The sequence below is a fragment of the Tachysurus vachellii genome, chromosome 14 (assembly GCF_030014155.1).
Source record: "Tachysurus vachellii isolate PV-2020 chromosome 14, HZAU_Pvac_v1, whole genome shotgun sequence".
In the NCBI taxonomy this organism is placed as follows: Eukaryota; Metazoa; Chordata; class Actinopteri; order Siluriformes; family Bagridae; genus Tachysurus; species Tachysurus vachellii.
The window spans coordinates 9,789,957-9,862,045 of NC_083473.1; the positions used below are offsets into that span (position 1 = coordinate 9,789,957).

The window sequence follows — 72,089 nt, forward strand, 5'->3', positions numbered from 1 at the left end:
TTATTGGGTAATTTTATATCAAGTCTTATTATATTAATAGAGAGAGCAGATATCAATAATAAACCAATTTAACCCAGTAATACGGCTTCTTATCAGTGTATTAGATCATACAGACTTGATATTGAAGTGTCAGTGTTATCTTTATAACTAAACAATGCAAAAATGCTGAATTAGGAAATAAGCAAGACGTTAATTTTTTATTAATATTTTTAGCGTGCAAGGTGTAACGGCTAACATGCTAACAATATGGCATCAGAACTTTGGTAAAGAAAAAGAAAAAAAAAAGCATTTTACATGCGAGTGTATGTGTGTTTTCCCTCATGAAAAAAAAACAATATTGTGAAAGAGCATGTGCTAGTGTGCTATTTGAGTAATGTGCAGTAATGTATTTTATGAAAAATAACCCCTCTATGTCAAACCAAATAAATTGTGTGGAAGAAAATGTAAACAACGTGTGAAACCATATAACACATTATATTAATAAGTGTAAAATGTTCATATGGTATGATACGATATGTTAATAATGGAGTAAGAGGCTTTTCTTTTCAACCTCATTTTCACAGCGTTCTTGCACTGAAAATCTAACAATGTGGTGGTACACACTGATAATTAGTATGATCATTTGTGTCAACACATTTCTGCTCTGAAACCATCTGCATTTTCCTGATAATTAAGGTCACATGTATAAAACACAAACACCAACAATAACAACAAAACCATGATATCTGTTAAAGAGCCCAAAGTTACTGTAGGGATAAAATGAACAAATTAGCAGCACAAGGCTTTAGTGTAGAGATGATTAGCTCGGGAGACCAACAGCTGTGAGCTGTTTATGATGAGAGCAAGAAGGCGAATAAATACTGGGTTTTCTCCAGGAGATGTGTAGGTGAGGTAAAGGAAACACGAAGCGATATGCCCACGCACACTGAAGGGGGACGTTCAAAAACACAGCACTGTTATATACGACCTCATAGGTTTAAATGCGATTTGAAAAGATTGAAAATTTCAGTTAACACAGCTATGAAAATCTATTCATTTAATACACTTTTACCAAGAATTCTATTACTATATAGCTTTATAAAGTAGTGGGTGGGTCAGATTACATTAGGACTGACAGCAGTGTCAAAACATGTAGGAATGACAGAGTACTGTAGTTTTTATACAAGCTGCCAGTCAGACAAGTTTCATTGTATGTGTGGGGAATTTTGTAGATATTTTTTATAGGCATGGTGCGCAAAGAAAATGAAAGAATAATGCAGGATTGTAGTTTGCGTATTTGTGAGTGCTACATGGTTTAAAATGCTACCCTTATCAGCAGAGTATTGTATTGTAGCTCGGCAGAAGTGGCATGTCCTCACAGTTAAGTTCATACTAACCTACACAATTACTATGTGGTTAACTTTGAGGTTTTTCTTTGGAGATGAATTAATGAGAATATGGAAATATGAACAAAAAAACTTGTAGATTAGGAATATTGTGCTCTTGACCTCTAGTGGTAAATAATAACACACAATCATAATAATAAACATATATCCAATGTACATTTAAAGAAATATCCATGGTTGAAGTGAAAGTAGCATGACCCAATTTGCAAGTGGAGTAAGCATTACAGGCTGAGAATAGACTTTGTACTGAGTTAATTAGACAGCCTATTAAAGATTAGCGTAGAGGAGGAGTGCAGTGACAGATCAAGACTTTCAGGATATTGAATATAGATGTGTGTGTGTTAATAATTGTTATCATCAAGTAAGACAGTTCATTTTTTTTTCTTTTTGTACAGGCTACAAAACCCTGGAAATGTCACAGTGGTTTTCTCTTTTTCACTTATTTCCTTTTAAATCATGTTATTCACATGATTATTCACATATTATTCACAAAATGACATGCCCTGTTTCTACTCTTGTCTCTGTTTTCTCACCTCTCTCAGGGTGTGATTCTGCTTAAAGCTCAAAGCCCTTTCATAATTAGACTGCAATTACTTTAGAATTTTTTTATAAAACTAATTTTATCTTACATGTAAATCACATGACAGAAGCCACATAAAAACCCTCTGGCTCCAGGCCACTGGAAAATAGCCACTTACTCACTGTCTATAGCCGCTCACTACATTTGGTCCTTTAAATCGGCCCAAGTGAAGTTACTAGCCGTTTAATTTGAGAAGAGAAATCAACTGTTCACGGTGTCGAGTAAATCATTTGACAATTCTTAGAATTTGATGGGAACATAACAGAAAGTTCACACGTCAACTCTCAAAGATGTGAATTTGTTCAGTATATAAAAGCTATGATGTCAGTTTTGTCTTTTAAGTATTTTAAAAAGCTTTCAAAGTTTTAAGAAGTAAAAAAAAAACCTCTCTACTGGTCGTCTTAAATAATTCATTTTATTTTGCTTCATTACCAACATCTGGCTCACGGCTTGACAATCAGTCATGTGTATATTTTTTCTTTCCAGGGTGTAGTTTGAGTTATGAGTTTACTGAAGATATGCTGGTTTGCAATTACATAAATCATTTTGCTCAGGTTAGTCTAGTATTGTGTTTCAGATGTACACAATGCAGAATATCAGCAACCTGCATGTTATTCACATTATGCTATTTAGCATTTAGCTTTGTAGTCACCAAGACATGATAGGACACTGAGGTACATTTTCATGAATAATTAGAATTTAGTATGTATTGTATATTCCTTAAATGGAATATTATGGTATTAGTAGCTTATTGTAGTAATTATCCTTTGGACAATATTCACATTCTGTGTTTATTTCTGCTCCTATTTATTTAATTTCTCAGTCATTGCTAAATCATGGCATTATATTAAGTCAGTTAAATAACACACACTCTCAGAATAATAGCACTACTGGTATTCTCAAGAGTACAGCATTTTTACACTTAAATATATATCTTTTACATCGATTTACCGTGTGTAAATTGATAAAATTTAGTTTTAATTAAAGCAAAGACTTAAATCTACACTATATACACCTTTCTTTGTAAAAGATACATACTAAAGGCACAAAATGTGTCCCCATAGGAGTAACACAAGCAGAAATAAAAAGGTGCAGTTAATTTAGTACCTGTTCTGAGAGTGCATCTGGCTTAAAAACAACCCATTTTAACTCAACAAACTGGCATTATAGTGAGTAGATTAAAGCGTCTCATTTAAATAAACCGTTTATTTTAACTTCATTAACTGGCTATGCCGAAATGGTTGAATGTGAAAGCAGTTCATTCCTGATTAAATCCAATACATTCATTCTCAATCAGCTAATCAGTGTTAAAATAAACTCAGTTAAATTGTGTAATGTTGCTAGCTTCAATTTAGCATAAGAATTAGCTTGTTAACTATCATACCCATATTTTGGCTTGAGAACTCCTGTATAGCTCTTTGCTAAACGTGATCAGTCTTTATTCGACCTGGATAATTCTACCAAACCAAGATCTAATTACTTTCTACCAAACCAACTACCAAACCAACTCTAATTACTGTATCAAAAAACATAGAGTAGGCTTTTACATTAGCTTTTCCAGAGTTATATTATATTTTCTTGAGTTGTAGCCCTTATTATGGTAAGTCAAAAATAAAGAGAAGGGTGTACTACAGACAAAGACATTAAATAAGGGTGCATTTGCACTGTATATTGGTGAAGGAGAGGACAAAAACATAAGAGAGCTAGAGGACAAAAGCTTAATTGTGTGGTATACAAATAAATCAGACAAACAGTCTGTTTTACAGTGTATTTCCTTTATATTCTTTCCTTTAAAAATATACTGCTTCTCCCGTGCACATCGTTGTAAAAGGTCGTGGCTACACTCCTGCACTGAAGGTGGAAGAATTTAGGAACTCTGTCTTATCTTAATTGAAAGGGACTGGAGCCCGAGCCAGAGGATAACATCAAAATGGCCCACAGTTTGAAATGTAGTGTTACTGCTACAGGGGCTGATGACTTGTGGATGCACTACACTTCTCTACAATTCAAACACATGAAAATAATGAAATGCTACTCATTGCTTTTTATGCAGCTACACTTAAATGAAGTCTAATAATCTAGACCTCTGGCATAAAATGGCAAAAGACAGACTGGCCTAGAACATCAACAATACTTCACAAGTCTAATCGTATTTTGTTTAAATTTCTTTGTATGTTTTTGTGTGAAGAAATTTCTTCAAACTCAACTTGGGTGACACTGTAACCTGCACCGTAAAATCTGAATGAAGATTTTAGACTTTTAGACTTAGCTATTAATTGCTAATGCTAATGCTAAAAAATAAAAAAAACAATTTCTAATGTACAACATATCGTGTTTATGATGTACAGAAGTTGATGTAGTGTCCAAATGAAGCTGTTATAATGAGATTTTGTGAATTATTGAACTTCTTTTTAAAACTGCTGAATCATGTCTAAATCTCTAACTACAGGATTTTTTTTTTTTTTTTTTTTTTTTGGCTAATGATTCAGTTTACCTGTAGTCTTCAAACAAATGCACAGTTTGATATGGACTACATATAATGAAGAATTTAAACTTGTTAAAAATGTTTAGGATTCATATAAACAGCTGATTCAGATTCTGAAATAGAAATAATATTAATGTATTATAATAATATAATCAAATAATTATTTGGATCAATGAAAATATTATATGTGAAAGTAAAAAAAATATTTGGATTAAACATTCCAAACATTTCAGAATTAAACATTTCAGCTGAAATATTTAAAGAAAATTATTATCCTATTGTCTCAGTGGTGACAAATCAAACTCTATATTCATTATTTTGGCTTAACCTGTACCAGAGAAAAGAGAAGACAAGAGGATAGAGGATATGGCCAGAGCTGGGGAAAGGGGATCAACATCTCTTATCTGCCTTCACATCATGTTGCTGTCTTTCAGCCCCACATCCCTGAATGCGGGATAATCCTTTCCCATGTCACACTCTGTCCTCCAAATCACACTGCTCTTCCTAATTATTTGAGCAAAATCCTCAACTCAAAGTTAACTTTTTCCAACAAAATCCCCTGGCTTTTATCCTCTAAAATGCCTCATTAAAACTTATTTAAATCTTATTACATAACACACAATAATCTCATTACTGGAGATAGGCTCAGTGTAAAGTTCCTACTAAATACTACTCATTATTACTGCCGTATTATGGCTCTCAAATCCATACGCTACCCCGTAGCTATATGCGACAATAAAGACTGAATCAAACTTTACTCCTGACGCTCGTTAAAAACGACGAAGAAAAGAGATTAGCTAAAAATCAACCTGTACTATCCTTCTAGAAATTTGCATGTATACACAAATAAGACGTTGTATACACCTCAGTCAAATTTAAGCTTAGTCTGTAGTCCAGTTCCAGTCCAATATTACATTCATTGGAGTAAATAAAGACTAAAACATGACCAGACATGCTGTTGCAGGCTTGGAGTGGGGTGATGTGATCCAACCCAAAGCAGAGTTAGTGTTATTTTACAAAAACAGCATGGTTTTAATCCTTCTATACCACAGCACTTTTCTAACAACGACAGTTTGTTATTTAATAATGAACAACGCAGCAAAAAATATTGTAAGACTCTTTAGTCTGTTTTAGATGCTGTTACACATTTCAAGCTCTCAAGAATCTCTTGGGAGATCAGTTTGTTTCTTTTAAGGAATACATGTGAAAATGAGAGAAATAATCAACCAATAGAAACATCTGAAATAATATAAACCAATAAATTATAATATATTCAACATATTCTTACTTGAAAATGTTGTCATTGTCTTGAACATTAAATTGAGACTCTTTCCTTAATTCTTAAAATGTTTGTTATCAGTTTATGTACACGCTGTTGTAGGTGCTGTTGAAACAGTAACGTATAAGAGTGAGCACATTAAACCCGTGAGTGAATTCTAGCCATCAGTACTATCAGAGCCGCCGCTAAAACCGCATGAAAATCATTAAACAGCTTCTGACCGATCCGAATAGACAATTTTACAGCGCTGTGGTACAAATCTTAATAAATTGCAATTTCTTTTCTCCATTCAGTAAAGTCATGAATTATTAATGTAAATCATGAGTGACATCTAAATAAAGGGCTGAGATGAACAGTCTGTGTTTTCTATAGTGTGATTATTTATCATTCAAAAAAACTATGCAGTTTTCACCATACGTTTCCATCCCCTATGACTGTAATTTGGCCATTTCTTTAAAGTGCAGCACACAAAGTAGAGGAAATGGCTGTTTTTAGGACCCGAAGTACACATTTTTTCTTCATAGTATGATTTTCTCAAGTGCAATTGTCAGTGATTGCTTGTCTTTTTCTTGAGAAATGAAGCAGAAGAGCTTGTTTTACCCAATTAGAAAGCATTTCAGAATTGTGTCAATCTATTCCTCTCTCTCTCTCTCTCTCTCTCTCTCTCTCTCTCTCTCTTCCTCTCTGTCCCCCATCTCTCTCTCTCTCTCTCTCTCCCCCCCACCCTCAGGGCTGTTTTTTGTCATTCTTGCTGAACTTGTCGCTGAGTTGTTGTATGAGGTCGGCCAGTTCTCCAGTGGCCTGAGATTTCTCTTCCAGCAGCTCATAGCGAAGACTGGAGATATCCTGCTTTATCTCCTTCAGCTCACCTACAAGACAAATACACACTATTACACTCAAACATACACTCATGTATATAAACTGCAAACATACTGTATGCTGCATACACAAGTACATTACAAATAAATACACACACACACACAGACACACACACACACACAGGATGCTTTGAATTTCAGAGAACAAGGATTAAATATAAGTATAAGCTTTTGGAATTTATTTCTTTATTTCACCAACATCTTTCATTTTGTAGTGACCAGAGCTTTGTAACATAGCAGCTTTGCTTATCACAAAAAAATCAGTGTTTGGATTTATGTAATACATTTGATTACAAAAAAAAGTGACACAAGATTATTGTTATTGTATGTACCTCTTGTATCTCATTATAAGATTATACAATTTCTTTATCTTGGGAGTTTGTGCGTTTTCTAGCAAGGAGAGTTCACCTGCGCATTGTGGTGTGTCTGTATGCTACACACACATGAAAACACACACACACACGGGTGCGCACACACACACAAACACACACACAACAATTGACATGCTAGTAATTGAAAAAGACACTTAAGCAAACGAGATTTTTACCTTCATTAACTTCATCATTCTCCCTGTCGACCTGCGCCTTTAGAACATACCTCTTTATAAGACGCTTCATAATCTTCTGTTAGAGAGCAAGAGAGAGAGAGAGAGTGTTAGAGAGAGGGGGAGAGAGAGAGTGTTAGAGAGAGGGGGAGAGAGAGAGTGTTAGAGAGAGGGAGAGAAAGAGTGTCAGAGAGAGGGAGAGAGAGAGTTAGAGAGAGAGGGAGAAAGAGAGAGTTAGAGAGAGAAAGAAAGACACACACAGAGAGAGAGAGAGAGAGAGAGAGAGAGGGAGAAAGAGAGAGTTAGAGAGAGAAAGAAAGACACACACAGAGAGAGAGAGAGAGAGAGAGAGAGAGAGAGAGAGAGAGAGAGAACCTGTGCCTTTCGATTGTCAGTTGTCTCAATACAGCATAATAGTGCAAGATATTATTATCTCTTAACAAGAGATAATACACACACACATACACACTCACACACACACACACACACCACAGACAACACAAATGTCCAATATATATCCTTATAGTTATATAAGACTTTTATAGCTATTGTGGTTCCTCTGTCTAGGAACAACTGAGTGAACCTGGGAAGAACATTTAACATTGAAAGAACATCTTATATTCTTTAATACCACATGTTATAGTCGCTCTACTTTAAGAGGAATAAAACCCACAGGACCTGCTGTTGTTCAAGATAATCAGCTTTGCAATGGTAACAGTACCTCAGCTTCATGGGTGTATTGTACCATCTCCAGCATGGATTATTCCCCTTTAACATCATCACCTCCTGCTGTGTTTCATTCCTTATATCTACCTTCTACACTGTAGCAAACTCTGTCACTATCTCATATTTAATCTCATTCCCATGCTATAATATACAAATATATAAAGTATAGGAGCATAATCATTCACCAGCATCACTATTGTCCAACTGCAGCCTCAGGACATTAATCACTTTAATGCCAGCAGCTTGTTTTCATGAAATGAACAAATCCTTTAAGAACAATGTCACTTCCTTATTTAAGAAGTATTTTTCCTATAAAGAATGTTAAGTATATGTTGTATATCCAGTGTATCCTTTATATTTTTCTGTTTGCCTTCATGTTCTCTCTCTCTCTCTCTCTCTCTCTCTCTCTCTCTCTCTCTCTCTCTCTCTCTCTCTCTCTCTCTCCCCTATTTCTTTGTTTGTCTTTCTCTATTCCTGTCCTTTGGCAGTCTTGCTCTCTATCTGTCAATCTTTATCTCTCCATCACCCTTCATTCTTTCTTGCCTATATTTCTTTCTTACATACCTTTCTCTCTGTTTTTCTCTGTCTGACATTTTTTCTCCATCTTTCTAATTTTCTCTTCTCTCTGTGAGACGTCAGACAGTCTCTTCATCCTTTTCTCTCTCTCTCTCTCTCTCTCTCTCTCTCTCTCTCTCTCTCTCTCACTCACTTTGGCTGTCTCTCCTGCTCTTTCCTCTTTCACTGTATATCTCTACTGTAATTCTTTCTCTCTATCTCTCTGTCTGGCTGTCTTTCTCTCTGTACCTGGTAGCGTGTGGGGTTTTTGATGGGTTTCTTCACTGTGTTCTCCTCCCTGATTCTTGAATGAGCTTTGTATCGATCCAGCTAAAGAGAAAGAAAGGCAAGAAACAAAATGTTCAACAAACCAAGCATTCATTAATCATAAACAAAAACTCCTACAGTCTCTCACACCTAACACCATAACAAAAGGTCTACATCTTACTGTCTGTGCTTAAAACATATTCACACACAAACAATTCTAAAGGTTTATTCCAACAGGCACCAGCTGTCATAAAGACCGTATTTGCCTGTTTTGTTGTCAGGCTGAGGAAAGGCAGATTTAGTTAGGTGGTGAGGTCATAGAGATGTGCTACTGCTCCTGGAAGCAAAATGAACCTTATACTTTGATACATGTGGAGAAATAATGTGCGAAATAATGTCTAAGGCACAGCAAGAGCAAGAACAGCAATGATCTGACACCAGTTACATTCTCAGAAGGAGTCATGAATCCAGTTCTATCATCTATCAATTTGTGTCCAAAAAAAAAAAATAAAAAATTGTGATAAAACGTTGCAACTTTGAGCCCCATTTCGATCTAGAGTAAAGCTTTCAACTTCTATACGGAATTCTATAACATAATGTTTCCTCATCAGAGATGTTTCCATGTAGAACTGCTAAAACAGAATTCTGTTTTAAAAATGGTTTATTTGCGTAAATATTCTAAGCAAAACACAGCAGTGAAATTACAATACTTGCATGTATGAAACACAGAAAGAATGAAAGTTTGACGAAACAAAAAATAATTTCATTATTAAAGTCACATGAAATACTTCATGAAATACTTAGGTGTTCTCTGAAAACTAAAAAAGCCATAGTTAAAAGGTTCCAATCTAATTTGTTCAACATTTTAAAGAGACTCCACACAGTATTCTACATCTACAGAGCTGAGAACAGCAGCGGAATATTATTTATTTATTTATTTATTTATTTGATACACCCCAGCATTGAGTTATATGAATTGGAAAGAGAAGTGTTTGTCTAGGTCATATGTAAAATGGATATGCAGCTCTGTAGAGGAGATATGAGCGTTCTGACTCAGTAATATATGATGAGCCCTGAGATGAGATAGTGCTAGAATTGTGCCAGCTCAGAAAAATCAAGAAGAAAAAGAAATAGTTGCTGATTTAATTTTTATATCTGTGCTGTGATGATGAGAGAAGCATAAACCAGCCGGCACATATAGCATTTAGCCTGCTTCCAAACAGATGCCTAATGTTTGTGTGTGTGTGTCTCCTGTTGTCACTCACAAGTGCAGTGCTGTGACAATTGGCTTAACCTAAGAGTATTAAATCTGCCTGACTTTATGTCAAATGTCTCTAATACTTAGTTACAAAAATATTACAGGTGACAGTAATGTATGTATCTACAGATGCAGAATATCTTATGTAAATATATATTAGGGGTGTACCACAATGACAAAATCTGTATCTGTTTAGTGTGCCAAATATCCATATCTTTATTTGTAATTATACTTGACATGGGTGTGGCCTAAATTGATTTTATTTTAATGAAATTTTATCCATGTTCTCCCCGTGCCTCGGGGGTTTCCTCCGGGTACTCCGGTTTCCTCCCCCGGTCCAAAGACATGCATGGTAGGTTGATTGGCATCTCTGGAAAAATTGTCCCTAGTGAGTGAGTGTGTGTGTGTGTGTGTGTGTGTGTGCCCTGCGATGGGTTGGCACTCCGTCCATGGTGTATCCTGCCTTGATGCCCGATGACGCCTGAGATAGGCACAGGATCCCCGTGACCCGAGGTAGTTCGGATAAGCGGTAGAAAATGAATGAATGAATGAATGAAATTTTATCCATAACACTATAGGTTTCTATTTGTTAGAAAAACATATTACAGGAATTATGGAAAAGTTTGACTTTAAAATGTCAAGATACGTACAGTATGCTTGTGTACTGAAGTTAATGCAACAAGTACCTGTGTAATGTATAGGAAGAACAGATAAGTCATTTTTCATTTCTCAAACCTTTGGTCTTGAGTTGAGCATGCCCATCTCCAGCTCGTTGTCATGACGATGACTTTTGGCCTTACAGAGGTGCACGAGACATGCTTTGGTGCGTAAGGCCAGATAGTAGAAGGACTTAGGACTGGGCACCATGTTAAAGGGAGCAGGCAGTGTGCGACCTTCATCAAAATAAGACAACCAGAGTTTAGCACGAGCAAACTTCCACTCAACATCAGCATCCTCCTACAGAGAGAGAGAGAGAGAGAGAGAGAGAGTGAGAGAAATGAGTGAAATCAGTGTAAAGGCAACCATATGTGAGCCATAGCTAATCATGTTTGTAAAGAGCTTAAAGCTGTGACTAATAAAAACACATTTAATGCAACATCACTCATTAATAAAGTATTGATTTTCCTCTGTAAGTAATTCTTTTCTGGCTGATACATTAAAAACAGATTTAATGACTAGGAGGTAACATAAATCACAAGTAAGACCCCCTTTTCATGGGTAGAACAGGACTGTGATATAGGCACTTTCTTGTATTTTAGTGAGCATTGACAAACAGTGGCAAAACTGCAGAAAAAACTAACAATAATCACTGAACATTATCAAGATAAATGGTTAAGTGATTATCAAATCAATTCAACTCTACAGACTCTCATTCCAAAAATCTGAGAGAGACATTTTCATAACGAAGTCTGATTATGTAGACCATTCTCAGGATCTCTCTAATTCATCCTGATGCTTTACTCAAACTCTCATCCTTTTGCTTCTTCATCTGGAACTTTCTATCTGTATGATTCACCTCCTGTAGTTATGGACCTCATGTGGATACTCTAATGATTTGTACTCTCCAAAAACAGCTTATGCCCACCCTGAGTTCACACCGGATGCATCATGTAATTGCCAAGACCTCAGTCAAGCCACATCGGATGCATCACAGCTGTGTTCCTATATGAGCTACTGGCAGGAGGAAGAACAACAGCAAGGATTGATTTTAATCTGTTTTGTCAACTCTAGCATTTGTGTATCCGTTTTGAGCAGGTGAATTAATGCTTCTTTATTAATTAATTAATTAATTCATTTTCTACCGCTTATCCAAACTACCTCGGGTCACGCTGAACTATCTCAGGTGTCATGGGGCATCAAGGCAGGATACACCCTGGACGGAGTGCCAACCCATCACAGGGCACACACACACACTCTCATTCACTCACGCAATCACACACTAGGGACAATTTTCCAAAGATGCCAATCAACCTACCATGCATGTCTTTGGACCGGGGGAGGAAACCGGAGTACCCGGAGGAAACCACAGAGGCACGGGGAGAACATGCAAACTCCACACACACAAGGCGGAGGCGGGAATCAAACCCCCAACCCTGGAGGTGTGAGGCAAACGTGCTAACCACTAAGCCACCGTGCCCCCCTTATTAATTAATTAATAAACATAAATGCTTAAGCTTTAATAATAAAGGAGCACGTCAGAAGTAGTACAATCCCCCAGCAAACCCCCCCCCCCCCCCATTGCACTCTCGGTTTAAATAACTACATTCATCAGAACCTCCTGATCTTCCTGTATAAATGTCTCTCAGTTTGTAATTCACGTTGCCTTTCAAAATTATGTAACAGAATATAAGAACAAGATCAAGGAAATCTCCGAATTCCACCACAGCACATGTACATTCATGTTGATTTTTTTATCATGAAGAGGGCGCTAATGAATGAATGGTGAGAAAGTCTATTAGGGAGTGTCTATAAATGACTGAGATGGCATTCAGATTTGCATCATTGCTTTAGTGGATAATCTCACCCGGATGTTGTAGATATATACCATCTAACTGCTGCTGTAATCATAAAGAACTCACTCTGATTAAACTGTATTGATTCAGTTTTTGTTAGTGCTAGAAATAAACAGCTAACTGCAGGACATCTCACTCACATGTTTGCCTTGAGGATGACAATAACAATTAGTTTAGTGTGATATGTTATTTTATTTCACAATTTTTAATACAGTTGATCAACAAGTGGCTTATTTCAATTTGAAGTCTTAACTAAGTTTGGAGTAAGAAATAATTAGGTCAAATAAATCAGACTATTGTGATTGACTCTATACTATATTTTGACGCAGGGTGATATACAGTATACTAGATAGATAGATAGATAGATAGATAGATAGATAGATAGATAGATAGATAGATAGATAGATAGATAGATAGATAGATAGATAGATATGTTAATGTTGCTGATAAACACACATATCAATATGATATATATATATGGTCTTACACAACATGTGTAATGTTAAGTTTAAATAAATAACTAAGGAAGGAAGGAAGGAAGGAAGGAAGAGAGGAAGAAAGAGCCTAAAAGTTATAAATAAGTAATAACTTATATAAATATAAAAAATAAAGTTATAAATAAACGCACAACACAGACAGAGCTCCTGGACAAGCTGCCACTCCTGTCGGCGATTTACATTTTTATATATGTTACAGTATTTATCGCAATTGAAAAAATTAAATTCATGCCATCTAAATACTGATATTTAAATACTGATTATGTGAATGCACTACTTGGGATGCTGTAATGATTGCCAGTGGCATTTTGAACCAGTGTGGGTTTAAAATGCCAGATTGTCGCTCCACTCAGTTCAGCAGAGACACTTCATCATTTCTGACCATGTAAAGCAAATTGGCTTGTGCTCAATACAGTCAACAATATGCTCAATGCACAAAAACAGAGCCTTTAATATGATATTAATGATGATATTAGTTACTGCCAACTGAATTCTCACCTCTATTTCCTGGTAGGAGCTGTTTATCATTGCTATGAGCATGTTGAGCAGCACCACCACCATGGTCACGTTATACACTCCATACAGCACGTAGCCGATGTTCTCGATAAACTTATGGTCGTACTTCAGAACCACTGAGATCACCTCAGACAAGCCAAAAATGGACCAGAACAATGTCTTAAAGCTTTCCTCCACCCTGAAAAACACACAATGAAAGTGATTGATGAGTGTTAATTGCCCTTCTTTCATTTTTTTGTATTTTTCCCCATGTGGACAAGCAAAACTGGTTATTTTCTTTGACAGGGTAAGACCTCATGGAGCATATCTCTTACAAACACTCACTTTCAATTCAGTTTCAAGTAGCTTTAGTGATTTGACTATGTATTGTACAATATTATCAAAATAATGGATCAGGAGAACAAACAGAACAGCAATAACACCATAAAATATTAACATTAACAATAAATCAGTAACAACAGAGAACAATAAATAATAATTACAGCAGAAATATACATAATACCAATATCAGCATTCATAATGAAAATAAATGTCACTCAGAGGAAGTAATTGAGTTTTTAAAGTGTGGAGTGAACATGGGATCAGGCTTCACGACATGCTTTGGAATGACTCAGTCTTGCATTGTGTGTGTGTGTGTATGAGAGAGAGAGAGAGAGAGAGAGAGAGAGAAAGAGAGAGACCCCTTGTATCTCACTGAGCCCCTACTGTACACATGCAGTTACTTAACATTTAAAAAGGGAAAGTTCTAATAGAAGAAACTAACAGAGAATCATTTTTTAAGGATCTTACAAATAAACAGAAACTGTTCAGTAACTGCTTGTATAGTGTTTGGTGGATCTGAATATTTTTCCTGTTCTGAGAACACTGAGTATGAGCCATCAATTAACCTGTCTGTCTGTCTGTCTGTCTGTCTGTCTGTCTGTCTGTCTCGCTCATACACACAGTCTCTCTCTAGATTTCCTTCCTGTAGGTGATTCAGCTTTCTGTAGGGAAGGTATAAATGCAACCACCACAATGACAAGAATCCAATTAATCTGTCTCTTTCTCTGTCTCAGTCTCTCCCCATCTCTCTATTTGACAAGGAGGAATCTGTTATGATCTTCATGCTGTTCTTCTTTTCATTCATCTTTCCCCCGGCAGAGTGATCTGTCTGTCTGATGTGATTTGATGCCGCTGCCCAGAAACAGCAAAACACCACATATATGCACACAAGCACACAGACACCACACACACACACACACACACACATACACACACACACACAAACACACACATTAAACTGCCCAACATAGCATGGCTTACTCCGTGCTTCATCTACCTATAAAAATTACTTCTCATAGCTGAAGAAACACACACACACACACACACACACACATACACACAAAGTTGCCTTACTAGCCTTGTGAGGACCTTCCAATTAATAATCGGGATAATTAAAATTAACACTACACCTAAATCTAAACCTTAAACCTGACAGTTAAAGGGAACTTGTTTTACTCTTAGAAGTTTTGAGATTACCCATGACCATAAAAGCTAGAACCCATGACCGACCATGCCTAGAGGTGCAAATATGAAACATACTAATGACAGTTTTCAATAATAATAAAAGAATATTCTGAAACATTAAGAAGGCTTCATGCTTTAAGGTAAAAAACTCACGTTGTAAAAGGTTTTTGGTCATGACTTGAGACTCTTGATCCTACAGTAGATCTTGAGGGCATTTTGCACTGTGCACTGTGTTCTGTTGTTCTAAACTCTGGATCGAGGAACACTTCACCCAGCTCTGAAGCAGTATTAGCAGTATTGTTAATACTGTGTAATAATACAATGCAGTGCCAAACATGTAACGGGTAAAATGACGCTAGAATGTTACAGCTAGATGCCCAACAGAAACTGGAGATTGCAAGCCTCATATCATGTGACAAGCAACACTTAACATGAACTGCTCTGTATGTGTCAATGTCAGGCAGCAAAACAGTGAACATCACAGAGGTAAGCTAAAAAATTAGAAAGCTGTGAAGGATAACAATACCTGCTAGGGTGCAGAACAGCAGACCTGTCCTTTTTTTATCCAATCACCAATCAAGTTGTTGGTGGCACAAATATGCAAATAAAAGGTTAATCCAGGGTTTAGGGATGCACCGTCAACTTAGGAATACCTAGGATTAATTGTTAACCCTGAGTATATTTTGAACAGTGTGAAACCAGAGGATTCTGTGTACCCTGGGTTTACAATCACCCAATGTTATCTATTGTGTGAAAAACCCTTTCACGTGTTAGTGCCATCAACCGACATGATGTTTTGCGGGTGTTTGATTAAAATCTCACAAAGTGCTGCTATGACACTTATCTAAACGATGAAGGCACAGGAGTACACTGAAACTTATATTACAGCTACAAATAAAACATGAAGGAAATATCCTTATTACCTCGAACTGCCTGTTTTAATGTTTCTGTTTATGCAGTTCCACTTTGTGTACCAGCCCATATCATGCTGACTGATGACTTTAGAACCCTAAATGCACGTCTACGGTTAGCGATTCGCCGTATAATCGACACTGAGAATGTCGTATAATCGACACTGAGAACACGTTATTGCTATTTGCCTGCTACAGAATTCAGAAACAATTTTATTGGGATCATCGCATATAGTGTGTCAAGCAATAGTGTTAAAAGACACAACACGTAAACCTGGGTTTAGTTACACTTCATCTGTAATAATGTTAAAGCTGTTAATACAATAAAGCTGTTAGTACTTGAATATGATGTATAATATTTCTTTATAAATCATTATTATTGTTCAGATAGCATGTATTAAATTTCCATTATTGGATTATTAAAAAGAAGATCTGCATTAGGGAGAGTCATGTTGTTCAATAAGAACTGAGTGAGGCTGCATCTTGTGCACTTTCCTACTCACTCTACCTTTCCTCCTTCTTCTGTTTGGACACAATGAGAGAAGGAATAAGAACCAAAAGGGATTAACATTCGCCTGAACGTTATTTTCCTATATAGAGGGCCTCAAAATAGCTTGTCATTATGCTGAAGATAGAAGATGAAATGTAAATAAATGAATACTTTATATTTGGTCTGTACAGTATTATAAAAATGTGATATTGAAAAATAGGCTCCATCTTTTTATGTGTCTGCTTCTCTCTCTCTCTCTCTCTCTCTCTCTCTCTCTTTCTGACATGTTGAAATATGAATAAATATTAAACAGATTAGTTGTCCATCAGAGCAGTAACCACAATAATAAGAACATCCTCTTGACTGGATGACAGACTGATATCAAGATTTAATTCTATTTGCTTCATCATACACAGCGCTAGATTCATACAAGATTTATTCTTCAAATATCTCATTATCTGACTGTCCATCAGTCTGTTCTATCCTTTTAATACATCTATTTATCCAACAGTCTGTCTGTTTGTCTGTCTGCCTAACTGTCCTTTGGTCTGTCTATTCATTTCTCTATCTATTCCTCCACCCACTGTCTATCTATCTATCTATCTATCTATCCATCCATCCATCCATCCATCCATCCATCCATCCATCCATCCATCCACCCGTAATGACTGGAAACTCAGTGACACTTCTCACACCATGAAATTATATTTCTACGGACTACAGATAGTGTGTGTGTGTCTGTGTGTGTGCACCCAGCTCCCTGAGCCTTTGTCACTTCAGTCATCTGACAAAACCGGTAAAACTAAGCAATTAGTTTGAAATACATTTCACAGACTCAAAGACACCGCATTAACCCTCTGAACGGTTGCTGTCATACTACTGAAATATTCAACTATGCTTCAAAAACTCCCAGTGGGCATCTGTGTGAATAATGAGGTAAAATCCTGATCATTGGTCAAGCTGTTTAAAGAGGTGGTGATATTTAAACATTAAATACAAGAAGAAAAAGAATTACACAATAACAATGAATAATAAAAATGTATGTACTTTTCATAATAAGACATTGTAAAATGATTCATTCTGGAGGAGATTTATTCAGTGTACAAAACTATTTCCTACACTGAATGCTACTAAAAAGAAGACAATATATTCTACAAAATGATATTTTTTAGATTTTGATTTTGCCTAAGGCCCAAAACATGATCTAAAACTGATAAGCAAAGGATCCTTAACATACACATTGTTTTTTAACCATAACAAACCCATATAATCATTGTTAGAGTGAGGGAGTAGTTTAAGATGTAAGGAAGGAGTTTGCAGTGTAAGTGTTTTGTACAATAAAAAATTCAAATGCGTTCATTGGTTCCACATGATTGATTTGACATGACTGATTGCACTGTTACACCATACTTATTTTAATTGCCTAAATTCAGTACTATAATTCTAATTCCCATCAGCGCCAACATCCTCGAGAGATTTTACAGTTTATTTGGTTTCTGTTAAAACTATGTGAATGGATTACTCTCACTCTACATAATTCAATTAGGAATTAGAAACTTGTTGAAATAATTTATTCATTTATTTAGATTTCAAAATTGCTTTGAGAAATGTTTACAATTCCTAATTTGGGCGATCGTCAGGAAGTGGTCTTTTCCTAGCTGCTTTAGTGTAAGTGATAACAGGAACTAGCATGTTTTATGGACATTCTACATCATTAAATGTGATGATAAATTATGTTAATAAAACAGTGTTGTAGCTCTAACTTCAGGAAAAATACTCTTATCTGATCGTTGTGCTGTCGGCCTATTGTTTTTCATTGATTTCAATGAAAAACAATAGCAAACCTGTCTGTCCTGCCTACATACAGTATCTGCTTGCTACTATCTTTCTCTGCAAATCTCATCCTATACTTCTTTATCAACCTCAATATATCAAGCATCTCTCTCCTTTTCTGACTACATGTCTGTCTTCCCAGACACATTAACCTTTTCTCAGCTCTCCTACCAATCTCATTATTTTGGTCTTTAAAGTTGAGATTCTTCCTCCTATAGCACAATCTTCCATCTTTCACAGTGACGTTCTCTCAGTACATCCTTATTTCATCAGCGTTCAGTTTTTCCATTCTCAATTCTATCTTTCAATAGAAAACACAAGACGCTAGGACTCTCTCTCTCTCTCTCTCTCTCTCTCTCTCTCTCTCTCTCTTTCTCTCCCTCTCTCTCTCTCTCTCTCTCTCTCTCTCTCTCTCTCTCACACACACACACACACAGGCACACACTCTTTTCCATTTGCACAGGTTCTAGGCAGATAGCTGGCATTACTACTAACTTCGCCCACACAGACTGGGCAAGACAACACTGATTCCCTCCGTCCCTACTTCTCTCCTCATATCTAAATAACATAAGCCTTTTCTTTCTGTCTGAAGCAGTCTAACAGTGAAATGGATTTTTTTTTATTACCAGTACTTCTTACTTTGTTTTCAAATGTCTATATTACGACAGCCTCTCACATTTTGCAATATTTTCTTGGCTAATGCTTTTTTCTCTTTTATGTCACTGCCTCTTCTGCTAAGCCTCTTACTCATTCACTCCTATTTCCATCTGCCTCTGGCATCACAGCACGTTGGCTGATCTTCGCATTTGCAATTCCCTAACTCCCTTCATCGTCCAACCTATAGAGCAGATCTCCCCATTTAACTCTTTTTTTCTTAGTTCATTGCAATTCATTTCAATTCAACACCAATTAAATTGCTTGTGTAAATCAAAGTTGTACTGAATTACATTACAGTATTAAATCTGTATAGCATTAAATAAATGTTAAAAGAAATTCTATCTATAACAGGCATCAGACTGTGATTCATGAACAATATATTTAGTAAAAATAATAATAACCTGAGTAATTATATCTATTTGTATGTTATTATACAGAGGTGTGATAAATTAATCTTCCCATCAAACTACAATATAATAAAAACGTGTCCAGTGTCTTACATCCTGTCATGAGCGAGTGCAGTGATTTCTTTCCGTTATCAGCTATTGTTTATCAGGTGTACTTATTTCATAGGTCAATGTAGAGGTATAATTATTGACCATTACTCAAAAAAGTACCAGATTTATTTTTAACATTTGGATTTAAAGATTCTATTACCAACATATTGAATGTATAAAAGCAACCCTTACTTATTGACTTCATTTTCATTTACTTAAATAATTCATTTATTTTTACGGCTTTATGTTATTGAGCTCAGGGTCCAACCAGTGACCCTGGAGCTGTGAGGTGATAAAAATAATACATATAATTATGAAGATTGTCTCCTTATCTACCTACAGTAATGTAATCATTGTAGAATGTTACTAAACCATTTCTCCATCATTTTGGGCAAATATATTAATATTCTCTTAAAGCTGAGGTGTCAAAGTACGTTATTGATAAATAAAAAGATTTGTTGTTATTATTTTTGTCATCATTTTGGTTGTTTGACACATGAAGTGTTTTCCCAGACCGCCACATGTGTGGTATATGGTATAGAAATCATTTTCAGCCCGACACAGACACTGAAATATTAGTGATATTGTAGCAGCAATGGTGGGATTTAATAACTACTGTGTATTTCTATTGGCTACTTTATTTCTCACACCATGTTAGCTGACCATACAGATTTGCATTTAGAGACAATAGCTGATCGTTTTAAGTCACGCACAGTGTGTGTACAGTATATACAACATATGATGTTTAATGCCCTAGACAAGATGGTTATAACTGAGTCATGTCACTACCATGTCAGTGTCAGTGTTGAGCTGTGAATGATCCACCTCTCAAGTAATATTTGCTCAGTAGTGATCCTGTGGGGGTCTCTTTCCATTTATTTTCATCTTCCTCTCCATTTTCCTTATTCTGTCTTTGAGTTAGAGGCAAGGCTGATGCATTGTGTACAGTGACAGCCTACAGTCAATAACTGGTAACCTACAAAGCAACATACATCATGCCAATATGCAGTGACTGATGTGTGACAGCGACTCTCATGTACTCTCAACTCTCTTATCAAAGTCAAGTCTTGGAACAGCTTCATGTCACTTCCTTAGTCATAATGCACCAAAACCAGCATCTGCCATATAAATATATGCAAATGTAAATGTAAAAGCATGCATAAGGACCAAAATACATTTATATGCACACACACAATGACAGACATACACATAAAACATAAAATGATTAATCATACTCACAGAAGTATGATTAATGTTAGATAACTGTCTTTTTTAAATATTTTTTTTATTGTTGTTTACTGTTATTTTATGATTTACTGAGTGACCCGAAAGACACCTATAAATAAAATGTATTCTTCTTCTTCTTCTTCTTCTTCTTCTTCTTCTTCTTCTTATTATTATTATTATAAACCGCATCATGCTTTAGAAGCCAAACATCTTTACTTCTTACTGGAGAGCCAAATGAGTTTCTCTATTAGAGAGAGTTCACTAAATGTCTTGTGACAAAGTATTTGTATGTTTAGCAAAGACTGAGAAAGTTTATCTTTGTTCCTCGTACTGTATGTCAGCTTTCTTTACTAATTTATGTGCTTTACTTTCCATTTTTTTGGTGCCTCTCCTCCACAATGCCGGTTTAGATAATGCATAATGTGGTGAGATTGTGGCATAAACTCTATATGCTTTATTTAGGTGAATAAAAGAAACCTAATCTGTAGCAGGGTTCAACAGTCCAAATCACAGGCAGGTTACTGTATGGTAAAGGAGGATTATATATAAAGAATGACAAAATGCAGACAATAGTTGAAAACTAAAATGACCAGGGAAAAGGAACAAAAAGAATTGGATCGAATAATACAAAAAGCATGACAAGTCTTTACAACGCTCCAAAGAAACAGCATAGTATACTTAGATAAAGAACTCAAGGACTAAAACACAATGGGTGAACACAATTGGGGAACTAACCAATGAACAGACAGGTTTGAATTCATACATGTCTGAATTAGAACTCAAGGGCGTGGGGCTCAGTAGCGAAAGCTTTAGAATAATAATTGTTTGGATTGTATTTCAGATTCCAACTCTGCCATACTACCACACAGTTGTGTCCTTGAACAAGACTCTTAACCCCTTATTTCCAACACTGTATTTGCTCAGTTTTATCCTGTCTCAATTGTACAGTAAGTTGCCTTATACAAATTCATATGGGAAACTAAACAGAAGCACAAAGAGAACCCAAAACAAAACATATGAAAGTAGCCATTATTGAACTGGGAAGACATGATATTTATTCATTCAGTATTTGTTCAGGTTTTATTTCTACTTAACATCTCAGAGGGATAATAAATATGGTATGATATTGTGTTTATTCTGAGATGCTTTTCTTCTTACCATGGCTGTAAAGAGTGCTTATATAAATAGCTGTAACCTTTATCATCAAACCCATCTGGCTATTCTCTCTCATTTCCAAGTCATTTCCACACACATTCCTGCCACACATGCTTTTTGTTTTTCACACACTTTTGAGTAAAGCCTGTAGAATGCTGAATTTAGTCTGTAAAATTTCCAGGACACCAGCAGTTTTTGAAATACTCAGTCAGCCCCAGCTGACACCAGCGACCATGTCATGCCAGTTGATGAGAATGTTAACTCAAGTTCTTGCACGATTTTATGCTTATGTTGCTGGCAGGTGATTGTCTGTTTGGATAATTGCTTGAATGAGCAGGGGAACAGTTGTTCCTTATAAAGAGTGGTGTGAGTGTATATTATTAATACCGTACAGAACAATTGTTTTAAGTTTTTAAATGTATGTGTTAAACCTTACATTACTTTACACACTCAGGTACGCAGCCAGTTATATGATTTGATTTTTCTCTCTAAATTAACTGTTAATACTGTATTTTAGGTGAAAAAAAGGCCTCCAGCTACAGAATCTCACACTCTTATTGCCATGGCCTGGGTTCGATTCCCAGACTGGTGTCAGGAGCTACTGGGACAGTTCCCTGCCAGACCACCAGAGGGCGTTACAGGCATTTCATCATAGCTGGCTTTTCTGTTTATGAGTTGTGCTGCACCCTTCATATTGTTCAGCTTTCCTACAATGTCACCTGTTCCCTATTTACCCTAAGGGTACTCTATGTTCCCTATTTTGCCCTATATATACATATGGCTTAGTCAGATACAAAACACAGATCTCCACGGTAAGCTCGATCAAGGGGTCAGTATAGGCTTGAAGCTATCCTACTGGCTCTGTGTTACTGGCTGAGTCCTTCTGTCAGCGGGATCAGGATGCTTCCAGCAAAAATCTCAAGCCAGTCACAAGAGACACCTAAACTACGACAAGGTACGACAAGTCAAAAACAAATGCAGTGCAACAGGTATAAATAGGGGAAGTGGTTAATGATACATAGGGAACAAGTGTGCAGAGGTGGGAAGGGTATAAGGATTGGGCAGGGCAAACAAACATGAAGACACAAAACAAACAACACAAAAAAACAATATTCTTATTAAAGTACACAAGAACTAAGCAACTATTTAAGAAACATAATTATTTAAAAGATGTGCACTAAGTTTTAAGAGAAGCTGAAAGTCTTAAGAGCATAATACAGCTTATTGTGCTTTATAAATCTTGAGAATAAAGTACTTTCACAGTAGGAGGTATCTATAATAAATTCTGGCAGTGGAATGGTATTTGATTCTCCCTGTGTGGACCAATTTCTTTCTGATCCTCTGCATGTACACACCTGATTGTTGTTTCTGTGTGGTGACTATAATTCATACTGTATGAATATAAAGTTCATTGTCGTTCACTCTTTTGGCGTGGGATGTAACAGGTTCTGGCCAAACACACGTTTCATTCCATGTGCACCAGTGATGTCAGGCTCTGTGCTGGTTCCCTCTGCGTTCCCACATCTCACAACTCCCTCACACATTCTTTCTCTTTCTGTCTCTGACTCTCTGTTTGTCTGAGGAAACCATATTCCTACGGTTGTCCATTTTCATAGAATTCTAGAGGATGCTGTGCAGGGTGTGAATACTAATGATCATGACGTGTGCATCTGCACTCGTGGGTTTCTATATTTTGCCGTTTACGTGTGTGAATATGCGTAGGCATAATCCCTGATTTGTCAACATGCTCTAAATGCAAAATGTCCTTTAAGTGTTCTATAAGCTTTCCTTACATGTACTTCCAGAAAACATATTGCACAGAGATTCTAGTACTCACATGCGCACACACTCACACACACACACACACACACACACACACACAAACACACACACAGGAGACAAGATGCTGAAAATAACCTATTTCAATGTCTGTGTGTGTGCTTGTATGTGTGTGTGCTTATATGTGTGTGTGTGCGCCTATGTGTGCGCGTATGTGTATACTCCTACATTTTTAAGCCTACATTTCAACTGCACCCATTCTTTGTTTTTTCATTCTTAAATATAGAGCCTGCAATGCATCTGTGCTACCCAGTCTCTCTCTCTCTCTCTCTCTCTCTCTCTCTCTCTCTCCTCTAGCCAGCACACTCCCCCTCTCTATCCACCTCTCTCTCCTTTCCTTTTTTCCATTCCTTTTTTTCTTGCCTATGCTATTCTAAGGCTGACAGTAGGGTGCTGATGTAAACCTAAAAGCACTGGATTCATTTCTTTTTAACAAGCTTGCTGAGGTACATGTTTCCGGTCAGTCACAACTTGCTGTCTAAGGAAAGAAAACTCCAAGGTCCCAGCACATTATTTGCTTAAATAAACCAAACATTGAAGAAAATATTTTTAACTCCATCACTAGCAACTGAAGAAGACTCCTTATTCCCCCATTCATCCTTATTACCTTTATTACCTCCCTGGTGGCTGAAACTCATTTACTCAATAACGGGTAAGACTAATGAGAAATAGTCAAGAAAAAAGTCTTTATGTTATGAAGCAAAACACCTACAACAGAGCTTTTTGCCTCATTAAATTAAATAAAAATTAATAAATGCAAATTTTGACAAAACATTGCATCTGAATTAAACCATGTTTGAACTCAGTGGATATATAGAAAACAATTATAAAGGAAAAAAATCGGATGTTAATGCATATCTCATAAGAACAGACAAGTAACAGCTTCGCTTCTTTCCTCACACTCTATTTTTAAGCAATGTTAAAGGTCAAATGAAGAAAAAAAAATCATTGTGGGAATAGTGGAGAGTAGTAGAGTAGTGGTATCTGTGAAAACAGGCTAACATGTCAATAATTTAAACTGTAACAAATAACCTTTGGGCTTTACTGCAAAATAAATCTTGGATCTCACTAAAGATCACTAGTTAAAAAATAAATATGCAATTCATTCAGGGTGAATTATTTCCCCTCAAGTATGAAGTGCTAAACAGATGTACAGTTGTTGCTTATAGTCTTCTAACATTAATCTAACAAGGGTAGTAATACCAGTCACAATAAAGATAAAGCTAGATTTGACACTGACACTGTGACTGTACATGAAACTACACATTTGATAATGAGTACAAGTAGAACGTTGTACTTCAGCCCCATAAAACTTGCACCAAAAAAAGGATTTCTATTGCTTTGACCTTCTCATTGGTAAAGGATTAATGGAAATTTATGCAAGTGCGGGGTTAGAAAGAGGCCAAAATTGAGCAAGAATACAAATGCTAATGTTTCAGCTTTAGTGATTCAATGCAAACATCAGAAATAAATCTTGGAAAAAAGCCACATGAGGTGAGATGTGCAGAGAGAGCAGTCTGTCTAAGGAGTGGAGTGAATTTATATATATTTATATATTCTTTCTATCTTTCTTTCTTTCTTTCTTTCTTTCTTTCTTTCTTCCTTCTGATATGATTTTGTATTGTGCTATTTTGTACAATGCTGTGGTAGCTCAGGGGTTAATGCACATGGTTATTGATCTCAGCACAGCATACAGTAGCTCCCATATTTGACCCCTTTAGTAACACCTCTGCTGGGTCACTGTACCCTCTCTGACCCGGCATAAACTGTGGCTAAATTGTGTTGACTTACTCTTTTTAAACCCTGAGTTGATTTTGCCCCTCAATTTGTTGTAATTGTTCTGGATCGCTCAATTCAAGGCATTTTCTTGCTTTCTGTCTGCTGATTTTCACTGCCATCTTGCTTAATATCATCATAATATCTCAATATGCTACAGTACATTGATTAGTTAAAGACTCCTTAACTTTTAACCTACATCACTGACACCATGTCCTATAATATTACCCGAATGATACGATCTTAACTTATAAAGACTAGACTAGATAATTAGCATCATTAAGCTAAATAGCTAAAGCATTCAATATGTATATTGTTTCCTGTCATTTTAAAAAAATGAAATGTGCTAGACATTTTTACAAATGTAGATGCTAATTCTTTGACCAGGCACTCAATGAGCAAACTTGCAGCCGTGTTAGTTATCTTGCTAATTCAGTAGCAGTGTAGATTATGATTGATAATCAGATTCTCAATTAAACAGAGCAAAGAATTCAGTGAGATGAGAAGTGCCAAAAATAAACCTTTTTCCCTGCAGGTAGACTGTACTTTCTAAACATGACTTAGATTTTCTGCTAATGATCCATTCACATGCATTTATGTAAATTATTTACCTAAAGGCTGCTCATCACAATAGAGACTAGCTACAGCAGGGCTATAGACATTCCACTAAAAAGTATTTTCTTTTTTCTCTCTTTTTTTTTTTTTTAAACCTATTTAGTTTGATTAGCAAACTGATTAGCCGATATTTATTTTGTTGACAAAGTAGTGTATATTTTTCCTCCCCATCTCAAAACCTGATGTTCCATTGGTTCATGACACTAGTGAAGTTGTACCATGAAACACTACTATTTGTTTCATAACCACTATAGATTATTATATTATTACTAACTATACTCTAATGTTTAACTAACTTAAAAGGTAACTATTGTAAAAGAACAATAGTAGCTCAGCTCACTAGTACAGACCTTCACTTAGCTAGACCTTCACTGCCCCCAAACAACATTAGCTGAACAATTTACAACAAAGTATGAACATGCATCATAAGCATTATGAACACTGTGAAGGCAAATAAGATCAGAATGAAGGGCAAATGCCCGAATGATTTGTATTTCACATTTAGTCACTGCGCTTGGTATGGGATATTACCTGGAGCTAAGCTGCACACAAGGGTGAATATTTATTTAATTGGAATTCTGTGAGGTCATGTTAAGTTCACATAACATCCCAAATATCTTTTCTCTCTATGTGTCTCCATTTTGGTTGTTTTCTCTTCACTTAATGTTCTTTCTCTCCTTTTCACACCTCTGTCTTCTCTAACCCGTCTCTCATAATTACTTCTCTGACAAATATACCCTCCATTGTCATTTGTTTTCAGCTATCTCTGTTCCTTTCTTCTGTTTTTCCATTTTCACTTTCACTCTGTAGAGGGTTTGACTTCCCATTCATTTTATGCTGGTGATTTTCTTTTCTTTTTTTTGAGTGCTTCAACTTTACTTTTGATCTCTCTATAGTTTCATCCATCCATCCAGCTTGAATGCACCTGTCCATTCTCTTCTCATTTGGACAAGCTATCCATCATTACACAGGTGTCAGGATGCGTGATGGACTACTCTCTCATTGTGTCATATTGTGTGTGTGTTGTGTGTGTATGCTGTCTTGACCCTTAAGCCATTTTCTAGAAATTTTCCAATATTGGTCATCTCTATATCTCTCTCTGACACACACACACACACACACACACACACACACACACACACACACACACACACACACAGGCCCCCTCTACCTGACCCCCAACACACACATAATTGAGACATGACAGTAACACAGAGCTGTCAAAACAAACCCAGGGATCAGGGTTAGATTCTGGTGTGCTCAGTAATATATAATGACAAGCACATGCATACAAACACACACACACATACACACACATGCACACACAGTCTTATGCAAGAATATTACACCCACATGAACAACAGGCCTAAATGAATTGACATAGCTTTAAAAATTAAACTTAACCCCTTCAGATGAATTCTTCTGTGTTTTTTATTGTGACTGTGATTATTGTGTCTGTATAACCTTATGGGGCTACATTAATAATTATGTCAGTGTAAGAATAGAATGAAAACTGTATATATCTATAAAAAAAATAAGAAAAACAAAAACAACAAGCTAAATCAATAACTAAATCAATGGCTGAGCCATGCCCTCTGTCCATTTAAGTAAAAGGACATGGTACTCTCTAAATAGATGGCATACTGCCCTCTGCTGCTTCTCTTAATGTAATTCTGCCTTCCAGAACTGTTACAACATTTAAGTATATATGCAGCAAGTAGCTATTCCTAACCAGATTCAGAGTGCTTGTGGTTTGTTTATGACTGGTCTCATAGACGGTAATAGAAATCTATCCACGTCCACTTTGACCACGATCAGTAAACATCCTGATGATTACAACTTCTTCTAATGCAGTTGCCTTGTAACTTAGGTGCCAATTTACCACAAGGGGATGGAACATCATATTTCCCCCCACTTCCTTGTTCCACACTGTGCAGCAGCTATTAAGTGAACATTGTATCTTTACAGGTATCGCAATCAAGACAGATGTTTCATTACATAAACCAACATCTTACCATGATAATATTTTGTTAAAATGTGTGCACAGATCTTGTAGTAAAAACCAATAGAACTGAACCGCCTCCACAAACAGACAACCACAGCCAAAAACAGTTGTGGAACCTAACATGGTACAAAAAGTACCTGTCCAAATTAGATTTACAGACTGACCCAAGCTGACCGAAAGACTAAACAAATACTGAACATTCTCTACTCTAGCTCTCTAATTAGCTATTAGGGCACACAATATTCACTGATCTGTGGAGTGCAATCATTGCTGCTAGTGTGCAATGAATTAATGACATGAAAAAAGAGAAAAAAATTAGTTTTAAAACCCAAGATTCAAAAACCCCTGAATGCTCCTGCCTGATTCTCAGAATTGTCTATCTCTGGTCCTGTATTTTCAGATTCTTGTGCAGTTTGCTGTCACACATGTAGCAGAAGTGGTGAGTCATATCAGGTGTGTTTGCACAAACAAATGTCACATTACTCCCTGAAGTCAAATTGCTTATGGTGGTGTCAAACTCTGTCTAGTCTACTACTCTCTTTGTGGTTTTCATGTACAGGATATCAAAACACAGACAAGATTAGAGAGGTGTCCAGTATGGAGGGCTAAACTTAACTGTTGCTAACTGTTTGTAACTTCTAAACAGATCCTCTGACACATTCTTGAATTTTTCACTTCCAAGTTTTCAGGCTGCTGGGAGAAAAACAAAAAGCTTCCAAATAAAGCCATGGTTCTCTCCATGAATAGAGATTGTTGGGATGCCCTCATCAGGTAATAACCTGACCCTGGTGTAGGAGGTTCCATATCTTGGGATCTTATTCACAAGTGAAGGACTTAAGAGTGGATCATGGCAGTGATGGCACTGTTTCAGTCACTAAACAGGTCTGTGTTGGTCAAGAAGTGTTGGAGTTCTCTGTCCACTGATCAGGATTAAGCTTGCAAGTACAATAAGGTTTCCTGTGCACGGTTGCTGTACTCACTATCCATGTGGATCTACTGCTCCTCTCACCTGAGAGAAGCTGGTGGAGGTAGTTTGGCTACGTTATGAGAATGAGGTCGACTTCATTCAGAAATATCAAAGATAATCTGATTAGCATGTGGCAATGAAAAGGAATTTCAGGACATAACCAGGACCCATTGGAGAGATTATATGTCATAGTTGGCTTGGTGACATCTGGAAATCCACCAGGAGGAGCAGGAGTCTTTGTGAATGAAAAAGTCTAGACTGACCTGAGCCTGTTTTTAAAGTCTCCATGAATTAATGAATAAATTAATGAGTAAAAGAATGAACATTTGCTAATTTAGTATTTGTCTCTGCTTCTTATTAACACTACCTCCATGTCCTGATCACATCCGGTAGGTTAATGAACTTTTCCGGTAGAGTCCACACTACAGATTCGCACCAAATGAGAGACTCCATGAGAAAAAACAAATTGCGTAATCATCTTATTGATTAATATGGATATAAACAAGACGTCTACTGTATGATTTGTGTTCACACCATGGTTATATTTGTGGTAATGTTTATGTGATTTCTGAATCTGATCAGTGCTGTTTAATGTGTTACCAACAGAATAAAAGTGTCACGGACGCTTGGATAAAATAGACCCAAATGCAGGATAGCTAAAAGAAAACAGGGTTTATTAACTTAAAAAAAAACACGAAACAGGACAAAGACAAAACCAGACATGACGACAACAAAAAAAAACAACAAAGGATTCTGTACTGCTCAAGGCAACGCGGCTCAACTAAATGGACAAGACAATCAGACACACGAGGAACAGGTGTGCAGAAGCGAGCAGGAAGAGACAAGGGTGGGACAGACACGTGACACAAAACATAAACAACTGCACATGGCCAAAGTCCGGGCTGAGTCCTGACAAAAAGTATATCCTCTAACTCAATTTGCTGTTCTTCCTGAATGATACACAATGCAGAGATGACCCTGTTAAAGAGTGATGTCAGATTATCAGATGTCCTTGTAAATCTGGAAAATTAAAGGCACCTCCTGCAAAAGGTTAAATACAAAATGGAGCATGAGAAGCTTTTGCAGCAAAGCTTTTACAGTTTCAACCCTCTGGCATTAACCTGAAATCTATCATGGTTGGGATAAAAGTATCAATGACAACTTTCAAGCTCTCAGATGTTATTTAACACTGCTCTATTAAACATATTTCACTGACTGAAACCGGTCTCCTAACACGACTGAAAGAGAAAAGAAATTGGCTCAAATCAATGGCTCCTCTTGAGCTTTGTCTCACACATGCTTTTAAACTTTACTTCAGAAAACTGTTAATAAAACTTAATAGACAGTAACCATGACTACAGTAATGGGGTTTCAAGGGCTGTTTGTCAGGCCAGTTGATTGGAGGGATTGCTCTGGATGGCAGAACAAGACTTTAATCAGCATGCTAATTTCACCTGCAGAGAACAAAACTGCCGGCAGCAAGACAAAGACGTAATTAGGATTACATGTCCTGCCAAAGGCATTCTCTCAATAGCTTTCAAAAGAACAGGCAAAATCAGGAAGATACTAAAGAGAAAGTCCAGGAATAAGAAGCATGTTACTTGGATAATGAGAGGGGTCTAAGAGAAGCTTTGGAAGGTTTCTGTTATCAATTGACAATCCCAATTTTCTCTAAAAACAGTTGGTCAGGATATAGAAATTCCAGAACCCAATTAGACAGAATGGATAATATCATGCAGATACATGGCAAGAGCTTCAGTATATATCAATTATCAGAATTGTGAAGAAATATCACCTCAGTGATCATTGATAGTGGCATGGTTGGTTTCAGATAAGCACCAAACATGAATAACAATGTTTACAGTCTATAGAGTTGGAAATATTCAAACAATTTAGAATGGCTAGACTGACAGGGTCAGTATGGTAACTCAAATAGCCACACTTTACAACCATGTTAAGCAGTAATGCATCTCAAAATGCACTACATATCAAAACTTGTAGCAGAGGTGCTTCAACAGTACTCATTACAAATAACTAAGGCTGATCTGAAGTCAAAAAGGGGTCTATATAAATGTATACAGGAAATCATTTAATTCCTCCTTCTTTATTAACTACTTTACAGGATACTCAATAAGGAATCCCTGAGGAACCTCTTTTTTCTAAAACTGCTTGAACCTACATACTGTATTATGCCATTAGATTTTCATTCATTCATTCATTTTCTACCGCTTATCCGAACGGAGTGCCAACCCATTGCATGGCACACACACACTCTCATTCACTCACACACTGCCATTAGATTTTCTTTCTGTAAAATCATAAATATTATAAAAACTGAGAACTAAGATCGCTACCAATAAACTGGTTATATAAACACCTGTCCATTCCATATGTCTGGCACTGAATTGTTCTGGTAAAGACTACAAAAGGCAACTCTCATGCGTTTTCACACATATCTGCACAGAGAATGTCATAAATCTTTAGCGCAATACAGACCAGTTCTCCTCAATAAGAGATGACAGCCATGAAGGACAGAGAAGGGTAGATGAAGGAGAGAGAGAGAGACTTTAAAATGGAAATTAAGTACAGTTACATGTCAGAGCACAAGTGTGTGTGTACATATACATATACAGACAACAATCAAGGTTGTAACCTTGTGTAGTGTTCTGTGTGTGCTTGTAAAGGCATGATTAACAGAATAAAGTGCTTACGTTGTAAAGGCAGGATTGTACTTGGCTCCTAAGTAGTATGAGTACAAGTTGAACATGCCAATCATAAAGGCAACGAAGACCATAATAAAGATGACCATGAATTTGAAGATGTCTTTAACTGTGCGCCCCAGCGAGATCTGCAGTGGTCCGAAGCTCTCATTAGCTGGAAGGATGTAGGCAATGCGTGAGAAACTCAGGACCACTGCAATGGCATACAAACCCTCTGAGATGATCTGAGGGTCAGATGGTCTCCACTTATTCCTGGCTGAGACAGAGAAATAGAGAGAGGAAAAAAGCAAGACAAAAAAAGGAGGAAAACGCATACATCAGTCATATTCATTCACATGCACATCAGTCACATAAATCTGACACATTATCTGTACAAATTGCATTCTCAATATTAACCACTGCAGGATCAATAAAGTACGCTTATCCACCCATCTAGTTCATTCAGTCCTTATAATACAGCAGCTTTCTGGTATAGCACAGTATTTGGCCTTAAGGCTATCTTCATCTTTACTATGTTTTTTAATATTAGTGTGAAACTCTGCAGGGATTTTATTTCAAAATTCTGAGATAGCAACCCAAGAGATAAAGACTTAGAGCAGTCAGTTTAAAGACCCAATCTCAGTCTAGATAAGGTTTAAGACAAGGTTTTAGGCTCTTACTCTGGGACACAAGTCATTCAGCATTTCTGACAATTCTTTAGTAACGCAGTCATGCATGTTATTACCAGCTTACACCAGTAGATAGCAGCATTGATAACAGCTCACACAGGAGGAAGAATGCAAGCTCTGATGTGGTGTGAGACCTGTCATGTACAGTACAGTACACTGTTGTTGTATATTAGCGTTTCAGCAATAAAGTGAGCTGGAGATCATACCGGTGTATTCAAAGGATATATAAAGGTTAGTCACAAGCAAAACCAACAAGAGATTAAAGAGCATTATTTGCCTGATATTTATTGTTTTAAATATGTCGATTTTATTATTTAGCCCTTCAAGTAGCCCAGAATGCTACTCAATTGAATCAACTGCCTGAAGCAATGGTAAGGTTGTTTAAAATGTACACAACTGAAATCTAATGCATAATGCATAACACATTCCATAGTATTTCCAAAGCAAGCCCAAGAACAGAAATGAGACCTGGAGAACAGGAAACCTTTTTACTTCTGTCATGTAACTGCAGGTGTTTTACTTCCCAATGGGGAAATGCCTTGAATCTATTCAAACCAGTAGACTTTTGAAAACCCAGTACCCCTCAATTCTCAACCCCTGGTTCTATCACAGACAAGCTGGATTTTTAAACCTGATTGTTCAGGAGGTCTTGGATCATTTTCTATAACAGCAGTTCTGACAGGAGTGTTGCATGTAATGCATACCACGTATTTCTATTATAATATGTTAATTTTAATTTGATGAAACTACCAACTAATTCTCCACATTATGCTAAGGCTAATAATAAAAAAAATGATTTCAAATACTAAAAACATAGAAGGTTTATTTATAATATATGGAACTATTCATGATTTCTGGACTTAGTTACATAATCAGCTGTACTTATTATTAATAATTATTAATTATTATAATAATAATTAATATGAAGTAATTCATTAATAAATTAGAAAAGTGCAGTAGTGTAAACATGATAGACGAGTTTTGTTCAGAATAAATGTAATAAACATGAAAGCGAGTTTGAATCTGATTGCAGTGTTTAAGGTACATAAATACTGAATTTTTGGAATTTGCAATCAGACTGAATTCATTTCCATCTTTTCATTCTTTGTTATTTTTTTCTGAATCCTTTCAATAATTCTGGTGTTGCGTACTGTAGAATATATTATTTAGTAAAAGCATTATTATACAAGTGAATAATTTTTGTACTCTGTGACCTGGTGAAGCAGTAACTCACTATAATGAGGAAAGACACAGTACACATATTTACAGTACAATATTTGAACATATGCTTTCAGGAAATTAATATAACTTTCAATAAGCCTCAAGGCCTCAATCTTGTAACTGCACCTGAAAATCCACTTTCACAAATGACAGCAATTGTTCAAATATTTTTTCCCACAGTTAATTTTGAATTGCTTATGAAACTGGTGACCTTACCATATGTGAAGTAGGCGATATCGGCAGGCAGCGAGGCGTTGCTGATGTCATGATTGGGTACATGGAGATCTATGTAAAGTTGTGCTTTAGATGCTTTCAAGAAAGCCATAAAGCGGGCTGTGAAGGACGCAACAAAGATGGACAACATGCCAAAGTCCAGAACATTCCAGAGGTGCATGACATACTCTCGTGGACCATCAGTCCAAATTTCTTTACACTCTGACCAGATCATACCTGAGAGAGAGAGAGAGAGAGATAGAGACAGAGAGAGAGAGTGAGAGAGAGATAGAGACAGGGAGAGAGAGAGAGAGAGAGAGAGAGAGAGAGAGAGAGAGAGAGAGAGAGAGAGTGAGAGAGAGAGAGAGAGAGAGAGAGAGAGAGAGAGAGAGAGAGAGAGAGAGTGAGAGAGAGAGTAAGAGAGAGAGAGAGAGAGAGATAGAGACAGAGAGAGAGAGTGAGAGAGAGAGAGCGAGTGAGAGAGAGTGAGAGAGAGAGAGAGAGAGGGAGAGAGAGACAGAGATAGAGACAGAGAGAGAGAGTGAGAGAGAGAGAGTAAGAGAGAGAGTGAGAGAGAGAGACAGAGAGAGAGAGTGAGAGAGAGAGATAGAGACAGAGAGAGAGAGTGAGAGAGAGAGAGCGAGTGAGAGAGAGTGAGAGAGAGAGAGAGAGAGAGACAGAGATAGAGACAGAGAGAGAGAGTGAGAGAGAGAGAGCGAGTGAGAGAGAGTGAGAGAGAGAGAGAGAGAGAGATTTAACAGATAGATTTATGTTAAACAGATTAAATGTACTGTCAGTTTTATAACACTGGTTTATAATTCCACAGGTTTCAGTTGTATACATGAATAATATTTATAGTAGTGATCAAACCTCTAGAGATGCACTATGATCATTTTTCATGCTGCTCACCACTGCCAACTGTATACAAGCAAGCCCTCCACCCCAACACACACGCACACACAGGGGGCTGAAAATGGATTATTGAAATGCATCACTAATCAGACTCATCTCTCCTACAATTACTGCTGCAGACAGAGAATGTGTCGGAATGAGATTTAAACACACACACATAGAGATACACACTGAGCATACACACAGCTCATGTTCTCTGAGAGTCTGGCTTAGTAAGAATGAAATGGGTTATTACTGACTAACACATGCACATAATAGCAGGGCAAAAAAGGGATGAAAGAAGACAGAAAGAACGTGAAGACCAGATGAGCTGCAGAGTATCTAATAGGGAAACTGCTTGTGCTTCTCCCATTCTGAAGTTTTTTTTCATTTAATCTAGTCTGTACATTCTTCTACAAAACAGTATCCATGAAGTATGACTGAAATTCTATTCCTAATTGTTAAGAGTTTTGGGCATTTCTTTATCTCCATGAATTCAGTAGTAAATTGCTTTTTAAGGCTTTTTTTAGAAGCAGTGCTTTACCTAAAATTTCAGTAAAATCCATTTTAAAATCTCATTTGTGTTCCTCTTTGTGAAATTCAATATTTTGCAACTTCAAATAATCTCATGCTGATTATTTGCTTGTCACAAACTGTTTTCAGTAAGCAGCACAGCCTGCATGTGAAACTCTTCTTTAGCCTATACAGTACGTGTACCTCTGACTGAACTTCACAGATGCATGGCTTCAATGGAGGTTTAAAGTACATGGGAGCAAATCTGGTCCAAGCAAGGCTGGAAAAATTCTGTTCTGTATCTAATTCCTCCTGAGAAAAAGATTTGATAGCTTTACACTAAGTGGGGCCACAGATAATATGTGACTGAGCTTCATTAGTTTGAGATTTTAGAAAGAGTCAGTCTGCAGTGTTATCACTACGCAGTGTGCTACAGGCATAAGACAGATGTCCTTAGGGTGGATGTTGTGGATTCAATTAAGACACTAAATATGACAATTTCCCCTCCTTCTTCATGTCACGGATGAAGCACAAACAATTTGCGCTCTAAGAATGACTTGCAGTTAATTAAACTAGATGTGTGTGTTTCTTTATCTGTGAATAATAGCCTTGGGTTCACCTTTGTAGTTCAGGCCTCTGTAGCAACTTTAATTATGATCAGTCCAGGAAACTGAGCATGGGTTTACATTACAATCTTTCTACAAACTTACCTTGATGGAACCACACACACACACGCACACACACCAAACATAACATGCAAAAATGTCTAATCACTTGCTACAAGCACTTTTTTAAGTCTATGCCCTAAGCTGAAGCACCTTAACAGATAAAACTGGATAGCTTACACTATGGGTCATCACTGGTGAAATGCAGTGCGGTACAATTTCAAAGGATTAAATTGTGTACTCAAAATATTCTGTAGCAGAACTTGAGAACTGTCCAGTTTCAGTTCAGTTCAAACTGATAAACCTGATGAATGTGTGCAGAGTGGACCAGCTGGTCACAGAACAAATATCATGCAAGGGTGCACTCCTGGTTAGAGCCCTAGAATATGCTACACTCCTACTCCTACATGTGAAGAGGACAGAGCATTAGCATCTCTAATCTAATGAGAAGGGTGTTGTACAGTATCACCACTGTTTGTCCCCATCAATGCAAACTAAAAGTTGTGAGGATTTACGCCACTGGCCTGAGTGGAGTATATAAATCCTAGGAGCCAGTACTGGACAAAGATAAAGCCTTTCTTGTTCTAGAGATACAGTATATGAGGTAGAGGAAAGAGTCCTCGAAAAATGGCCAGCTGGCTGGTCACAGAAATCAACTTCAGGCACCTTGGGAACCTTGTGCAAAATAGCTTCACAGATCTTGGTAAGCATGTTCATATTTTAAATGCTCCTAGTTAACTGCCTAATAGGGGCACACATGTTCGCCTCACACCACCAGGGTTGGGGGTTCGATTCCTGCCTCTGCCTTGTGTGTGTGGAGTTTGCATGTTCTCCCTGTGCCTCGGGGGTTTCCTCCGGGTACTCCGGTTTCCTCCCCCAGTCCAAAGACATGCATGGTAGGTTAATTGGCATCTCTGGAAAATTGTCCGTAGTGTGTGATTACGTGAGTGAATGAGAGTGTGTGTGCCCCCTGCAATGGGTTGGCACTCCGTCCAGGAATATCCTGCCTTGATGCCTGATGATGCCTGAGATGACAGATGAGCCGATGACAGGCTCCCCGTGACCCGAGGTAGTTCGGATAAGCAGTAGAAAATGAGTGAGTGAGAGTGAGTGGTTTATCAAATGAAAACTATAACATACAGCAAATCCTCAAACCAATAAATAGCAAATGTTGTAAAAAGCATTACGTCAATGAAAGTAGTATGCATCTGGGCATTTGAGGGATATGCGCTTTATAAACCCAGAAACAATCCTCTGGTTATTAGGATAGAGCCTTAACCACTTCCTTCATCCTGACCACTTTTCCTCTGTGGATAAGAATAAGCAACTATGCATTAGTATTAGCTTACCCAGCACCCATTTCATGATGAGGAGCTCTGTCCAGGAGAACTGAGTAGTTTTGACTCTGAACACTTGTCGTGGATGATCTGTGATGGTCTCATTGGGGAGATTCTTCACTCCCTCAAAACGGTCTGAAGCATTCAGCACCAGCAGGAATAAGAAGATGGTGAAGGAGACCGCGTGAGCCACAAACTTCATAAAGGGACTGCGAAGAATCTGTCCAAGCTGGAAGAAAGAAAATACAAGTATTGAAGAAAAGAAAGAAAATAAAAGAAAGGAAAAGAAGAATGGATGGTTTGGGGGATGAATGAGAGAGTCAGCATGTATGTGTGTGTATAATAGTTATTTCTTGTTTGATTTCCAATTAAACATCTAACACATTGTAATAATGTGAGAAAACACACACACACACACACATACACACACACACACACACACTGCTTTTGGGCAATGGAAAAATAATATATGTTTATGTTTATGTAATATATGTTTATATTTACCTTCAAGCAAGAATTATTAATTTGTAAAAAATATAGTAAACTATAGTCTCTACAGTATAGTCCAAAAACTCCCAAAAAGGCCCACACACACACAGCCAATATATATATAGAGGATAATGAGTTTTTTTTTTTACCTTTTCCCCTGATCTTTACAGAAGTGTTCTGGGTCACTGCAGCCCCTGGATGTGTATGTGCGTGTATTTGTGTGTGCTTGTGTGTCTTTTGTGTCCGTGTGATTAGTTGGCACCTTGTCCACCAGAGACAGCAGAGAAAAAGCAGCACTGAATCACTTGCTGCTGATTCTTTCACCAGGTTCAGCAAGGAAATGATAATTTGGTGTGTACAGTATACTGAGTTTATTTCACTGACATGCTGATAATCACTATTATAATTAGTATTATCATTTTAATCTGCATGATCAGTGATGAATCAAAGTTGATGCTTTTCTTTTCTATTTTCCTTTGTGATCTGTCAGCGCTTTGCTTTTTCACACCCATGTTTTTGAATTTCTCCTTCTTTCTGTACATCTTTATTTCTCTAACTTTGCTGTCTTTTCCTCCCTTTCCTCCGCCTCTTTTTAATAGTCTGCCAGACAGGGACAAAAAAGATGCCTTAATGAGATGTAATTATAGAAAAACACACTCAGAGCACACACACACACAAAGCCCACAATAACTCAGTTGATGTCTGTTGTTGCTTTGTGTATATCTTCATGAAGAGCACTAGGCTATATACGTCTTTGTCTATGGTGCAAATGTATATTAAATATGCTTATAGCATCTTATTTTGAGTTGGGAATTTCTAGACATCATTTAAAAAAAATAATCTGTCTACAAATCATGTGGCTAAAGTTGCTAGCGTTTTCTTCAGATGAGCTTCTGGACAGTTTTTTTTTTTTTTTTAAACTTATTGTGTCTAGACCACTTTGTTTAAAATGAGACGTTTCCTTTTAGCCCAATAAAAATTGTACAAATTGAAATGAAACTTAAAGAGAAAAATGGAAAAATGGTAGCTGTTGAAAAATCATTTATAGTGCTAGCAGGAACTAACACAGCAGGAACTGTGAATGTATCACAACATTAAACCTAGCTATATATAAGAAAGTGTATACTGCATCATTCTTTAATGAATAAAAAATAAAAAAGTGGAATAAAACACTATACATTATGTCTCATAAGCATCACACCTACATATAACAGATTGCCCAGGCATGTTTGATCCTGCTATATCTATCATTGTCTCAAATAAAATATTTATTCAAATATTTTTGCCACAACTAAACGTTACACCACAGGACAGGAAAGACCTACAATTAAAAAGTCTATTAAAGTTGAATAAATGAGATGTGTGTGTGTGCATGATGAAGCACTGTTATTACCTTGCTGCAGGGCACGATCCAGTAAGCGATGGCTAGGAAAGGAAGTCCTACTGTTACTCCTAGTACAGTGAGACACTTCACACCTATAGACTGCTGCCTCAGGTCAGCCAGATTCTCATACCATATAGTTAACAGCTGCTGCTGGCAGTTAGGATGGGCAACAAACTACAGAGAGAAAAAGACAAAGACAGGAAAAAATAGTATTCCATCCTTTTAGTGTGGAAATTATTCAATATTAACCAATACTTGATACCAAAACCAATACTCTACTGTACATTACATGTAGAGTTGCAGCATTTAGCCCTTATCCCAGGGCTACTTACAGAAGTGCTTTGAAGTCTTTATCAAAAATACATCTTTATGGTAGCAAAAATAGGTCTAGGAATATTAACAGCTATATCTGTATATCTGTCTGTCTGCCTGTCTGTCTGTCCGCCCTCTGTGTGTTTTTTAATATATCACATTTAAGAACTTAGTGAAGATGAAGCTCCTGTAATTTATTTATGGTAATATTGCCATTGTAATTTTTTTTTTCAGTTGTGATTGAAAGGAACAGAGATGTCAGGAGACTCCAGTGTCAGGAAACTGAAGATAGCCTGCAGGGGAATAAAAAAACCCACTAGGCCAGTAGGGAAAGACCAGATCATAAAGGGGCTTGAAAACAGGAAGCACTTTGTACTACATTTAATCAACAGTATGGGAATAATATAGCGAGTAGACGCACACCACTGTGTGACAAATGTACTGTAAATTGTGTTTGGAATATATTTATTTGCAGAATATATTTATTTGAGGGTATGCGTGATAATGAAAGAAAATGCTCTGCTTTCATAAATAGGTGGCATCCTCATGTTACTACACAGACAACACACTGATACAGTCTGTATAATATCAGTTAAAACAGAACTAATCAAACTAAATCTGACTAAAAAACTTGTTATGTTGTCAAGGAACAACTCAAAATTTTAACCTCATTAGGAATACCAGGATCAATGAATATGAATATTTATCCATCCATGTAACCATTTTTCTGGACACCCAAAGTCTATACCAGTCAGCAGAATTCAGCCCAAATGGAGAATTCAGCCTTTAATCTAAATCTTTCATCATATCTTTATCATTGTATGTATCTGTAATGAAACCTGTCAGTATGCATCAGAACAATAATAATTTATTCAACACAAATATTAACCATCTAGCTCATTTTTAGCACCCAGCTTCTTGAACCATGTCCTGTAATCATTTTCATATCAGATGTGATAGGTAATGCCTTTGCCTTTTTCCTCAAAAGAGGAAATACAGAGGAAATAATAAAATGCTTACAACTATGGGAATATATTGTTCATAAAAATACCTTTTCATTCTATTTACGCTTATTTTTGACTTACTGTTCAAGTAATCAATTTTGCTTTAAACTTTTGTAATATTTATGAGTTCGTGCAGTGTAATGACTGAGACCCTGCCATCCGTCTCAGAATGACCGAGCACCTCTACTGCTCCCCAAAGTCTTCACAGAGTTCTACTAGTTCTTCTTCTAGTTCTACAAGATGATACAAGATTTCCTGCACAGCAACGGATTGAATCTTCACTCAAAATAAGAAATAAACAGTGTATCTGTGCAGTGTTAGGGCAGTTTGTTGTGTGCTGTTGGTTTGTGTCTAGCCTTGAATTACTACAAAGTAATTTAAAACTGCAAATTGCCTTTGCACTAGTCACTTATAAAACAAAGAAATTGAATTGTGGAGCTGCATGCAACCTCCTGAAAGCACTCTTTCTCTCTGGACTTGAACTGGGTCAATAAACAATATCTTAAACTCTATTCTGCTTTGGAATACTTTGGGAATAATCAATGCAGTATCTTGCAAAAGTATTTAAACCCCTAAAAGTCATTAAATACGTGTGGATTATAAAGGACATTTATACAGTTTGTTTCATTTTTATTGCAAACCAATATGGTCTTAAACTAAAATTTCAAACTCAAAATACATTATATTTCAGGAAATCTTTAATAGAAATGGAAAAATGAAAAATGCATAAATATTAAGCCACCTTATGTTGCAATAACAGCTAGTATAATTTCCTTCCAGCTTTATACAGTGTTTGGGAATTTTTACCCTTTTTTTCTGGCAGATTTGCTCCAGGATCTTCAGGTTTGTTGGATGTTGTTTGTTGCCTGCAATTTTACAACAGTGCCACAGATTGAATGGTATTCAGATCTGGACATAGCCACGATCACATTTTTTTCTTGCAACAGCTCCCGAATTGTGAAGTTACGCCAATTATAAAGCTTTTGTTTTCTTGTTAAGACAACAGCATTCGTCTGGAAGCTACTGAAACCTGGGAGTTGAATACTTCTGAAAACAGCATAATTCCATGCAATTTGGACTTGCAATTTGGATTTGGAGTGTAAGAAAATGTATGTTATATTCTACATTTTTTTTTTTATTCATATGATGTGAAATATTTAAACTTTACAGCTGCATACAGTAGGTCATGAAGGTAGTCTTTAGAAAGTCTTCTTAAGAGCCTTGCACAGGGGCACCACAGTGGCAGTTTGGCATGGCAGTTGGCAACCATCACAGTTTCTGTGTCAGATCCTCTGTTGGGGCTTATCCAGTTACACACATTTATCGTTATTATTCTCAAGTAATAATCAAGACTCAATATATAAACACATTAACCATTTTGCAAGACCCTGAGACGGACATAATCCTGGACATACTGCACCTGCTTGCCTCAATAACAGTGTGAGATTGGACTGGGGACGACACATAAAGTTTATCTGAACATCTCCCCTTTCGCTTTTAGATGAATATTAGCATTCACATCACATGCTTGGTGTGCAGAGGGAACTCCTAGCATTAATAATTGACAGTAGTAATGTGTGTGTTATTTTGACATTCAACCAAGGTCAAATAAAGGGCAGATTAAAATGAAACCATTAGTATTTGCAAACTAATAATAAAACCTGATATTTACAATACCTCTCGTGTTCATGAAATAAACAAATTTATTCTCTCAAATATTTATAATGTAATACTAATTCTGATTAAATCTGCAGCTACACAAACACTGCCTTTTAAGCCATGCTGATGTTTGAAGCTGACCTTCTTAACTTCATATTTGATGGCGAGTTTGATGCGGCTGAGGCAGGGCCGCTGGTGCTCTGAAGGTGGGATCTGATCCACATCACCATTCAGAATGGCCTCCACCTCCTCCGTATCCCGGCACAGGTCCAGCACCCCCACCACAAAGTCCTTACACTGCATGGACAGCTTACGGTAGTCATTCTGCAGTGCCATAAAGAGAAAAGAAAGAAGATGAGTCGATGTTAGATTTGACTGACTGATATGAGAGCAGTAGAGGTTATTTAGTTTTACATAGATCCACATCCATTATTTATAAATGCACAGTTTTAAGGTATTTGCTTCAGTGCATTCCATCATGACTTTGTTCTTGCTACTTGAATTCAGTGCAGAGTTTACTATTCATCTGCCCAACAGAAAAAAAGAAATTGCACAGGTCTCATATAATCCATCTCTTTGGTAGTGTGGAGAGAATAACCAAGCTGTGGCATGTTTATCTATAATATACTGCTATATTCTGAGGCAGCAGCGAGTTGAACAAAAGGTGAAGAAGTTTCCTGAGTGCCTCATTACACAAGCTCTCCCATCTCATTAAAGTTCTCTGCACATCCTTTTTTTTATTTTTTATAAAGGATTCCATAATGAGCTTCCAAAGTCATTATACTTCTCTCATTCGTATATATACCAAAGATAAAAAGAAGTGTCACAATCCTGACTGATGAACAGGGCTGAAAACAAATTCATAGTCTCAAAGTCAGCAGGAGAGAGAGAGAGAGAGAGAGAGAGAGAGAGAGAGAGAGAGAGAGAGAGAGAGAGAGAGAGAGAGTGTCTGTCTGACTGCCGATGCTTTGTCCTTGCCTTGGAATGGACTTGTCTACAAAAAAAAAACAAATATTAGGAGTCTGAGAGAAGTATTAGAAATTCTGCCTGTATAAATTATGCAGATTTAATAGGTTTAAATAGTTCATTTTATTGCAACAGAACTAAGTGACTCAGAGATAAATGCTTTCATAATGATGGGAAAGTGCTGATGATTTTAAATATTTAAAGACATCAAGTATTATTCCTTAGTGACTGTGAGATGAATGTACTGTATCTCATTTAAACAAAAAAGAGAAGAAAATATAATACATTAAAAACTGTCTAGTGTTACTGTGAACTATGCTTAGTGAAAGACATCACTTATCACGATAGATATCTTCATATCTACAAAACTGTACTAATTCTAACTACATGAGTCTCAGTACTACATGAGTCATAGCCAAGTGTCCATCACAGATTATTCACACATTATTAACTTTCAGTTAACAAGTTCATTCACTGTCCCTTAACTGTGAAATGATTACATCCATTAAGGCAAATCACTGTAAATAGCTCTTTGCTGCTGGTTTGATCAGTCTCATTGTGGTAACTGGAATAAAATTTTATCTTCTAATCAAAAAAAAATTCAGTCAAATTTAATAATAAATCTTTTGGACCAGTTATCGCTACAGCTGCTGTAACTTTGTTCTAAGGTTGCTTACTGTATAGTGCAGCTGAAAACCTTTTTGCTTTATTTAATATTAACATAGTTAATTCTACAAATATTAGAAAATGAACAAGAATAATATCCACATAAAACAGTGTACAAACTCTAGGATAATATATTTTCTGTGGATTAACTAACATAGATATTAAGATATTAGATATTATATTTACTGTGGATTAACTAACATATTGGTAGATATTTGTACATATGAGCTTCAGTACAATATTCAAATTGGTCTTTACATTAAATTGGTCTTAAATTGGTCTTTTTTAATCCTGACAAAGTAGTATTTTAATACCATGTAAACAAACATGATCGTGTTAGCCAGCTTTTTTCCTCAAGCAATTGTAAGAAAATAGAAGAAGAAGAGCTGATGTGACTACTAATGAATAATTAGGGACATTATTTTTACACACCAAAGTATTCCAACTCACAACACAAGTTCATACACATACAGTTAAGTCAGGATTAAGTGAAATTAAATGCAAAAATAATGTCTCATTAAAATAGAATGCGTCTTTTAAATAGACTTTTTTTTCACTGAGCAGATTTTGTTCTGGGGGGCACGGTGGCTTAGTGGTTAGCACGTTCACCTCACACCTCCAGGGTTGGGGGTTCGATTCCCACCTCCGCCTTGTGTGTGTGGAGTTTGCATGTTCTCCCCGTGCCTCGGGGGTTTCCTCAAGGTACTCCGGTTTCCCACCCCGGTCCAAAGACATGCATGGTAGGTTGATTGGACTCCTTGAAAAATTGTCCGTAGTGTGTGATTGGGTGAGTGAATGAGAGTGTGTGTGCCCTGCAATGGGTTGGCACTCCGTCCAGGGTGTATCCTGCCTTGATGCCCGATGACACCTGAGATTGGCACAGGCTCCCCGTGACCCGAGGTACTTCGGATAAGCGGTAGAAAATGAGTGAGTGAGTGAGTGAGTGAGAGATTTTGTTCTATTGGGTTTTCAGGTGTGCGCTGTATTCTGTGCTGCAATAGCAAGGGGTCACAATCATAAATGTTACATCTAAATCATAGGTGTTCTGTCATGTTATATTGTAAATATGCACCACTCCAACAGCACGGCATGTCATGAAAGACAAATGACACTAAAAGCAGACATGCTGAATTCCATGAATATTCCATGCATGACCTTTAAGCATGAGGTTAACACACTCCAACAAATGATTATGGGTCTGAACATGGCTACACACCTCTGATCGCTAAAAAGGGGGATATACTGTATCTCCAAATATCTCTCCATAAATAAAGCCACACGTGACAAGAAATAAAATTCATACCAAGTATAAATAAACAAATAACATCCTGCGTATAAGTGCAGTAAATTTACATCTATGTAAATAATTGTAAAGTCTGCATCCTTGGAATGTGAAGTTATGTATTACAGTATAAATTTAAAAGTCATACTTCTACAATTTATGTAAATATCTCATTAATAAACAAAATGAAGGAGCTTAAATTGGTGCCTCATGTGTCCTCTTTTCTATTCATACTTCAATCTCTGCCACATGAACAAAAAGTTCCTCTTGGAACAGTGTCATTGAATAGAAAGTGATGGATTATGGGGTATGAAAATGTCACGCTCATGAACGATGAGTCTGTCATACAATGCGACATCCGACAGGAGGTCTGTGATGTGTATGGATATTCTAGTCCCTTTTTCCCTGCTTTTAAAACCAAATTATCTAGCTCACCTACCACTATCAAAACATGGCAACACTGAATTTGACACCGCTACCAACTCTGGGTCTTCATAACATATTCATTAATACTGCACAAATATTTTATAAAGCAATATTTGCAAATTTATTTTAGACTCAGACATACATACAGATTATTATAAAGTTATATAAAAAATAGTAGCACCCTCAGTTTCCTGCTGTTGACTGTTGTATGTTATTTTTAAGCAATCCACTTTAACCCTTGTATGTTGTTCGTATTTTTGTTACTCAGCCAGTGTTCGTGGGTCTGTTGGACCCGCTGCATTTTTGGGTTTTTAATTCAACACAATCAAAAATTTTATGTTAAAATACCCTACAGATGTTTACTTCATCCCAATTACAAGCAATATAAACAGCATATATGGTTAATATTTGCTCTTTACCTTTACTACATCACATTTTTTAATTAAAGTGCTACTCGTTTTTTGTTGTTTTTTAATAAAATGTAATAAAAAAAGAAAATCAAATTTAATCAAGTTATGAGTGGGAAAAAAAATCAACAAATTTACAAGGAAACAAAGTTTTTCAAAACTATTGATGTTTATGAATATGGGTCCCACAGACCTGAACATCATACAAGGGTTAAAGTTATTTATTTTGTCCTGACAATCACCACATTCATGAAGTATTAAGAAATTAGTTGTAGGATTTAGCTGACACCTTGCACATCTGTTAAATGTATTCGCACATTTTTTTTAAATAGGAGCACCATCATATTAAACAGTTTACATGCTGCTTTTCACACTGTTTTTGCTTTTTGCAATGCTGTCTCACATTTCAGTCATTGCTGTTTTGCACAATACTTTACAATACCTCATGTAACTGCTGCTATGTTCACTGTTCATTCCAGTATTTCCGCACACGCAATATTGATTAAACATATAGTATATACACTGGTCAGTGCTGTTTTTGTATATTGTGTTTTGTGTATTGTTTTGTATTTTTTATATTTTTTTATTTGTATTTTTTTTGTATTTATATCTTTTGTCCTGCACTGCTTTTTTTGTCTTTTGTCCTGCACTGTTTACACCAGGTTGCACAGATGCACTTTATGTGTCTATGATTAACTTACTAAGTCCTTAGCTCTGTCTTTGTTTTATGTAGCACCACGGTCCTGGAGAAACATCTCATTTCACTGTGTACTGCAACAGCTATATATGATTGAAACGACAATAAAAGCTTCTTGACTTGGCTTGATTAAGGGATTAAATGCTCTAAAGTGCTCTTAAATGCTGGTGGTCCGTTTGCGTTAAAACTTACTAAGTGTAATTTAGTACTCATAGTAAAACTTAGTAAAACTCATATACTCATATCCAAACTAAATGAATGCTTTAATGCACTTACATATGCATGTATTACACTGTTATAAAGAACTACCTAGGAAATAGTGATATTACATGAGACATATTTATAATAATAATAAATATTTATGAGTAAGCTGGCAATCAGTAAAACAGGCGAGAATATATATATATATATATATATATATATATATATATATATATATATATATATATCTATATATATTGTATATATATAGATATATAGGGAGATTCTGCCATCATTTTGTGTGAGTTGTATTTTTCATACAATGTGTACTGGGTCTGTGTAAGAAAGGGAGAATAAATAATCGACCTCTTTCATGTTCATTACACATGTATTCCATGTTGACATGGAACTGGCCTTAAAAATATCAACCCACTAACAGTCTGCATGAATCTACAGTATGAGCTTGAGAGAAGTCAGCCCCACTTTTCCATACTATTTTGGGTATTATTCTTATAGCATGCTAATAACGTGCAAGAAAGAGAAATACAGTAACAACCTCGACTGATTCTTTTCTCACTTCATGTACAGACAAAATTTCTGATACTTGAAAAATAAATACTTAAAGACTATGTATACACAATAAAAAAAAACAGTGCCTTAAGTAAATCACTGGTACATGGACTGAGCTGAAATATTATTAGCCACACCAGGAAACCGATAGGTCACGGTTCAATTAGAATTGTGAGGAACAAGTGTTATTTAGTAATGACACAAGTTTAATAATCATTTCATTCCTGGCAGCTTGCTCATAATGAGCCTTTCCTTTAGTTTAAGTTTGCAGAGAGGGGAAAAATCACAGGCTTGAGTTCAGGGAGGTGTGAGGTGATGCCATCTCGGTGCTCAAATAAGGCAATTAAATCTATTCCAGTTCAATTCATATTTAAGATTTACACACCATGTTGGCATGTTAAAGCCTATTAGGAGTAATATAAATCCTATATTCATGAAAGGACCAGATGAAGGAGAGGTGTGTAGAGCTGTCATTTGAAATGATTATTCAAACCCATCACATATTAAAACCAGAATACTGAACTGTTATTTATTTCCTGATTAATAATATTCTGTACTTGTGAGACATGATCAAGCGATCCTAATGCAATTTACATCAGTAACACCGTACTTAACGACACGGCAACCAGTGCAGCTTCATTCTTCATAAATGAATAGGCAAGCTACAACATTATCTGTCTACGCTTAATGAAAAAGGCAAAAAGCTTTTTGTCAAATATTAGCATTTGCACAGAAACTTTAGTTTAATATTAATATTTTCCTTATTCTATCATCACCCCTACAGCTCTAGAATAGACATGATTTATAATCACACGTTCATTGTCACCCAGGTCCTTCTTAAGGTTTCTTCCTCATATTGTCTCAGGGAGTTCTTTCTTGGTACACTAGCCTCTGTTTTAGTCATTAGGGAAATATATTAATTTCATACCCTGAGTATATATATTTCTCTAAAGCTACTTTGAGACAATATGCATTGTTAAAAGCACAATCCAAATACACCTGAACTGTCGAATTGTCGAATTGAATTTGAATTGTCCCAACTTGAGCACACCAGTAAAAATGTTCTGAATCCATCACTGTCCTGATTCCTGGGTTTGTGCAGTTGTGGCGTTTTACAACATCCCTAACTATGTTACATAATCACATATACATTTGGATTATGGTAATTAATCTATAAACTGTTTGTCCATCTTTTTATATATCTTTGCCAGCTCCGGTTTAATATTGATTGTATTACAGACACACTACACTGATACTTAAAATAAATGTATTGCCTTGAAGAAATAAATGACTTATCTAGAGATAATTATGGCAACATCGTTTAAGGCACAAAACACTGAATTTCTGCTGTTTCACACTTGGTTGCTGTGAGACACAACCTCCTCTATGTAGTGAAAAGTAATTACATGAATTTCACAAGATCATACAAAGCTCACAGGATACATCCTTACCAATCATGAACCCTTAAAGCTGTGGAGGTTTTTTATTTCAGAGAAATACACGTAAGTCACGGTTGTTTTCATTTAATTATATCTCGGTGATATAAGTGCTAAACCAGGGCATTCTGTATGCACATGTTGCAGATCTCTGGGACATATTGCCTACAGCAACCGACTGACTTTTTCATCAACAATACTGCAATACTGTTGCTCTCTGGAACAGGGTTAATGCCTCTGAGGTTGGCTTAGAAATTATATTATTGAAAACAGATATCACAGACTTTTTCTAACATGCCAGTGGGTTGCACATGAGATAGAAATTGATTTTAAACCTAACACCAGATACTAGAGCCAGAATAAAAATATAACCTTAAAACTAATAAAATCTTAGTTTTTCATTGTTAGTCATTTTGTTTTTGCAAAATAATTAAGTATGTCCAGTCTATAGCTTTAACAGACACGTTATGACACATTAGGGGTTGCCTAATTATCTTAATTATACACTTGTGAGAAACAAATGCAATTATTACAAGAAAAGGAAGCAAAAGCAGATGGGATAAAATAATAAAATAATTTAAAACTAAAAAACACCAATTAAAAAAAACTTGGAGGAAACAATAAGCAAACTTTGGGGGGGAAAAAAAGAAGTAACATAAAAAAATAAAAAATAAACAATAAACAATGAATTTCCCTAAGGATCATTTAATAAGTACTGTTTAAATAGATTCCTTGGAAATTCATATTTCTTCGCTGAACAAGAACAGACAGCAGGTACATTAGATATTCCTAGATTCATCTGAACAGCGTCTGTTTGGCAGAGTGGCTCAGCAGGACATATTTCTACAGAAGCTTCTGTTCTGTGGTACGGTATATCAGTTCCTATTTGTTTTCTAGAAAAGCTTATGACATGAGATTTAGCACCAAGCCATAAGTAGATGTTTTTGATGTAGCCAGCACGTTTGCAGATCTGCAGATCTTTGGAAAGATGTGGAGTCTCGGATTACTACAGGTGAGATCTCTGTACCAGGTGATGATAAATATATCAACCAAATATATATCAACCAAATATCTTGTGACATGCCAGAAAAAAAAACACTTGATGACAAAGCAAATGATCTGACAGATGAACTGTAATATCTGACACTAAATGATGATTAAAGGAAATTATTTAAAAATTTTGCTGATGGCTAAATGTGATCATTTCAGTAAAATGTTAATTTTATTTCCATTCAGTTTGAATTATAAAGGTTTAAACTTTTTTTATATATATTTTACTAGAGGCTTACATTTTCATGGGTTTTAGAGTGTCTGCTTTCAACGCTGAATTTCTATTTCATGTCACATTACACAGTAGTGCTTAATGGTTCATGAAACACTCAGGGTTTTATAAATTTGTAGTTTTTCAAGTATTTCTGTTTTTACCTAGCCTACTAGGGCAATAAATTCATTGAAATGTTCCAAACAACAAAAAGTGTTTTTTTTTTTACCCCACGTATGTTCCTATCTTCAAAGTAAATGGTGTTATCAAGCTCACTTCTGCTCTCTGAAATGCCCCAAGTGCATTTAAAATTTGAAGCTGTTATTTTCAGCCACTGAAATTCTGTGTAATGTTATCTGAACTGAGGTAAAAACGTTTCACACTGAAAGCCAACAGTGTCCTGGCTAATTTTATATCAGACTTGAAGCGATAAAATCATTCATTTGCTGATACAGATTGAAAATATTTGATAAGTCGATTTCCATTCTGCCTGGCGAAATGGAACACCAGTGTATGATCTTGTGAAATTCATGTAAAAAAAAGGGTTAAAGAAATCTGAATGTATATTTAGATTCTCAGTGAGCAATCTCATTGCAACAGTACTGTAGCACCACCTGAGCTAACATAAAGAAAAAACCTTGAGGGAAACCAGACAAACCCAAACTCTTCTGGGTGACACCAGATAGTGAGATTATAAAATCATTACACTACTAACGGTGTTTAATGGATGTTCAGTATGAGCATATTGTGAAATAATGAATACTGGGGTGAACATAAGACAGTCTTTATGATAACAACTACAGTACAGTTAGTTACAAGTATACAGTATTCTGATGAGATTATACACTAAAGCAAAGGAGAGCTTGAGGCATATTCTGAGAAATAAGATTCTGTAAAGTTTTGGTTGATGAATATGAGAGTTTGGTAGTTAATATAATGTAGAGTTGTTATTGTGTTTACATGACAGCAGCTGATGTGAAGACAACTGAACAAGGTCAATAGTATGTAGCTGACTAGCTGTTTTTCCCCAGGAAATTTACTACATTATTACTACATTATTTTTAAATACTAATTGTGTTACATCATGCCTTAAATAAATACTTTTTTGTATTTTTCATTCTTTTAGAACACAAGCTTGTCACACTAATGTTTTTTTTATGGGAATGACTACCTTTTCACAAAGCTTTCATTCCTAAAAGCTACCAATACAAAGCAATGTCCTTCGTTCTAAATGCCACTTGATCCCATTATACTTGCCCTTTTTATACACTTTTGTTCAGTTGTGAATTCAGTGTTATCATTTCCATGACCCTGTAATAGGTTTTATAGCTTCCTTGCTATTGTCTTTCAACTTAATTTTTAGCTTATGTTTGCTTTCTCCCCTCAAGGAGACCTTCATTTCCTCAGTGTTATTATATTTACCCAGTATATCATTACTTTCTTTACTCAGATGTTCTGACAGCAAAACTGAACCCAATGAACACTTTTTTAGGGCCTCAAACCATCCTTGAAGCTTAGCAACATCAACAACAGAAGACAGCACCTAAATAGCACCTTTTGGCCGTGTCCCTGAAAAAAATATCTCTTGTCCGCACAACGTTCCACAGCCTATTAAAGGAACATCAGTGCTCTTCTTGCTTTGAACAGAAATGCAGTTTCCTTGCAATGTTCTAAGGATACCAAATGACTTTCACAGACTGTGCCTCTGGATGGGCGACTGCACTATGGGACCAACAATTGACAAAAACCCACCATTTAGAAACTTTTTCCACCGATAGTGATATGCTGTGACGATTTATACAGGAGCTGCCGAGAGCTGGCAGAATGAGAGGGATCTGGTAATGCCATTTTATAATAAATTTTTACTGTGAGTATCTAGGATGTTCTCATTAATCAGGACAGGGTGTGCTAAAGCATTTCCAAGACCATTCAACTTGATCATCAATTTTGCAAAAAGTACTGCAAAAAAACTATGAGTATCTTAACTTCACCTCCAATACGTTTCTTCTGTCCCTTCATGCACATCCATCAGCAATGATTGTACTGTAAGATGTCTTGACATTTCAAAACACAGAGCACTGGATCATTGTTAACAGAGAACACTGTTATTAACCTGTAATCCTTTTTGTTCACCTCCACTAAGAAACAAGTACAATTAACTGCCTCTGATTACACAGGAGCAGAGTAGAATACACAGAATACACATTTCCCTAGAGATGAGCCATATGGTTTCCAAGTCCAACCAATAGGCTGTCTGTCAATAATGTGGACTTGCAGAACCTAGGCCTCATCAATTGGAATATTGACTTGTGAAATGTCCAGAATTTTCTAACTAATCATTAATCAACCATCAGCATAGCCTACACTTACACCCACAAGTCGAAACGATTGGTTTCTTTGCTTTGAGGGTGTCTGACACTGTCAGAAATAAAGGCATTTTACAGTCTTTATGTTTCCGAAGGTACAAACTTGGAAATGTACAGTAAATGTACCTTCAAAAGTATAACAGCGCACCTTGTGATTCAATTTTATACCCATATAATGTTCCTTCACAATATACAATGTATTCTCATTTTCAGGACCAAGTTTATACTCAATTTCAGTGCCTTATTCTTTGAAGCCTGGTTTACACTTGACACTTAAAGTGTGGGTATGGACACAGTTCAGTGACAGGGTTCACAACTCACCTGCGTAACCTTATGTACACATAGATTACACGACAGAACCAGACATCCCTGTCCATCAGGCTAGTTGTTCAACTACATAATTTCTTAGAAAACCTTTAACACATTGTGCAGTAGCTCAGTTTTAAAAAATAATTCCTGATGTCATTGATATTGTATTCATGAGCTTTATATACTGATTGGTATTTACCAAACATACAGTTCCTCTTTTTGATGGTTGTATAACCTTTTCCAGCAATTGACCTTTACTTTAAAACCACAATTTACACATCACATAGAATGCTTTTTTTTATTGTGTAGGTGCAGTTGTGTGATGAGCTACAGTCTTAGTACACTGAATGTTTTTAGCCACACAGTGATCACAATTTCCTGCTACATCAAGCGTTTTTTGCTGCGTTTTCTTACACCCAGATCTTGGGCTCAAATATACTGTTAGACATAATAGACACTATGTAGCATGAAGAATGGAGTTCAGGAGACAAATAATTTGTGAATGTGCATTACTGTAATTTGCTACATGAAAACATCACATTTAAAGATTTAGCTTTCAAGTAAAGAACTGATTTGATCAATAATGTTACAAATATCTGCTAGGGGCAGGACAGTGGCACAGCAGATAATGTTAACACCTCGCAGCTTGGGTTTATGTGCATGTTCTTTAGCCAGGGTTTCCTCTGGGTTCTCTAATTTTCACTTTCCTCTTTCCCAATATTTCAAATTGCCTGTGTGTGAATGTGTGTACATAATGTAGTGCCCTGTGATGTACTAGCCTCACATTCAGGGTGTATTTCCGCCTTGTGCCAAGATGAATGAATGAAAATTTTTTTTACGTTTTATTTAAATTTTATTTTGGCCATAAGAAGACATTCATCCTCTGTATTGTAGTTTATTGATAATACTTCTAAATAAAGAGAGAAAATATCTCAATAGTTAATTGAAATAAAACAATCCCAAATAGTGTGTGCACTTTACCAGCAGTCACAAATTTAAAATTCTTTATAATTCTTCCAAAATATGAAAAAAACATTTTATTTCATTCTGACTTTAACTGATTCTAAGTACTGTAATAAGTACTTCAAATCTCAATATTAAACTGGGATTATTAATAATGTCATCTTTTTTACAGCACAAGACAATATGTGAAAAACCAAAACACTACTGTTGTTCCTTAAAAAAGAATTCTCAAGATGCTCTGTATGAGTCTGTCTGTAAAAGCTCAGCAGAGGGAGGGTATAGAGAGTGTTATGAAAGAGGTGGTCATCTGTCAACCATTTCAGCAGGGCAACAATAGTGGATAATAAAGCTGGAGTTACCAAAAATAGCTAAATGTACTGCTGACAAAGTCTAGCAAATCACACACTGGTAGTGTCTCACAGAATTATGAGCTATAGTTTTATAGGCTAGTTTTAGCTAGCAAACTACTTTTGCTTTCCCCAGCATCTGTTTTTCCAACCTGCCTGTTTGCTTTATCTCATAAGATCATCTTTAATATGTAAATTGTGATCAGTTATTAGTTTTATATTTATTAATTTGGCTTATGTACGATAAAACACAAATTCCTTTAGCAGATGCTAATTTAGCTGGATTTCAACAAAATTCCAGGTAGCAAACTGACATAAGACTTTTAGATGCATTTTTTATCCAACTTGCTAATTTTGGCTTAGGAATCGCTTCTTGGAACAAAAGAAAAATTGGCAAAGTGGATTTACTGCTGGCTAGCTATGAAAAGTGCTTCTTTATAAAGGTTGGGCCAATGGTAACAAGATTGTCATGAAAATGTGCTACTTTTTCAACACTGGGTTAGTATTGGTTGAGCTTTGCCAGGGTTTTTATTAAAAACTGTCTCTTCCTAACACTGACTCTGTTCTGTGAAAGGAAGGGCAACTGATTTAGCACATGGGTAATATGTTGCTTGAATTCATGAAGCCAGGAATGCTATAAATGTCATAGGTACTCTCAGGTCGTCTCCATATAAGTTGCTTGGCCAATTCATTAACATTTTCCCCAGCAAATAGCTAGCTAGCTATGTTTTATAAGAATACCACAAGAGTATGACACATAGGATAACACATATGTAGCTAACAGCTTTTCTGTACTGTGTAGCTGACAGGTTTTAAGTGAACAAGTAAGTAATATAATAGAACAAGGCAGCTAGTAACAAGCTTTACTAACAAGCTAAGCACATTTACACCATTTTCCACCATTAAGTACTGTACTGTCAAAGCTTGCTGAAACAGACCGCAACCTCTGTCCAAGGCATCCATCAAGCAGCAGCATTTACACTATTTAACACAACCTGGGAAACAGATGACTTTCAAACATAAGCCCTTACCTTAAACTCTGTCTCTATGTTAGCGAGTCGTGCCAGTTCATTGCTGAGCTCCAGAGCTGTGAGAACAGGGTCTTCACTTGAAAGTGACAGGTAGGCAGCACTAGCGAGCCCTTTATATGCATTCATACGTGATCTTGAGTGACTAAAAGAGTCACGCTTCTGCTTCTCTGTGCACTCGTTGCACTTGCAGAAGTAGTCATGAGGCCGCTCTATCCTGGCACCCTTCATCAACAGGATGTGCACGATCTCATACTCTTGGCAGTGCGAGGCCAAAATCACTGGAGTTATGTCCTGTGAAAAACGTGTTCCGTCCTCATCATACGCATAAAAGTCATCATCTCTAAGTTCCTGTTCCAGAGGACTTAACGTTAGTCTCAGACCTCCTGCAAATGCCGGGTGAGCCAAAATTGCTTCAACAATTCGTACATAGCCTTTGCTAATAGCCAAAAGCAGAGCATCCCCCACTCTTGCAAGCCCCTTCTTTTTCAGGAGCAGCTCTGTGACTTCCAAATGTTCATTAGCTACAGCTAGCTGCAATGCATTCTGGCCCATGTAGTCCACACAGTTAAAGTTGAGCGTTTTGCACTCTTCGAGCATTTTGCGGACAACAGGGATGTTTCCATATTCAGCAGCATCAAGGAAACGTTCCTCATCTGTAGTGAGACTTGTGCCACGCTCGTTAAACATGTATGCGGGGCCTCGAATGGCCTGCCGACGGCCCTTTTCCCTCAGCGTGGTGTGCCTGCGATGCATCATTGCTGGTCTGAAACAGAAATAGTGAAATAATAAAAAACGTGAATGTGTGCCAGACAGAAAGGAACAGTAAAAAAAGTATAGATAAAAGTGAAGTACAGAAAATGACTAATCTATTAACGCTAATCTTCAGCAGGTACCAAAAGCTCAACAACTGAAACCTTTGCCACTGGAAAAGTGCTATAAGGGAAGAAAATGCCACACAATCCCAGCTTTTGGATGACAAGGGTTGGGGCATTTACTGCGAATGGAAAAGGCCTCACATGAACCACTCCTTTCATCAGTAGCATTTATTTGTACTCAGTTATACGTTCGTATCTAGACTCAATATTCAAAGATCTCTAACTGAACTATAAATCCCAACAAACACTGACCTTTGGCTTGATTAGTAGACATATTGTGGATTAAGATTGTCACAGATGGTGAAGCATTTCTGTAGATAAATGATTTCCCAATGTTGTTCCATATAGTGATATAGTAAGTATGTTAACAAGGGCTTGGGCCACTCACATAGCTTCAGTGCATACATTTATGTTTTGATTCTACAAATCTAATTAAGTTTACTGGAGGGGAAAAATATGGTTCTTCATCCAAAATGATATTCCCTCATTTGGGAATGTTGTTTTGATAAAGGTAGTGCAGAGTGTTATCTAACACATCCCTCCAAAATCTCACGATCATATGCTACATCATTAGCCTCAAACCATTTACCTTGTAGATGGGGACTGGGTCATCCTAGACAAGACCATTCCAATCTGAAATACTTTGTACTGATTGACAGTGACTCTTTCCTCTAAGAGGACCAGTGGAGCCAAACCATGGCAGCAAAATACCTCACAACATAACAGAGCCACTGTTTTTTTTCTCCTTTAATTTGACACCTAAGTGCATATCTGATGCTGTTGAAATACTTAAGTCCTTAAGTGAAACTTCACACTGTTATAACAACATACTTTAATACAACTTGTCTCCTATGTTCACGTGTAAGTTCAGTGACGTGTCACCAAACATCAAACACATTCACAGCACAAAAACACATCAGTGGAACAGTCTGGAACAAAATTCGATTCAGATCTAAAAGTGATCCAAGCTTTTAAAACTTTATTGATCCTGATATCGTTACTTTCTCATTAGGAGACAGAAATTCAAAAAGACTTATATCCTACTTCAGAGCTGCACTTAAATCTGGTCAGATCTTTAGGTAGGTTGTGAACTAATGTGTTTATAAATTTGTATTTATGCTTTAAGGGAGATTTAGGTGACCTTCTCCGGCCAGTTCAGCTCTCCCTCTGATCACACACCCTTCTGTCTGAATCCTCAGGAGGTAACAGCAGCACAGGAAAATCTATTCACTCAATACAGGTCTCAGACACACACACACACACACACACACACACACTTTGGACCATAGCAACACACAAGCACACACATAATATGCCTGTCAATAAACCTTTTACAGTCAGGGACAAGTGTTTCTGCCCAGAAAATTACATTTCCACATCCACAAAAGCACAATCTATTTCACAAACAATGCCCTGCAGCTACAAAAGAAACAAAATAACACTATCCATTTTCATGTTAATGCTAAATAAATTATAAGGAAAGAGAGAAACTGAAGTGGAATTGTGTCAAGCACTCGAGCTACTGTATTTGTATAAAAGATTGTAATACATTAAATTGCTACAGAGGATCACTATAGTGCTCTTCAGCAACTTCCCAAAATTATATTACTGCATTACATTCATTATTTATGCTAATAATGTCTGTGACCTACGCAATAAACTGACTATTTGTACATCAGAGATGTAAAGGAATCACATTATTAAAATAATGTTGAATAAATATGTTAAATATGTAAAATATGTTAAACAATTACAAGCACAGACACAAATAACTGTGTACTATTTAAATAATATTTTTTTATTTTCATTTTGAATTAAGGCTTATCTAGCCTGACTTAAACATACTGAACTCTAAAAACAAACCATAAAATGTTGATTTGTTCAAAGGGACCCAAAATTCAAAGAATAAATGTGCTATTATTTAATGAACCATCACTACCAAAATATGGGGTGGATGTGGATGTGGATGTGGGGTAGATGTGGGGTGGATGTGGAGGGGCACGTGGAGGGAGATGTGGGTTGGACCTGGAGGGGGACGTGGTAGCCTAGTGGTTATGGTGTTTGACTACTGATTGGAAGGTTGTAAGTTTGAATCCCAGGTCCCCTGTCTACCACTGCTGGGCCCCTGTTCAAGGCCCTTAACCCTCAATTGCTCAGTTATATAAAATGAGATTAAAATGTACATGTAAGTTGCTCTGGATAAGGGCTTCTGGCAAATGCTGTAAAAGATGACTGTTTTATTCTGATTAGTGTTGTGGTGGATACAAGGACCCTGGACATGAGCAAGCACACACACACACACACACACACACTTGATTACCTTGAGGGGGATTTAATTTAGCCAATGGTATATTTTTTGAGAGGTGTGAAGAACCCAGACAACCCAGAGGAAACTCATGCAGACACAGAGAGGACTCGAACTCATGACTGAACTAAAAACCACGTACTGTAGCTGTGAAGTGGCACTGCATCACCACAAAAATAATCATTATTAATTGTAATGAGTTCTTGATTTTATTAAACAAAATCCAAAGGAAAAATCATATGGACATTATAAAGAGGAACATAGACCTATTTGTTTGAGTCTAGACCAAGTTCAGTTCAAATCAGAATACAGTTACAGATGTCTGAAGCAGTGAACAGATTCATATAGTGAAAGCGATTTGTTTACAAGAAGGGTGAAGAAAGACAATGACATTGTTGTGGGTCTAAGATACAGAAATGTCCTTAAAACACAGGTACTGTATAGAAAATCCAATGTATTTCAGTTTCTACTTGGGTAGTGCTTGTAATGATGGAAATTTACAGAAATATATAAATTCAAGCTGTAAATATGAAATGTATAAATTTATCCTTAATAAGCAAGCCAGTGGTGAGGGCAGCAAGAAAAAAACTCCCTGAGACGATATTAGAAAAAGAAGAACGCCATACTCATCTGGGTGACACTGGAAAGTGTAATTCAAAAATGAATTTCTGTGTGCTATATGGTCAAAAAGTGCCATTATGTAACCAGGAAATTTATTTGAGTTTCAACACAAAGTCTATGTTGTTTTTAATTTTGCAAAAAAAAAATAAAATCAATAGATCAAGACAAGAATCGATTCTTCCCAATAATGTGTTTCACAGACTCAGATGTTATTATTAGAAATTGATTTAACAGTCTCAGCACAATTAAAAACAAAGCAACAAAATTTTGCTTTGTCAGTCTCTGAATTGATTAGCATTTCTCTCATTGATTTAGTCTGATTTTCTCCAAGACATTCTTAGTTTCATCCCCATGGAGACAATTCTTCATTAAGCTGACATTAGCAGAAATAAACACCAGAACAAACAGTGATCACAGGGAAATTAAGCCTGACACATTATTGGCACTCTGTTTGCACACTGTATGTAGGGAATTGATGTGTTGTTGTTTTTTACAATTTTAAAATGGGTTTTGACCAAAGTAACAAAATTTGGACTGCTGACTTAAAATCTTTTGGACAAAAAAAACCAAAAAAAAAACCCAACAAAAACAAAAAAAACCAAGCAATCGTAAGGATCTGATAACATCTTGCCGCTCGGATTAGCTGAGGTTTTATCTCTTCCGAACAACCGGCTCAGAGCCACCTGTATCTACAATTCATCTCTCTGTTCAACAGAGTATAAGAGAAAAGGGATGAAGAAAGAGAGTCTCATAGAGTGTAGAGCCCTTAGATAATACATGCTAGATGATCACAGAATTCAAAGAGATCAAACACATGGGACACAGAGTGGAAATGGAACCCATTCAGAAATCTCCTGCTCCTGGTGGACATGAAAGGGTGTGGGACCGAGAAGTGCGTGCTGCACTAAGTAAAGTGATTGTGTAAAGTGCCATGTGTGATCATGGGTGTGTATACTGTAACTGCACATGCATATGTGACTGTTGAATCTATGTTGACTCTTTAATAACAATTTGGATTTAAGATTACAAGGAATCAGTAAATTCCACCCAAACATTCATTGGCTGCTAACTACCCACCCTGGAAGAGCTATACAACTCTCACCGCGACGGCAGAGCAAATAACATACTGAAAGACCCGACCCATCCTCAACACCATCTACAGTATTTGACCTTCTACTATCTGTCAGATGCTTCAGATCCATCACATCATGCACAAACAGACTCAGGAACACTTTCTTCCCCAGTGCCATTAGAGAACTGAAAACCAATAAAACACCCTCACTGAAAGTTCAGAACTACATACACTCATGTCTACACATTTCATAGACTCCTACTTCATATTTATTTATTCCCAACCACAGATCTGTACAGAAGGCATTGAATGTTCAATGTCTTCAAATATTTGAAACTGAACTTTTATTGTTACTTTACTTTAAATTTACTGTTCACATGTGCAATACATTAAGCCTAATATCTAAGCTGTTTGCTACCTCAATATTCTTTTATATATAAATATCTGTGTGTACTTTTTTCTTTTTACCATTTTCTTTTTACGTATCTATCTATCTATCTATCTATCTATCTATCTATCTATCTATCTATCTATCTATCTATCTATCTATCTAAAATCTAATGACTTTTGAATCTGAAGCTAATGGATGTTAAATCTGAGATACTTTAAGTGCATCTAAAATTTGAAGCTTTAATCAACCAGTAAAATTGTGTGTAAGATTATCCCAACAGACCTAGAAACATCTCACACTGAAAGCCAGCTGTGTCAAAAATAATTTTATATCAGACTATCAGATAAAATAATTCATTCGTAAATAAAAAAGGCCAATAACCCAATTTTCATTTCACCAGTGTACTGGTAAAAAGGGTTAATGATTGACAGAAGAAAGAAAGCAAGCCATCCTTACCACAGCAATCCCGGAGTAAATCCAGGTTAACACCAAGGGTCTAACCCATTTGGTACACCATGTAATATAAAATGATATATTTCAGGCACAAATGCACAGGTAGATTGATTATAAGAATATACCTTCCAGCACAGCAATCAAATTTGGATGTTCGCTTGAATTATTTAAGCATTTACTGTAGGCTACTGCAGCAATTGGGAGCTGTATTTGTTGTTTTAAGACTGTACTACATTTATATCTGCATTTGAAACATAGAACTGTTATTCACATCAGCATTTTTGTAAAGTGTTGACTCAAACGATTAACTTTTAATGGTCTACTACATAAAACCAATAACTTAGGCTCTGGAATGACAGAAGATCATTTATAGGAAAAAGTTATAACAGAAAATATTCCATTGTACTGTATATATGACAAGGTTTTGCACAGTAACTGGTGCACTGTGCTGCTGATCATAAAAGTTCATCAATACGATTGTACATTTTAATATAAATCAATTAAATATTTCATAAATTAGATATCATGTTCTGCTGTTAGTAATGTTTTTGGTTGACAATAGCTTATGCACCAAATATTATAAGACTATAAGAATAATCTCATTTGTTCCATCATCACACCTGTGTGACATCCAATAGAAATTGATTATATGCTTCTCAACAGAACTGTACAGGTCAGCAATGTGATTTTTGTAGTTTCCCTTCACTGGAACTAAGAGACCCAAACCTGTTACAGCATGACAATTCCCCTGTCCACAAAGCAGGCTACATGAGCACATTGTGTGACAAGGTTGAAGTAAAAGATCTCAAGACTCCTGACCTCAATCCCAGGAACCTTTTGGATCAACTGCACTCCAAGCTTACTCATCCCACAGCAATGCCTGACCTCACTTATTCTCTTTTGACTAACTGAACACAAATCTCTGCAGCCACACTCCATAATCTACCTGAAAGCCTTCCAAGAAGAGAGAAGGTTATTATAACAAAGGGGATGAATGAAATTTGTATTGATTATAATGGTCATCAATCCACATACTTTTGGCCATATATTGTACATTCAAGATTAGAAGAATTTTCTGATGGCACTATTTTGTTCCAGGAAAAATGATCAGGGATCATTTGTGAATTGAGGTGGCATTTAATGTAGTTTATTAGGTCATGAAACAGCTTGGAAGAATCTGTTTTGCAGATGGTGCGATGAGTCAATCAGTGTTATTAGCATGTCATATTTTAGCACTTGTAGAATAATGAGTCACATGGTAACTGCAACTCAGGTCACTGGCTTAAATCTGTCAAATCATTTTCTTGTTTAATTATCAATGATGCACAAAGTCCAGTGCTTGTCCTTTAATCAGATATTTGACAGAGTTTAGAGAGAATGTAATAAAAAAAGCATAACCTTACTGTAGGTTTCTGTTTTTTGCCTGAAAGGACTTGACCCTGACATGGTCTTCAGCTGTTATAGCCCAACCAAGCTGCAGTGTGTTGTGCATTCTGAGATTCTTTCACAAAGATCACAATTTATTTCCATACTGAAGCTTTTGAAGACTACTGCTGCTACATGATAGATTAGATAAGCGCAGAAATGCATAGGCATACAGGTGTTCCTAATAAAGTGGAAAGTGTGTAGAAATGCTCATCTAGTTGAATAGACACATTACACACACACACAAAGAGAGTAATAACTATGCCTACTCCTCCACTCTATCCTTGTTGACCTCTTGTCTACAGCTCGCTTCTGCTCTCTCGCTCAGACAGCGAATGTACGGAAATGGGATTTTCGTGGTTGGTCATCACAGGACAAAGCACCAGCTGGAATTACAATCGGGTGACAGAAAGATAGTGAAAGAGATACTGACAGTCAGAGAGAGAGAGTGAGAGAGAGTGAGAGCAAGAGAGAGAGAGAGAGAGAGAGAGAGAGAGAGAGAGAGAGAGAGAGAGAGAGAGAGAAAGGATGAAAGGATGTAGGAAGGCCAGTGGACATGGTAAGAGCTTTACAGTTCCTGTCATTCTGACATTGAAAGGCTACACCTTTTAAACCTAACAGTGATCACATATTACTTAATAAACGTTCATCTTTTTGTTATTCTGTTCATACTGACACAAAACATACACTATATACTTTGCCTAAGACTAATTATTTACCCTTTATGCAATGAACACTAATATGATGCTCTCATTCACATTTATTATGAAATTCATCACAGAACCTCTGGATCTGTCCTGCACACAATCACTGACAATCACTCTGACTGTGAAAGCTGTGAATCTTTTCAGAAAATTCAGCTCTGTTTAAAACCTTAAATACCTGTTCTACACTTGTGACTTTTCAAATCTGTTTAATTTACATCAATATTAGGAAACATTAGTATCAAACTGTCTTAATAAATCCAATCAAAGCTGTAGACGAACACTGAAAATCTACTGGATCTGCTTAATGACTGAGGGAACCATTTGCATACATCTCTGAAATAATTCCAAGTTAAGTGTTATTAAGTAAATGTTGTGAATCAGTTATGAGCAGATGGACATGTCTAAGTTAAGATACAGTATAAGGTCAACAGGATTTTCTTCAACACTAGAAAATGCCATCAGTGACATCGTCTTTCCTTTCAAGGACTGACAAATATTAGAGCATCTACTGGATATGAAAAGTCATTTCAGATAATAACTTTTAAGAACGTTATTTAAGATCGAAGGCAGCACATCAGGAATACAAATGTGAGTACAAATAGCCGAAAGACTGATACAATAATTAGCTTGAATATACACATACAATCCTCAGGAGGAATTCTACAAACAAAAGCCAATACATTACCGGGGAAGATTGCGTGATATTTTTTGATATGGCTGATTTAAAATATTATCAACATGGAGCAGCAAAGGCAAAAATAATAAACAGAAGTAGTGTTTAGAAACGGTGTGATGCATCATATACGGTATGAGTGGATACAGAGAAGACTAAAAATACGCAGGTTTTCAACAAACTTAAATTCATATTAAATTCATCGGTTTATGAGAAGAATTTAAATAGACGCTCAAACATCCTCAGTGATAAATCCTGCTGATTCCCCTGATCAGTTAAACACAAAGACTATTGTGAAGTGATCGGATATATGTAAATATTCCTGTTTAAATTTCAACACACATGAAATTAATGAAGAAAAATAAAAACATACACTCTCAAACAAAGTCATTTGAGTGAACATGCAGAAGATGCAATTTAATCAAATTGACTGGTTTGTTCCTGGATGTATGAGTTAAAACCATTTTACATGCTGTGAATAATGCCAAGGGGGCACGGTGGCTTAGTGGTTAGCACGTTCGCCTCACACCTCCAGGGTTGGGGGTTCGATTCCCGCCTCCACCTTGTGTGTGTGGAGTTTGCATGCTCTCCCCGTGCCTCGGGGGTTTCCTCCGGGTACTCCGGTTTCCTCCCCGGTCCAAAGACATGCATGGTAGGTTGATTGGCATCTCTGGAAAATTGTCCGTAGTGTGTGATTAGTGTGTGATTGCGTGAGTGAATGAGAGTGTGTGTGTGCCCTGCGATGAGTTGGCACTCCGTCCAGGGGGTATCCTGCCTTGCTGCCCAATGATGCCTGAGATAGGCACAGGCTCCCCGTGACCCGAGGTAGTTTGGATAAGTGGTAAAAATGAGTGAGAGAGTGAGTGAATCATGCCATTTGCCAAAACCATCAAGTTGTAAAATTTACGGTAAAATCATTATAGTTTAAAAGGTATGTCTATTGTATTCTCAGTACAAAAATTATTTGAAATGAATTGATGTATTTTTATATTACTATCTATGAGATTTTCTCTCTGTTTCATTGCCCAGACTGCTTTGCAGATTCAACTCAAAATTTGCTATTGTGCAGATTACAAATCTAAAATAATCCAAACAATCCAATCTGCAGAATTAAGATTCTTTTATAGTGAATAGATTGTTAATGTCAGTCATCTGGATATATTTTTTGGGGTGAGGTGGGCAGAAAGGGTGAAATGTCCTTAGAGTATTAGTGCATTTCTCCCAGCATCATGTCTCCCTCCATTAGCTGTGGCACAATGTCAAGTTCAGAGTGTCCTCTCAAGGTTAAAATAGGAAAAGAATCACAAAATGCTTTTTACACCTATCCTTTGTGGCTTGTCAGCTGTTTTGCTCACACACGAGTGCATGCACCTTGACCCAATCCTGCTGGGAAAAAAAAAAAGTCATTATCCATTTGCTTCCAGTATGAGACGTTAAATCCGGTAGCATCTGTCTTGACTTATACAGCAGTTATGATGTCATGGGAAGTCAGGTGATCATTTCCCATTAAAAAAAAATATATCAGATATATGCATATATTCCTAGTATTAATTTCAACATATATTAATTCAGCTGGATGTGTTTCACCCTGGCAGTGCGATCAATGAGAGAGCAGCCAAAAAAAAAGTAAAGTTGTAACTAAATGGACTTTATACACTCTCGAACATAGCATTAGTCATATGGACTAAGTAGCATTAGTCGAGTGCTTGTAGTGTTTTAATTTAAGTCCATTCAACACAAGGCCAGCAGGATCATTAGGCATGAGAATAATTCATTAGTGAAAGCGTTCTAAGAGTCTGGGAGAAATTTGGGACACAGACCACAATTAAGGGTCTTGGCCTTTTTAGTGGAGATAAGGATCCGAGTGACTCGTCCTGTCTACGTGATGACCTGAACCAACCTGATCTGCCATGATCATTATAGCAATGTCTGAGAGAAGGTAGCAAGAAACTTAACTCAACAGATAATAAAGTTCATTGCCAAGAGTCAATGAATAGAGTGCTGCAAGGATAATGTAGCACAACCTGGAAGTTAGCATCACGCTGGTAACCTCAACTAAAAGCTTATTTTTCATTAGCTACTGAATTATTGCAGAAAAGAAGCTCTGTAACCAAATAAACATGTTTTGTTCATCAAGATGATCTTCTCAAATGAACACAGCTAAAGCTATAAACTATAAACAAACTATGCAACAATCACATGACTTCAACATCCACCAACTACATTTCTGAAAAATCTTTCAGTCTTTACTGAAAAAACAAAACAAAACATGGTTTTAGGGTTTTAAGATTCATTCCTGCTGCATACTGTTGGCTTAATGACTTACAATTTCCCTGTATATCATACAAACTGTAAATGTTACAGCAAAATTAGATTAAAATACTATTGAATAGGTGCTCTGTCACTCCATATATGTTAATTCTCCAAGATATTTCAATCAATTCGATTAGTACTGTAGTTACACTAATACATTCTTTTATTTTCTACTATTTACTAAATACTACATTCTTTTATTTTCTTAACAGAACAATAAATATTGTGCATCATCAAGTTGCAATTCTGGTTTTGGTTCACTGCTTGGAAAATGCTTGGAGTTGAACCCAAAATTTTCTTAATTACATGATTCTGACCACCAAAATCTAGGAGTCAAAGATTTAGACTCAATTCCACAAGCCAAAACTAAACCACTTTGTGCAAACAAAACAAACATAATGCATTTGACTCAGCATCCGACTCTTTCAGTTAGCAAGGCAGCCAACGAATATTAGCCTTTATTTTAAATTTGACTGTTCAGAATAAAACAAACCAAGGTGGGAACTGCAGGTGAATCCCCCTGACAGTGATTTAGACCATTGATCAACGGACTACACTCACATATAGTTACAGAAACAGTCTGTGGCTCCATTAAAAATAATGAAGCCAAAGAGTAATGCGTTATCAAAATAACTGTGCCCTGGTGAATATACTGTACAGACAAATGTACAAAATGGCTTGGAGCTCTGTCAATAGATCACTATGTCAAACAGATGTCATCAAATAAATTACAACACAATATGCTTTTCTGAGAGTATCATCAGTGTGTTTATACACTAACCAGTTCTATTGCACTGTTAAATGTTTTTAAAAAGGTAATTGTCATAACATTTAGATTTGGCTCTACTGTATTAGTGGGATATTTATTGTATCCTGCAGGCTACAGGCAATTGTCTTACTATTATACAAAAAAATAAGGAGATGAAAGTAGGAATTAACAAATAAATGTTGCAAAAACAACCTTGGCTGTGTTTACTAAAGGAATTGCTTGGCAGAGGGTACATCACTTTAAACTCTACCATTTAAGATTATCTTGTCTTTAGAAAGCATTTGGGAAACTGGGACTTAATCTATTTCTGATCTGATTTGAATAAGTTGTACATATTTGTATTAATCCAAATAAGTTGTTCAGCATCATACATAATAATGTCATGAGAAAATGTACAAATTATGGCTCGAATTTTCAACAGGAGCCTGATTTCTCATTGCTCATTGGCAAAAATGACCTGGTGCAGACCCAACACTAACATCCACACAATAACCAACTTTATACAAGCTTCATGAAACTGTAGGCTGCTAAAATGTCCCGTGTTCACATGTAAAAGTTATGTAAATATCACAAATATTTATGGTACGAAATATTTCAGTAATTAAAAAACTGATCTGATCAACACGACGCTTTAGGCCTGTGTGGCCTTGCTATTATCAGGGATGCTCTCCTGTAGGAACACAAGCCTTATCCTTCATTTCAACCTTAGACTTTAACTTTAACTTTTTATTCGAATTACGTGTTCACACTGCAAATGGGAGAAAGCGCAGGGGAAAAGAAGCAGTCATTTAAAAACAAAAGCAGGAGAAGATATTCCTAAATTCATGTTTATTATTATTATTATTATTATTATTATTATTATTATTATTATTATTATTATTATCATTATTATCGCAGTAATTTATCTGCACACACAAATCCTTCTCCATCACTGTGTTGGCATTCAAACCGCAGCATCAGACTTCTAAGCCAGAACTTACGTGTGAGGATGAACGCGGTTGATCCGGTGCTGCTTTACTCGGTATCGCGCGCACAGCTCCGCATAGTCTTCCTGTGTGTCCGCTCCGAGCTGAAGCGCGCGTGCCGGAGGAGGAACGGAGAGGAGGCGCACCGGAGCTCTGTTGCAGCCGCAGCCCGGGACTCCGCGCCTTGGAGCGGCCCACAGAGGCGGAGCTCCTGGCTTGAACCAGGAGAGAGGCGGGGGGCACGGAGCTGCTTTCTCTCTCCTCTTCCTACGGCCGTCTCCCGTCCTCCGTGACACATCAGTGTGGAACCCCGGATTCACATTGGAGACTCAGGTCAGCAGAGGCGGAGAGCGGACAGCAGCCCAGCGCGCAACAAGTAGCAGAGGAAAGAAAAGTTTCGGCATTTACGCTCAAATCCTCTCAGGAGACAATCTCGAAATCACACACACGCACACACAGAAAACCCGCGCACAAATGCGCAGAGATTCTGAACACACACACACACACACACACACACACACACACACTCGCGGTAAGTGCTACACAAACCACGCCGACTTGTATGAAGCACGTGCGTATGCAGGTTTTGAAGAAAAAGAAAGATTACCATAGGGGCGAGATGCTATCACTTTATTCCTGACATCTCCTTTATGGAGAAATCAGAAATCACATACACGTGTTCATATGTTTTTCACATGTTATTATGTGAATACGTAATTATATTTTGTAGGCTATGGTATGACCTGAAATTGCACATGAGAATTCATCAGGGAAAATAAGAATCACATCACATGCGTAACCTCTTTATTTTGGGTGGCAGTACATCTGGAGGAAAACTGTGCGTAAGGCAGAAATGCATCCTGGGAGATTTTGGCTTCAGGTTCATTGTTGAACAGTTTATTTATAAAATTTTTACACTGCTTCTGCCAAAATTATAGAGCTCACTGATCCAGAGCTTGGGTTACTATCTTGTTCCCAGGATCCTGAACCACTGTGACCCTGACCATGATAAAACTGAAGATGAATGAATTAACATTTTATTTTTAAAAAAAAAGGGTCTGAGTCAGATACAGTCAAAAAGATACAGTAAAATGCACTTTCCTTATTTGTATAAAAAACCTTAAAAAGATAATTAAATAATCTTCTTAAAAGGAAATTAACAGGTTCTTAAAAGGTTATTAACAACCAACTTGTGTTCAGATGTTATTGGCACTACTGCCTTTAGTGCCATGTAACATAATGTAAGCTTTGGTGCGATATATTTTAGCACATTACACTTCTTTTACATTTGGTTTAAGATCTATATTTTGTTGTCCCTTGGGGGATCCCTTAAAGTAGGAAGGATTTGACAACTGCAGGATTAGATTAGTCCAATGCTTGTTGACTTCCTAACGGCTGTGATGTCAATATAAGATGTGAATAGAATTAAGCAGACCAAAAGGAGAGAGTAATGTTTAATGGTTTATCTGAAGATCTGTATCTGTAGATCCATGTGTATCTGCACCAGGAAACCAGGAATTAAGATTCATCTTGAGTCAAGGCGTATCATTTCTCTCTCTCTCTCTCTCTCTCTCTCTCTCTCTCTCTCTCTCTCTCTCTCTCTCTCTCTCTCTCTCTCCTTAGTGGTAGGTGAAGCTAGGGTCAAGGAGCATGTCTGATAGCTAGGATGGATTACAGAAGCTCAGCTGCACAGAGATGGTATAGAAAGTAGAAAGGAGAGAGTCTGTGAGCCAAAGAGAGAAAGAGAAAGCACTTTCAATTGCCACAGAGGCACATTCTAGCGTAACAATGAGTAGTCAAAATCTAAATTTTTAATTAAGTTATATATTTTAACCCCAGATATTTTGAGAAAGCAAATAAACATGAGGAAGATCCTCAAAACGGTTCTTCTCAATGTCTTCTTGGTGATACCAGATACTGTAGGTGATGAAATGGGAATTGTATCGTTGACGTATGACTATAATATGTGCATTTTTTATATTTGTCATAAACTCCAGTTTAGTAAAAGTGCAAGACTCTAGTGCTTTTAGCTGAGGTCATTCAAGGCAGTTGGAAAATAAATTGCAAATGAATGTGACTCCGAATGCAAAAGCACAGCGGTAGTGTATTGAAATGAAGCAGCACAGTCATATGACTCAGTGTGTATGGAAGGAGTAGCCACAGCAGGGGAAACCTATCAGGATCTTATGTAGCATCATGTTAGGCAGTAGAATATCCACACCTCAATGAAGCTCATCTCCTGAGAGAGCAACTCTAAACTCTCAAATCATCCTTAACCTTAACTTTAATCATATTAACATCATGAATTTAGTCATAGGAAGTGAGTGTGAGACAATGCTGCTTGGTGTAAATGATAAATGCAGTGATTTGAACAGAGAGCAAAGTATACAGATTATTATTATACAGCAGCCGTCTACAAGCATGTACTGTATGTATACGCCATTCCTCATCAGAATTATTCATATTTTATTGTGTTACTTTGACCCTAAGCACAGGTTAGTGTATGTGTTAGAGTTTATAATGTGGGTGTCTTCTGCAGACTCTATATCTATAGGAAGATGGCTTGGCTTATCTAAATAAAATGGTCAAGTTAACAGTTACTGAAGATGAGAAACAAAGCTGTGTTATTTTGAATTGATAGTATTTATTCATTTAATTCGTGGTCAGTAAATATAGTCATGTGACAGTCAACACTTACTTAATTGCTTTTCATTTATTGCAAATATGCCATCTTAAGTTTGAAACTCGATTGCTATCCACTCCATATGCTAGACCGGGTCTATTTATACTTTGCACAGATGCTCTTGCAGGGGGAGTTTTGCATAATGGCTCTGGGATTACCGATCACTTACTGAGATGAATTGCAGGTCTATTGCCAAACAATAGACTTCACTAACAAAAATGAAATTAATCTATGACTATGAATACATTTTATGAATTGTGGTAAGATCAGTTTTAGTCGAGTTGATAACTGATACAATTTATGCATAATACTGGTTACATAAAATAATACATATTTTGCAAAAAAAAACAAAATAAGACTGTCTTTGAAGGAGAAACAAAATCTTTTTTCACAAGATTGAGAAAAAAAAAGTATATAAAAAGAGTGCATATATACAGTGAAGACTAAACTGTATAATTCACTCTTACATCATATACAGTAGATTAGGTTTCATTAGTTGTTCTTACTCTAGAACCCTGGAAAGTTCTACGTACAACAGTGGTTTCATATGAGAAATGGTTCTGTGTAGACACCCAGAACCTTTAATTAACCCTGAAAGATCACTTGAAAAACCCTTGATATTGAAGAGTCTGCATTAATGGATTTATACTTCAGTATGTAAATCAATAAATCAGAGAAAGTACTTTTCTAAGGAAAGATATTTGACAGAGAGGACCTTCCTTTCCTGGAAATAAATCGCGATTTTTCCCCACATGCCTACAGGATGCAAATTGGATTAGATCATATTATATGGTTTCTGTGATTTTTTTTTAAAACATTAATCCATTCAATATGGATTAAATATGTGCTTTGTTTTTGAATCTGGCAGTATTTTGAATCTTGGAAATATGATAAAACTCTAGCGGGAATGATTTGCGACTTTTACAGGAAGCACTCCTCATGTTGCTTTAGGAATGAATTTCAGGTTTCTATTGTTAAGATAAACATCTTCAAAGCTATTGATGGCTTCAACAGCTTTTCTAATTAATTCTTATTAGACCATACAGCCACCACTTAAACCCAGTGGACCAATTATACCATACTGTCAACTGAATGACTTATAATTGACAGCTTTATGTAAATGTCACTGGCCCTTTTCCTGCCATTTGAGGGCTAATTACATTTGGGATCTTTTGTTTTTATTATGATTGCCATGGTAGGAATTTTGATTCTGTCGTTAAGGTGTTGGGCTACCGGCTGGAAGGTTGTGAAGTCCCAGGCCCCTGACCAAGGCCATTTAACCCTCATTTGTATTAAAAAATGTACGATAAAATGTGTCAGTCTGTAATAGGTTATCTGTCAAATGATGTAAATGTTCAAATTTCAATAGTTGACCAGGAATGCATAAAACATTTGGATACACTAAATTAATACTTAGTGTGTGTATGCATGCATGGTGTGCTGCCATGGATTGTCTCATCCAGGGTGAATTCTTTTATCTTGTGCACAGTGTTCCCAGGACAGGCTTTGGAACCCTTGACCAGGATAAACCAGTTAATGGATGAATTAATGAAGAACTGAGTTAAGGATTAATGTATTTGAATTACAAATGGCATAGCCACTATTAGATTATTATGAGAAGCTATTATCCATCCATCCATCCATCCATCCATCCATCCATCCATCCATCCATCCATCCATCCATCCATCCATCCATCCATCCATTCATCTTCCATACTCTTTATCCTAAACTGGTTAGTGTATTTGGTAGTGTACAAAAAAAAACTATAGACTTCACTTTTTTTTTTAATTTTTAATATTTTTTTTATAATAAATTCTTCTTATTATTATTAATAATAATAATTATAACACCAACGGTGGCTTAGTGGTTTA

At 36.6% G+C, this 72,089-nt stretch overlaps 1 protein-coding gene across 1 annotated transcript; it reads right to left on the minus strand.

The window, feature by feature from the left end:
• Nucleotides 1-6,451: 6,451 nt before the first annotated feature.
• On the minus strand, nt 6,452-55,721 carry trpc7b (transient receptor potential cation channel, subfamily C, member 7b). The gene is made up of 11 exons (XM_060886704.1): nt 54,966-55,721; nt 42,179-42,361; nt 39,072-39,236; nt 37,202-37,418; nt 33,787-34,020; nt 31,673-31,937; nt 13,466-13,661; nt 10,693-10,914; nt 8,682-8,762; nt 7,155-7,230; nt 6,452-6,598 (listed from the first exon to the last, which is right to left on the minus strand). Exons 1-11 carry the CDS (start codon nt 55,719-55,721, stop codon nt 6,456-6,458), a joined length of 2,538 nt encoding a protein of 845 aa, XP_060742687.1. The 3' UTR covers nt 6,452-6,455.
• Between the last annotated feature and the right edge of the window lie 16,368 nt (nt 55,722-72,089).

Coding starts and splice junctions, on each gene's coding strand:
- trpc7b (XM_060886704.1), bottom strand. CDS start 55,721: ATGATGCATCGCAGGCACACCACGCTGAGGGAAAAGGGCCGTCGGCAG. Junction 34,021..37,201: donor CATCATGAAATGGGTGCTGG/GTAAGCTAATAC, acceptor TCTCTCTCTCAG/GTATGATCTGGTCAGAGTGT. Junction 6,599..7,154: donor GAATGATGAAGTTAATGAAG/GTAAAAATCTCG, acceptor TTTGTCTTGTAG/GTGAGCTGAAGGAGATAAAG.